Raw genomic sequence first — 72,089 nt, 5'->3', positions numbered from 1 at the left:
TTAGCAGCTGTGGGGCAGTAGGCACTAAGCAACGTGGTAGGAGGAAGACAAGTGTAAGAAGGGTCCCTTCTATTGAGGACCTCACAGTCTCAACAGGACAAGAAACATAAAAATAAATGCAAATTTGCCATTTGCAGTGACGTGGATGGAGGTAGAATGCATTATGTGAACAGAGATAAGAATCCGAGAAAGACAACTACCACATGATTTCGCTCATATTGGAATTGAATTAACAAAACAAATGAACGTGTGTGAAGGGGGAAAGAGGAGAAAGGGAAAGAGACCACAAGAGACAATAGTCAGATGGAGGGAGGTGGGAGGGAGATGGGCTAGATGAGTGTTGGGTTAAGGAGAGCACTTTTGATGAGCACCTGGTGCTGTATGGAAGTGATGAATTACTGAATGCTCCTCCTGAAACCAGTATTGCACTCTATGTTAACCACCTAAAATATAAATTTGAAAATAAAATAAAACATACATGAATGAACTACCCTGAAGGGGCACTGACACATCAGAAAAAGAATACAACCTTAGTCAACTTTTCCAAAAGAGTTGAGTGAAGGCCACACAAACAAGCTTCTCTTTGTCCCAACTCTTGATGAGGGAGAAAGGGATAAGGCACTCCAAGAGGAAGTATCTGGGCAGCCAATGTGGGAAATACTTCATACTTGCTGGCCAATAATCAGGGGGCAAGTAGGACAATTCAAACATGACCCTGAGCAGTTAGCCTGCAGAGAGCAGAGATGCTTGTATTTTTGCTACAGGTTTGACACATACTTATGAAAATAGTGGAGTTTCAGTGCAGATTTCATGATGAGATGTCGAGGATCAAGTTCTCCCTGTGGAAAACTCACCATGCAATCATGTTAGACACAGACTCTTGATATGACAATAGTCAAAGAAAACTGTAGATGGAAAAATAGGGAAGGAATGGACACTTTTAAAAGGTGAAAAGACATAATAAAATATTATGTAAGAATGCAATTGGATGGACCTAGAAGGCAGAGTGCCGAGTGAAATGAGCCAGCCAGAGAAAGACAAATACCATTTGATGTCACTCATATGTGGAATATAAGAACTAAAAGAAAGGACCAAACAAGAAAAGACAGACATAAACACAGACTCTTTAACACAGAAAACAAATAGGTGGTTGCAAGAGGGAATGTGGGTGGGGATGGGTGAGATAGATAAAGGGTATTAAGAATACACTGATGTCCTTGAGCACTGAACAGTGTATAGAATTGTTAAGCATTACATTGTACACGTCAAATTAATACAACACTTGTAAATTATACCTCAATATAAATAATGCCCAGGGAAGGGAGAAAATATGATTTTCAGATTTACCACATTATAATTTCAAACTGATCTGTTTCCAACAACAGCGACAAAAACAGAAATATAACTCAATGGAAAACGAGGGGCCCCTGAAATAAACTCAAATATGATGATTGAATGATTTTTGCCAAGAGTGCCAGGACAGTTCAGTAGTAAATAGACAGCCTTTTCAAGTCATGGTGATGGAAAACCTGGATATCCCCATGCAAAAATATGAAGCTAACTGTTCTGTCCACCATCTACCAACATGACTCGAAATGGATCACAGGCTGAAGCATAAGAAATATACCTATAGGCACTAAAAAGAAAAATACAGAGGTACATCTTTATGACACTAGATTGGACAAAGATTTCCTGTTTAGAACACCAAAGACACAGGCAATTAGAGAAGCAATTATTTTGGCAGAATTAAAATTTTTGTGCATGAAAGGGCACAAAGTAAAAAGGCAACCAACAAAATGGAAAAAAGATTGACAAAGCACACACCTGGTAACAGATTAATATCCAAAATATGTAAAAATTTTCAAAAATTCCACAGCTAAAACCCCCAAACAATTCAATTTTAAAAAGCCAATCCTTTTGGGGTGCCTGAGTGGCTCAGTCAGTTAAGTGTCCAACTTCGGCTCAGGTCATGATCTCATGGTTTGTGAGTTCGAGCCCCACGTCAGGCTCTGTGCTGTCATCTTGGAGCCTGGAGCCCACTTCAGATTCTGGGTCTTCCTCTCTGTCCCTTCCCTGCTCATTATATGTCTCTCTCTCTCTCTCCCTCTCAAAAAGAAATAAACATTAAAAAAATTTTTAACGAAATCCTTTTATTTAAATCCCAGTTACTTAACATACACTGTAATATTAGTTTCTGGTGTACTATACAGGGATTCAATGCTTCCATAATAAAAAAACGTTAAAAATTTTTTAAAAATAGAAACAACCAGTGTGAGTAATGGTTTAGGGAAAAAAGGGAACCCTCTGGTATTGTTGGTGGGAATCAAAACTGGAGCCACCACTGTGGAAAAGAGTATAGAGGTTCCTTCAAGGCATCAATAAAGCTTCCCCACAATCCAGTAACTGCACTACTGGGTCATTACCCAAAACATACCAAAAAAAAAAATTCAAAGGGACACTTGCACCTCTATATTTATAGTAGTATCATTTGCGATAACCAAAGGGTGGCAGCAGCCCAAGTGTCAACCGATATGTGAATGAATAAAGAAGATATGGTACATGTAGACACAGGATGGAATATTTTTCAGCCGGTGAAAACAAAAATGACATCTTGCGTTTGGCATCAGGTCCACGGAGCTAGAGAGTATTACTAAACGAAATCAGCAATTCAGAGAAAGGCAAATACCATAGGAGTTCACGCACATGTGGAATTCAAGAAACAATACAAATGAGCAAAGGGAAAAAAGGCAAACCAAGAAACAGACTCTTAACTATATAGAGAACCAACTGATAGTTACGAGAGGGTGACGCATGGGGGATGGGTGAAATAGGTGATGGGGATTAAGGAGTGTCCTTTTCATGATGAGCACCGGGTGTTGTACAGAAGTGCCGAATCACTATATTGTACACCTGAAACTAATATTACACTGTATGTTAACTGTACTGGAATTAAAATTTTTAAATAAATTTAAAAACAAAAGTAATGGTGAAAGAAAAAGAACATGGACTATGGACTCAAATAGACACTTCTCCAAAGAAGATCGAGGCATGGCTACTTAGACGCACAACATGACTAATCATTAGGGAATGCAAATCAAACCTACAATGTGATTATAGTATAGTATAATGGGTACTAGAATGCCTACTAGAATGCATACTAGAATGTATAGTACGGTATAATGCGTACTAGAATGTCTATTGTTAAACCCCAAAACAAAAAATAACTGTTGGTGAGGATAAGGAGAAATTGCAACCTGGTGGCACTTGCTGATGCCAATGAAACGTGGCACAGCTACCGTAGAAAAGATTGTGCCGGTTCCTCAAAGTGTAAACATAGAATGATCACCTTTGTTCACAGTCACCAAAATGTGGAGACAGCCTGGATGTCCATCAACAAACTCACGGATGAACAAAGTGTGGTGAACACATAGAGTGGAACATCATTCAGACTTTACAATGGGTGGAATTCTGGCACGGGCTACAACTTGGGTGAACCCCACAAACATTAGGCTAACTGAAAGAAAGCCGGCACAAAAGGACCAATATTATACAATTACACATATATGAGATACCTAGAGTGAACAGTTTTAGAGACAGAGGGTAGGGTGGTGGGAGACAGCGGCTGGGCAGAGGGGCAACACAAACTTAGTATTTCAAGTAGACAGAGGTTCATTTTGAGAATATGAGAGAGTTCTGGAGGTGGATAGAGGTTGCTCAACTGTGGGAAAGTACTTAAGGCCCCATAAGTATATTTCAAAATGTTTAAAATAAAAATTTTATGTATATTTCACCCTGACCAAAAAAACAAAGATGAAAAAAAGAGAGACATACTTTAAAAGAATTTCAGGGGTGCCTGGATGGCTCAGTCTGTTAGGCATTCAACTCTTGATTTTGGCTCAGGTCATGATCTAACAATTTGTGAGTTTGAACCCCCTATCAGGCTCTGCACTAGCAGAGTTCAGCATTTCCACGCAAAAATATAATGGGCAGCTTACTAAGGGCACACCCGATTTATGTAACTAAAAATATAAGCTAACCAAAACCAAGAAATAAAAATAAAAAACACCATCTCCAATGATCATGAAGAAAAGATTGACCTGAGTCACCACAATGAAGGGTCATAATCTCTACCGGACTATCAGTCCTGAGTATGTTCACTGCCCAGATCTTCGATTGATGGAACCATTTACACCTGATGGAAGGCTGTAAAACGGCAACAAATGCTTTACATTTCCTCCAAACCCAACCCAAAGGCTCTGAGATGATGGCACTGGCTAGCTTATAATGGTTCATGAGGACTGTGGTCTGAACTAAAATTGACACCTTGATACTGGGCAAGATGAGAGCAATTATCCCATAGAAACTGGCAAATGTTAAGAAGAGTAAGCTCTCTTCTTAATCCTTTCTTCTCATTTTCTTCCTTTCTTCCTGCTTTCCCTGTTTCTTTTCGTCTTTGCTTCTGAGAGGTCCATGAACATTTATCTGCATACTAGTGTTTGAAGGGACCTGTGGACATTTAGCTGGAACACTGTGAATCAGGTAATAGGAGATTACCATTATGGCTGACAATCCCAGTGGGGGCTTCCGGGGTCAGGTGATAAGGAGACATTCGTCTTAGTCTGTCTCACACAACACAGGTTAGGTCCTCGAGTGTCTCCTGCTCACACTGCCTAATTTCTGGGATGCAGCATTAGAAAAGATGGCGGTGGCAATAGGCAGAGTAGCCATATTGTGCGTGAGATCTGTGAAGAGCCTGTTACGGTAGGAGGTGCTGAGGGAAATCACAGGACAGCGTTGCTGCCTACCAAAACATTAAAGGAAAAATGATAATGCATCCCTAGGAAAATCACCAAGAATGACACCATCAAGGCCGGAAACATCAGGAGTTGCAATTCTATTACCTTCACACTTCATTTATGTTTAGGACTGTGTGAGGGAAAACTAACGATTGCGTCCTGAAGGTGGATTATTGTAAACTAATCACACAGGGTTCCAGGTGCCTCTGCTCCTGTAGATGTGATTGTCTTCCAAGGTAGATTGACATAAAACCCTGGAAACTTGTATACAACTTCTGATATGTTCAAAGATTTTCTTCCAAAAGCAGAGACGCTAACAAATACGTGCTTTCAACCCAAAGAAGAAGCATTTCACATTTGCTCCACTGCTTTTCCTATCACATTACAAGTATTTAATTTGCTGTATTATGTCTATGTTCTTAAAAATCCATGCAATGGGGGCACGTGGTAGCACAGTTGGTTGAGCGTCTGACTTTGGCTCAGCTCATGATCTCACAATTCATGGTTTAAAATCCTGCGTCTTGCTCTGTGCTGATAGCTCAGAGCCTGGAGCCTGCTTCTGACTCTGTGTCTCCCTCTCTCTCTGCCCCTCCCCCACTACGCTGTCTCTCTCTGTCTCTCTCTCTCTTTCTCTCACTCTCACACAAACACACACACACACACACACACACACACACACACACACATCCACACAGAGAATATGAATAAACAATAAAAAATATTTTTAAACCCATGCAATGGAATTTAATGAGAGGCGTAAAAACTTTTTAAAATGCAGAAGACAGGTGCCTGGGTGGCTCAGTCAGTTGAGCGTCCAACACTTGATTTCGCTTTACCTCAAGATCTCATGCTTTCTGAGATTGAGCCCCACTTCAGGTTCTGCGCTGACAATACGGACACAGTATAGGATATATCTTCAATCTGTATCTGCTCCTCCCACACGCTCTTGCTCCCTCTCTCTCAAAATAAATAAATAAACTTTAAAAAATTTCAGAAGAAATGTTGCTTATAGTGTATGAAAAACTTTTAGCAACTGAATACTGTAGAAAGATAAACTGCAGATTGTCAGTCTCTGAATTGAGTTAAATAACATGATCTAGGTCTTCTAGGGTTTTAAGCCCTGTTATTCATAACTTTACCTTAAAACAAAGAATCCTATATGCAGAGAACATCCCTCTGCTAAAGAGTTTTCCCAGGGCTTGCTTGATGTCTCTGTTCCTCAGGCCATAGATGAAGGGGTTCAGCATGGGTGTCACCACCGTGTACATGACTGAGGCTATGGCACTTGCCCTGGAGTTTTGTGCAGCAGCAGAACTCAGATACACCCCAAGGCCTGTAGCATAGAACAAAGAGACCACTGAGAGATGAGACCCACACGTGGAAAATGCTTTATACTTGCCCCTCACTGATGAAATTCTCAATATGGAAGTGACAATTCTAGAGTAAGAGAACAGGATACCAGTGAGTGGAACAACACCCAGAAGTCCACTTACCAAATACACTGCCAGGTCATTGAGGAACCTATCAGAGCAAGCAAGTTGGATCACCTGCTTAAGTTCACAGAAAAAGTGAAGGATTTCCAGCTCTGTGCAAAAAGAGAGTCGCAAAATCAGTAAGTCATGTAATAGAGAGACAAGAACACTCAGTATCCAGGATCCCAGGAGAAGGATGCCACAGAACTTGGGGTTTATGATGACCATGTAGTGCAATGGGTGACAGATGGCCACAAACCGATCATAGGCCATCACTGTCAAGAGGAAGTGGTCTAATCCTCCAAAAAGCATGAAAAAGTACATCTGACTGAGACAGCCTTCGTAGGAGATCGCTCTGCTCTGCGTCTGGATGTTCAGCAGCATCTTTGGGACGGTGGTGGAGGTGAAACAGATGTCTGAAAAGGACAGGTTGGAGAGGAAGAAGTACATGGGCGTGTGGAGGCGGGAGTCCATGATAATGGCCAGGATCATGAGTAGGTTCCCAGTGAAGGTGACCAGGTACATGGACAGGAACAGCCAAAAAAGCAGAGACTGCTGTTCCCCCTGGTCTGAGAGTCCCAGGAGGATAAATTCTGTAACATGAGTTTGATTTCTTCCTTCCATGTAACTGATGAAAACAGCTGGAACAGAGATAAGAGCATTGATAAGGCACCAGCTGTGATCATAGAATTAAGAGCAATGTTGTGTTTTCAACATGATGCACTCATTAATTCTTACACATTCTCTACCAATCTCGAATATGTACCAGAAAATTTCAGGGACTCTCAAATGCTCCATGTTTTCTGTGAGGCTGAAACTGTTAACAGTTCTTGATCCAAATAAAAAAACATAATTCAAAACAATGTTCTCCTCCATAAATTTCCTGAGATCTTTTTATTCACCCAACAAAATTTAACAAAATATCTTGTGACAAGTTTTGTTGAAAGCATTGCAAAAAGTAATGATGTGTGTTTGAACTTAACAATACTTAGTATTAGGTGTGTGTGTGTGTGTGTGTGTGTGTGTGTGCGCGCGCGCGTGTGCATGTCAGAGGGAGGAATATAATATAAATAAATGAATCAATGATGTTTCAAATGGTGGTTACAACTAATAAGGAAAATAATTCAGGACAAAGGAGTTCTAAGTAGAAGGGAAACCTGTCATTGTATCATGTCTAATCAGGGGCTTCTGAGCTGGAAAACTAAGGGATATGTGACCCATGTGTATAACTTTGAGAAAACCAGTTAAGGCAGAGAAATTGCATATGCAAAGATCTTGAGTCAAGAGCTCACCCCAAATCATCAGGCAACATCAAAGAAAATGTGAGCAGAGCAGGTAACACAACAGGAGTAGGAGTTGTATGTAAATAAGAGAGAAGAACTCAAAAACTCCTGTATCTGTGGAAACATTCTAAGGCACTGGACACTACAGTTATATATGTTATATATGATGTCTGTCTACAACAGGATACATTTTATGTAATGTAAGCAAATGGAACATAATTCATTTCTCCGTAATTCTCTGTCTTTCTCTCTTCCCTTACTCTAGGTCTCCAGTTGGTCTAAATTCTGCATTTTCTATTGCATAAGACAGTTTCAGGTTGCTGTAAATACTTAATGGGTGTGTACTTCATTGATAAGTTCTCTTTGATCTATACACACACATACACACACACATGTGGGTAGGGAAAGAGACAGAGAGAGTTCTCCATTATTGTGGTACTACTGTATATTCTTGTAGCTGAAGCACACTTTTTAGACAGCAGAGGACAGGCTACACCATAAGTCAAAGAGACTCTTTCTCACAGCAGAACTGCAGTTTGTGATGTAGGCTTTCCAGTGGAGTAGTCATGCTTAAGGTACACAAGAACCACACAGAATTAGAAGAATTAACATCAATCATTGTCAGCGTCTTCCAAAAAAAAATCAAATGGGAAACACTTCTTACTTTATTCCATCAGTCCAGCATTACACTGATACCAAAGCCATGAAAAGACATTGCAAGAAAAGAAAAGTACAGAACAATATTCCCAAGGAATATACATGTGAACATATTCCAGCAATGCAGACTTTTGATCATGGTGTAGAAAAGGATTATGCATCATGACCAAATGACATTTATTCCAGGAAGGCAATAAAACTCCCTCAGTGTAATACACCACATTAACAGAATAAAGGGTAACATAAGTATGTCCACAGATGGTAAATAAAATGTGACAAAATGGAGCATTCCTTAGACTGACAGCATTCAAGTAACTAAGAATAGAAGGAAACTTCCACAACACGAAATAGGTCATGTATGTAAACCCACCTCTAAAATAATTCTGAAAAGTGAAACACTGAGAGTGACCCCCTGAGATAAGGCAGGATAAGCATGTTTGTTTTTCATACCCTTATATACAACGTGGTATAATGCAGGTTCCAGACAGAGCAACTCGCCAAAAAAAGGAAAGAAAAAGAAGGAAATAAAAGGAATCAAAATTAGAATGGAAGGAGTAATATGATTTCTCTTTAAAAGAAATTGATCTTACTTAAAAAAAAAATTGGGGGACTCAGAGGGGAAGATGGCAGCATAGGAGGACGCTGGGCTCACCTCGTCCTGCTGATCGCTTAGATTCCACCCACACCCGCCTAAATAACCCAGAAAACTGCCAGAAGACTAGCAGAACAGACTCTCCAGAGCCAAGTGTAGACAAGAGGGTAGGAAGGGCAGAGAGGCGGTGCATGCTACATGGACTGGCAGGAGGGAGCCGGGGTGGTGGAGGGACAGCCCGCCGGGCAAGGCAGAGCCCCTGAGTCTGACTTGCAGAGGCAGAGGGGCCAGACTCCATGAGTTCTGGCAGCCAGCGGGACTTAACATCTGGAATGTTAAAAGTCAACAGCTCTGCACTCTGAGAGCAGGGAGGGCGAGAGGACACTGGGAGGGAGAGTTGTTGAGCCCCAGAAGACAGAGCTCAGCTCAGCAGGGAACAAAGGCGCTGGCCAGTGCCATCTCCCTCTCCCATTCCCCAGCCGAAATTCCAAAGGAAACCAGTTCCCATCACCGAACTGGCTTCCCCAACAAATGCCCAACACTGTGCTTCTGTGGATCCATCCCTCCAATGGGTCGGCCTCCCTCCCGGTGCTGCGGGACACCTCCCACAGTGGACTACTGACAGCAAAGCGAGCTAAGCCTGCCCCTCCCATCTCTGTTCACCTTGCGGATCCACCCCGGCTAATACACCAGATCCCATCGAAGCAGCACCACAAGCCTGGCAGTGTGCAAGTAGCCCAGACAGGGGCCACACCACTCCACAGTGAGTCTTGCCCCTGGGAGGGGGGAAGATAAGGTACACACCAGTCTGACCGTGACCCCAGTGGTGGGCTGGGGGCAGACATCGGGTCTGACTGTGGCCCCGCCCACCAACACAAGTTACTCCGGACAGCACAGAGGAAGAGCCCTGCAGTTCCCCGCCACCCCAGAGACTACCCAAAATGACGAAATGGAAAAATTCTCCTCAAAAGAAACTCCAGGAAGTAGTGACAGCTAACAAATTGATCAAAAACAATTAACCGATATAACGGAACAAGAATTTAGAATAATAGTCATAAAATCAATCGTTGGGCTTGAAAAAAAAGTACAGAGGACAGAAGAGAATCTATTGCTACAGAGATCAAGGGACTAAGAAATAGTCACGAGGAGCTAAAAAATGCTATAAATGAGGTGCAAAATAACATGGAGGTGGCCATAGCACGGATTGAAGAGGCAAAGGAAAGAACAGGTGAATTAGAAGATAAGATTATGGGGGCGCCTGGGTGGCGCAGTCGGTTAAGCGTCCGACTTCAGCCAGGTCACGATCTCACGGTCCATGAGTTCGAGCCCCGCGTCAGGCTCTGGGCTGATGGCTCGGAGCCTGGAGCCTGTTTCCGATTCTGTGTCTCCCTCTCTCTCTGCCCCTCCCCCGTTCATGCTATGTCTCTCTCTGTCCCAAAAATAAATAAAAAACGTTGAAAAAAAAAATTTAAAAAAAAAAAAAAAAAGATAAGATTATGGAAAAAGAGGAAGCTGAGAAAAAGAGAGAAAAAAAATCCAGGAATATGAGGGGAGAATTAGAGAACTAAGTGATGTAATCAAACCAACAATATCTGTATCATAGGAATTCCAGAAGAGGAAGAGAGAGAGAGAAACGGGCTGAAGGTGTACTTGAACAAATCCTAGCTGAGAACTTCCCTGATCTGGGGAAGGAAAAAGGCATTGAAATCCAAGAGGCACAGAGAACTCCCTTCAGACGTAACTTGAATTGATCTTCCACAAGACATATCATAGTGAAACTGGCAAAATACAAGGATAAAGAGAAAATTCTGAAAGCAGCTAGGGATAAACAGGCTCTAACTTACAAAGGCATAAGAGTAGTGGCAGACCTATCTACTAAAACTTGGCAGGCCAGAAAGGAATGGCAGGAAATCTTCAATGTGATGAACAGAAAAAATATGCAGCCAAGAATCCTTTATCCAGCAAGTCTGTCATTCAGAATAGAAGGAGAGATAAAGGTCTTCCCAAACAAACAAAAACTGAAGGAATTTGTCACCACGAAACCAGCCCTACAAGAGATCCTAAGGGGGATTCTGTGAGTGAAATGTTGCAAGGACAACAAAGTACCAGAGACATCACTGCAAGCATGAAACCTACAGACATCACAAGGACTCTAAACCCATATCTTTCAATAATAACACTAAATTTAAATGGGCTCAATGCTCCAACCAAAAGACATAAGGTATCAGAATGGATAAAAAACAAGACCCATCTATTGGCTGCTACAAGAGACTTGTTTTAGGCCTGAGGACACCTTCAGATTGAAAGTGACGGGATGGAGAACTATCTATCATGCTACTGGAAGTCAAAAGAAAGCTGGAGTAGCCATACTTATATCAGACAAACTAGACTTTAAATTAAAGGCTGTAACAAGAGATGAAGAAGGGCATTATACAATAATTACAGGGACTATCCATCAGGAAAAGCTAACAATTATAAAGGTCTATGTGCTGAATTCAGGAGCCTCCTAATATATAAAACAATTAATCACAAACATAAGCAACTTTATTGATAAGAATGTGGTGATTGCAAGGGACTTTAATACCCCACTTACAGAAATGGATAGATCATCTAGACACAGGATCAATAAAGAAACAAGGGCCCTGAATGATACATTGGATCAGATGGACTTGACAGATATATTTAGAAGTCTGCATCCCAAAGCAACAGAATATACTTTCTTCTCGAGTGCACATGGAGCATTCTCCAAGATAGATCACATACTGGGTCACAAAACAGCCCTTCATAAGTATACAAGAACTGAGATCATACCATGCACACTTTCAGACCACAATGCTATGAAACTTGAAGGAGGTTAAAGAACACCCTACTAAAGAATGAATGGGTCAACCAGGCAATTAGAGAAGAAATTTAAAAATATATGGAAACAAATGAAAATGAAAATACAATAATCCAGGGGCGCCTGGGTGGCTCAGTCGGTTAAGTGTCCAACTTTGGCTCAGGTCATGATCTCACGGTTCGTGAGTTCAAGCCCCGCATCAGGCTCTGTGCTGATGGCTCAGAGCCTGGAGCCTGTTTCAGATTCTGTGTCTCCCTCTCTCTCTGACCCTCCCCCGTTCATGCTCTGTCCCTCTCTGTCTCAAAAATAAATAAACGTTAAAAAAATTTTTACAATAAAAAAAAAGAAAATACAATAATCCAAATGCTTTGGAATGCAGCGAAGGCAGTCCTGAGAGGAAAATACATTGCAATCCAGGCCTATCTCAAGACACAAGAAAAATCCCAAATACAAAATCTAACAGCACACCTAAAGGAAATAGAGGCAGAACAGCAAAGACACCCCAAACCCAGCAGAAGAAGAGAAATAACAAAGATCAGAGCAGAAATAAACAATATAGAATCAAAAAAAACCATAGAGAAGATCAATGAAACCAAGAGTTGGTTTTTGAAAAAATAAACAAAATTGATAAACCTCTAGCCAGGCTTCTCAAAAACAAAAGGGAGATGACCCAAATAGATAAAATCATGAATGAAAATGGAATTATTACAACCAATCCCTCAGAAATGCAAGCAATTATCAGGGAATACTATGAAAAATTATATGCCAACAAACTGGACAAACTGGAAGAAATGGACAAATTCCTAAACACCCACACTCTTCCAAAACTCAAACAGGAAGAAATAGAAACTTGACCAGACCCATAGCCAGCGAAGAAATTGAATCAGTTATCAAAAATCTCCCAACAAATAAGAGTCCAGGACCAGATGGCTTCCCTGGGGAATTCTACCAGACATTTAAAGCAGAGATAATATCTATCCTTCTCAAGCTGTTCCAAAAAATAGAAAGGAAAGGAAAACTTCCAGACTCATTCTATGAAGTCAGCATTACTTTGATTCCTAAACCAGACAGAGACCCAGCAAAAAAAAGAGAACTACGGGCCAATGTCCCTGATGGATATGAATGCAAAAATTCTTAATAAGATACTAACAAATCAAATTCAACAGCATATAAAAAGAATTATTCACCATGATCAAGTGGGATTCATTCCTTGGATACAGGGCTGGTTCAACATTCGCAAATCAATCAACGTGATACATCACATTAATAAAAGAAAATAAACGAACCGTATGATCCTGTCAATCAATGCAGAAGAAGCATTTGACAAAATTCAGCATCTTTTCTTAATAAAAACCCTTGAGAAAGTCGGGATATGAGGAACATACTTAAACATCATAAAAGCCATTTGTGAAAAATCCACAGCTAATATCATCCTCAATGGGAAAAAGATGAGAGCTTTCCCCCTGAGATCAGGAACACGACAGGGATGTCCAACTCACCGCTGTTATTTAACATAGTGCTGGAAGTGCTAGTATCAGCAATCAGACAACAAAAGGAAATCAAAGGCATCAAAATTGGCAAAGATGAAGTCAAGCTTTCGCTTTTTGCAGATGACATGATATTATACATGGAAAATCCGATAGACTCCACCAAAAGTCTGCTAGAACTGATACATGAATTTGGCAAAGTCACGGGATACAAAATCAATGCACAGAAATCAGTTGCATTCTTATACACTAATAATGAAGCAACAGAAAGACAAATAAAGAAACTGATCCCATTCACAATTGCACCAAGAAGCATAAAATACCTAGGAATAAACCTAACCAAAGATGTGAAAGATCTGTACGCTGAAAACTATAGAAATCTTATGAAGGAAATTGAAGAAGATATACAGAAATGGAAAAACATTCCATGCTCATGGATTGGAAGAATAAATATTGTTAAAATGTCAATACTACCCAAAGCTATCTACACATTCAAAAAAATCCCAATCAAAATTGCACCAACATTCTTCTCGAAGCTAGAACAAGCAATCCTAAAATTTGTATGGAACCACAAAAGACCCCAAATAGCCAAAGTAATATTGAAGAAGAAGACCAAAGTGGGAGGCATCACAATCCCAGACTTTAGCCTCTACTACAAAGCTGTAATCATCAGACAGTATGGTATTGGCACAAAAACAGACACATAGACCAATGGAATAGAATAGAGACTCCAGAATTGGACCCACATAAGTATGGCCAACTAATCTTTGACAACGCAGGAAAGAATATCCAATGGAAAAAAGACAGTCTCTTTAACAAATGGTGCTGGGAGAACTGGACAGCAACATGCAGAAGAAACTAGACCACTTTGTTACACCATTCACAAAAATAAACTCAAAATGGATGAAGGACCTGAATGTGAGACAGGATACCATCAAAACGCTAGAGGATAAAGCAGGAAAACACCTCTCTGACCTCAGCCACAGCAATTTCTTACTTGACACATCTCCAAAGTCAAGGGAATTAAAAGCAAAATTTAACTTTGGAACCTCAAGAAGATAAAAAGCTTCTGCACTGCAAAGGAAACAACCAACAAAACTAAAAGGCAACCAACGGAATGGGAAAAGATATTTGCAAATGACATATCAGACAAAGCGCTAGTATCCAAAATCTATAAAGAACTCACCAAACTCCACACCCAAAAAACAAATAAGCCAGTGAAGAAAGGGGAAGAAAACATTAATAGACACTTCTCTAAAGAAGACATCCAGATGGCCAACAGGCACATGAAAAGATGCTCAATGTCACTCCTCGTCAGGGAAATACAAATCAAAACCACACTCAGATACCACCTCATACCAGTCAGGGTGGCTAAAATGAACAAATCAGGAGACTATAGATGCTGGCGAGGATGTGGAGAAACGGGAACCCTCTTGCACTGTTGGTGGGAATGCAAACTGGTGCAGCCGCTCTGGAAAACAGTGTGGAGGTTCCTCAAAAAATTAAAAATAGATCTACCTTATGACCCAGCAATAGCACTGCTAGGAATTTACCCAAGAGATACAGGAGTACTGATGCATAGGGGCACTTGTACCCCAATGTTTATAGCAGCACTCTCAACAATAGCCAAATTGTGTAAAGAGCCTAAATGTCCATCAACTGATGAATGGATAAAGAAATTGTGGTTTATATACACAACGGAATACTACTTGGCAATGAGAAAGAATGAAATCTGGCCTTTTGTAGCAACGTGGATGGAACTGGAGAGTGTGATGGTAAGTGAAATAAGTCACACAGAGAAAGACAGATACCTTATGCTTTCACTCTTATGTGGATCCTGAGAAAGTTAACAGAAGACCATGGGGGAGGAGAAGAAAAAAGTTAGGGAGGAAGGCAAACCTTAAGAGACTCTTAAAAACTGAGAACAAAGTGAGGGTTGATGGGGGGTTGGAGGGAGGGGAAAGTGGGTGATGGACATTGAGGGGGGCACCTGTTGGGATGAGCCCTGGGTGTTGTATGGAAACCAATTTGACAATAAATTTCATATTAAAAAAAAAAAAAACATTAAGGGGCACCTGAGTGGCTCAGTCAGTTGGGCGTCCAACTTCAGCTCAGGTCATGATCTCATGGTTCATGGGTTCGAGCCTCACATCAGTCTCTGTGCTAAAACTCAGAGCCTAGAGTCTGCTTTGGATTCTGTGTCTCCATCTCTCTCTACCCCTCCCCACTCACGCTCTGTCCCTCTCTCTCAAACATAAATAAATATTTTCAAATTTTTTCAATAAATAAAAATGAAAGTAAGAAAGCATCAAAAACAGGAAAAACTCTTAGAGTAATAAATTCAGAATATAAATTAATGCAAACATGTGAATATAATGCAGAATATAAATCAATATAATATTATATTATAAATATAATAAATGTATTACAATATTATTATATTATATATTTAAATATAATAAAATATAATAAATCAATATAAATCTGCATAATGCAGAATAGAAATCAATGCAAACATCAAACCCAAGTGACAGATGGAATCTTACACTGGAATGTACATGTGAAAAAAACAATCTATATTACAACTGTAGGACACAATCTCAGTGACACAGGAGGGCAAAAAAAGTGCAGAAAAACAAGACCTGGGAAAGGAGAAGAGTGTGTAAAACTGGGCATGAAAGAAACTGCAGAGAAGCACTGCACCATTCTTGATAAAATGTGTCCCAGAGGATACTGGTAACAATTCTGATACTCCTGCACGTGTGAACTGATTGAACACATAAGGAAATGAATAGTAAATGGTGGGAAAGAGGTGATCACATTTGGCGTGGGACTTCACATGTAAGCAAGGTGGAGTAGCTCTTATGATCCCCTGGTAATAAATTAGTTTTAGAGCCATCAGTATGAACTTGCTTCAGCTTATATAAAAATACGGAGGGTTACATACAGATACATGTATGGATGTCTGCATATACACAGAGTAGTAAATGTGTATGTGTCTTTGCCAGGTCAGTTGATGGGATATAGAGAATCTGGTAGCAAAAAGCACAGCAGGTACCAAGATCTTGAATCTTATCCCATGATCCAATAAAATAAAACAGGGGTCCTTGCAGAAACGACTCATTGTAGAACTCCAGAGGAACATACAATAAGCTGAAGGTGAAGCTGAAGCATCTTCCCCTGTAAGACAGTAATGAAATGATACCTCCAAAGAGCCAAGAATGTTGGGACATGCCAAAGGGACATATCAGTAACTGAAGGAGCTCTCCTTTGACAAAGCTGAAACAATTTGAGCAACAAAATAAAGTAGTATTGGGTTATAACACAGAGTATATAATGTAAATAATTGAAAAAAATAAGGAAGACACAATCTCCAGTGTAGAAGAAAACTAATGATTTACAGAAATATTCTACACTTAAGGAAGTGTGAGATAACTACCACTACTTAAAGATGGGGTTGTGCGTAGAAATTTCCTACAGGAGGACAGGATGGAAAGAAAGGGGAAAGACACATCTGACAAATCCCGTGTCAGCCAGGACATCGATATCAACACCAATGAGAAATAGTCATGCTGATAGTGTGTACCCTTGATGTCAGGAAATGAACATGCCTCTTTCCCTCTCCAGTCTCCTTGTCCAACATCCATGTCCCAGTCTTCTCATTAAGAAGAAGAAGAAGAAGAAGAAGAAGAAGAAGAAGAAGAAGAAGAAGAAGAAGAAGAAGGAGAACAAGAAGAAGAAGAAGAAGGCAAGTCCAAAAGACTTACGGAATGCCTGACCAGTACTCTTAGCACTATCAATTGCTTCAAGAACAAAGGAAGACTGAGGAAAAAGTCACTGCATGTGGAAGGTCAACAGATAGGACGATTAAAAGTAACATGTGTAAGAGAGAGGATGTGTTCATAACAGGAGAAACTGGAAAGGAGCTTATGAGAACCGTCTGAAAAATCACAGCAAGTTTGTTTTGTAAATGTACCACTGTGCAAGTACGAAAGCTGATTAAAGTTAAAATTATTACTGAATTTTAAAAATCTTTGGAAACACCGTGTTCTGAGATTGTCCCAAAGAGTCTCATAGGTGCCCTGTATGACCAGTGTCGCTGCTGTAACTCTTCCCATCAGTAACATTAAATAATCATACCACGTACAGTTTTTGAAATGTTTCAATGAAATGATGATTATACGGTATCTGCATTGTTTCTAGTAAACATTTAAGAATGAATGAAAAAATTCATCTGAATTTCTGGATTCACGATTTCCACCCCTCCGAGACCCGTTCTGTGCCTGGTGCTGTTTCTATCCCTCAATAACACTCTCCCACTCTGAATGCAGCAATAGTTTCTTCCTCACAATAACCTGGGTCGTTTTTCCATAGACAAGACCTTGTCATAGCTGTCCCCTGTCATAAAAACGGCACTGACACTTCACAATTTCAGATTTCAATTTCGACCTTGTAGCCAAAATGTAAGATTGTTTCTTAACCTGACGATTGCCTACCCAGCCAGGTTCATTTGGGTTCATTTTGCAGACCCTGCTCCTGACTCTTGGTCAGACAGTAAAGAGTATTTCTAATTTAAGCAGCACAACTCCCACTCTACTTAATCTCTAAATTTCCCCCTCTGCTGTTTCTGGACTGCTCACACCTTTCGTCTCCATGGAAAGACCCCAACACCCCTCTCAAGGCTCAGCACCTATAGGCTTCTCTGTGAAGTGTCACAGACTCCTGCAAAAGAGTCCTCTTTTTTGAAAACAATTACAAATAAAACAAAGAGACAACGTTAGGGGATCTACTTCCCCAGATTTCAATGCAACCTCTCATTATCACGTTTATTCATTTTTACATCTCTCACTCTGTTTACACAGTGAGGATCTTGACAGAAGAAACACTGTCTTAGTCATTTAGTTATTCACAGAAATAGTAGTGTCTCTCACACATTAATTGCTGGGGGAAAAAATGTTTGTTGAATGACTACAATTAACAAATGGTTCAATAACAGTAAATAGTCATTCCCAACAATGGGAGAAGCAGCAATGAAAACAGGGGAAAGACTGTTGGGAGATGAAGGCCCATTGATGAACTAACTCTGGAGGAGACAGATCAGGGAGAAATGGTTTAGTGTATCCAGAGTTGCCCTCCAGAATCAAAGCCTCATGGGCAGGGCTTGACATTACTAAACTCTCCTTAATTTATTGTCCCTGTTGAGGCCCCAAAATAACTACCAATACAAGGGGACCCTCCCACCATAACTCATTTCCCCAGCACTTCTGAAGAGGCCGTGGCTCACCCAGATATTAGCACAGAACAACGTGAGAGATCAATGACCCAGTCTCTCCCATGGATGAGTGATGTGGTTGGAAGTTATATCCTTAGGAAGGGGAGAGACATGGCCCCACTTGGGAAGTCTCTAGAAAACACAGCTATGTGCTCATATCACCTGAGATTATAGGAGTCGACTTCCTGGGTGCAGCAAAGGTATTTTCAATTTCTGTAATTGTAGGGAATTAATCCCCATGAGTCTCATTAATGAAATATTCTTTTGTCTCTCTTCCATGTAAGAGACTTGGGTCTCTGGAGCTAGGAGACAAAAATAGAATGCAAACTTATCCAAGTGTTGGGACATAACCTTGGCATTCCCTGATTGTCTCTTATCCTATTAAACTCTCTTATCCCAGAAGGAGGCTCCCTGTCATTAGAGCTTCTCACTGATAAGTCAGAGCACCCCATCGTAAATATCGAATTGTGGATTTGCAGGATTCTGTGTCCCCTAACTCTCTTACTGCTCCCATCTGTACTCATCTGTTAGCTCACAATCATGGAACTCCCAGCCTCCACAGTGTTTCTTCTTTTCTCCTGCTTCTCCTTTCTCCTTCAATGTAGGCAATGTCTGTTTGATATCACTCAACCATTTGCTTCTTTAAGCATCTTACTAACAACTTCATTAGTAGTTGTTTAACAGTAGGCACTAAACCACATCACAGGAAGGAAGAAAGGTATAACAAATGGTCCCTTCTCAAAAGAGCAAGAGAAAAAAAATGTAAATGAGTGTGCTAACCTGAAGAGGCAGTGGCACCTGATGAAGAGAATACAAACATAGACAACTTTTCCAAAAGAGATGAGTGAAGTCTACACAAACAAGCGAATACTTGTCCCAAGTCTTGATGTGGGTGAAGGGGTAAGAGCACTCCAACAGGAAGTATCTGGGCAGCCAATGTAGGAAACACTTCATACTTGCTACCAATGATCGGGAGGCAAGTATGACAACTCAAACATGACGCTGAGCAGTTAGACAGCACGCAGAGAGCAGAGATGCTGATATTTTGACTATTGGCTTGACAAGAATTGATGATAATATCTGAATGTCAGTGCAGATCTCATGACAGGATGTCCAGTATCAAGCTCTCCCTGTGGAAAATTCATCCTTGGACAATGTTAGACACAGACTGTTGCTACTACAATAGTCTAAGAAAACTGTAGATGGAAAAATAGGGGATCAATGGACCCCTTTGAAGAGCAAAAAAAAAAAAAAATAAAAATTATGTAAGTTGGCAACTTGGAAGGACCTAGAGGGTACAGTGCTCAGGGAAATGAGTCCATCAGAGAAAGACAAACACTGTTTGATTTCACTCCTATGTGGAATTTAAGAAACAAAACAAATGAACAAACATGGAAAAAAAACAAACAAACAAAACCAGATTTTTAATACAGAGAACAAACTGGTGGTTGCCAGAGACAAAGGTGGCTGTGGCTGGATGAGATAGATGAAGTGAATTAAGAGTACCCTTACCTCCATGAGCACTTAATAGCGCATAGAATTGTTGACGCATTACATTTTACACCTGAAATTAATACAACTTTGTCTGTAAGGTATACTTCAATAAAAATGACTGGAGAAGGAGGAAAATAAAACACTAAGAGTTACCACAATTTAATTTTTAAATGACCAGCTTTCACAACAACAATAAAAACAAATATACAAGTCAATGCAACAGGAGGGAGCTTAGAAATTCATACCTACAAGCGAATGATTTTTGACAAGACTTCCAGGACATTTCAATGGTAAGTAGACAGTCTTTCCAAGAAATGGTGATGGAAACCTGGATATACACATGCACAAACATGAAAATGACCCTTCTGTCCACCATCAACAAACGTGACTCCGAATGTATCACAGATCTAAACGTAGGAAATAGAACCGTAAATAAACACGTGAAGAACACATAAAGGTACATCTTTATGACTCTGAATTTGACAAAGATTCCTTGGATATAACACCAAGGACACAGGCAACTAGAGAAAAAATTACATCACCAAAATCAGAAGTATTTGTGCACTGAAGGGCACTATTTCCAAATGAAAAGGCAACCCACAAAATGGAGAAGCTATTGACGAATCACACACCTGATAATAGATTAATATTCAAACTATGTACAGAATTTCAAGAATTCTTGGAAAACAACAAACAATTCAATTTTAAAAAGATAGTGCTGGGGCAACTTGGTGTCTCAGTCAGTTAAGTGTCTGACACTTGATTTCGGCTTGGGTCATGATCCCAGAGTTTTTGGATCGAGCCCCAAGTTGGGCTCTCTACTGAGCATGGAACCTACTTGATACTCTCTTTCTCTCCCTCACCCCCCTCTCTCACTTGCACGCTCTCTCTCTCTCTCTAATATTAAAGAGAAAAAGGCAAAACTTTTATTTAAATTCCAGCTAGTTAACATATAGTGTCATATCAGTTTCAGGTGTGCCATACAATGAATCCACACTTCCATAATAAAACTTTTTAAAATATATTTTAAAAAATGTTGAGGAGGATGTGGAGAGAGGGGAACCCTCTTTCATTGTTGGAAGGAATAAAAACTGGTATAGCCACTGTAGAAAACAGTATGAAAATTCCTCAAAACATTAAAAATAGAATGACTCTTGTTGCTTTGCCATTTGAAAAGATGTAGATGGAACTGGGGTGTACTATGCTGACCAAATAAAATAAGGCAGTCAGGGAAAGACAAATATCATATGATTTCACTTATATGTGGAATTTAAGAAACAGAACAGACAAACATAGGGGAAGGAAACGAAAAATAACATCAGATAAGAACAGGGACGGAGCCAAACCATAAGAGACTCTTAACCATAGTTAACAAAGTGGGAGTTGCTGGAGGGGAGTTGAATGAGGGATGGACTGGATGGGTGATGGGCATTAAGGGAGGCACTTGGGATGAGCACTGTGTATTCTATGCAGGCAACAAATCACTAAATTCTACTCCTGAAACCAATAGTACATATATGGTAACTAACTTGAACTGAAATAAAATCTTGGAAGAAAGAAAACAGTGTTACAATCCAGTAATCACACTGCTGAGCCATTACCCCCAAAATACAAAAACACTAATTCCAAGGGATAAATGCACCTTTATGTTTTTAGCACTATCACTTACAGTAGCCAAATAATGGAAACAGCCTAAGTGTCCATGGATAGATGAATGGATAAGGATCTGGTATAGACATACAATGGAATATTACTCACCCATAAAAATGAATGAAATCCTCCCATTTGAAAAGACTTGGATGGAGTTAGTGAGCATAAGGTTGAGCAAAATAAGTCAGTTAGAGAAAGACAAATACCACATGATCTCACTCATATGTGGAATTTAAGAAACAAAACAAATGAGCACAAGAAAAAAAAGACAGAGAAAGCTTATGGTTGCCAGAGGGGAAGGAAGAAGATGGGAGAAATGGGTGATGGGGATTAAGGAGGGCCCTTGTTGTGATGAGCACTGGGTGTTTTATGGAGGTGCTGAAGCACCATATTATACACCTGAAACTGATATTACACTGTATGTTAACTATACACGAATTGAAACTTTTAAATAAATTTTAAAAAGTAAAACTAATGGGAGCCTGGTTGCTTCAGTTGGTTAAGTGTCTGGCTCTTGGTTTCAGCTCAGGCTACAATTTCACAGTTTGTGAGTTCGAGCCCCACGTCTGGCTCTGCACTGACTACGTGGAGCCTGCTTGGGATTCTCACTCTCCCTCTCTCTCTGCCGCTCCCCTCCTCATGCTCGTGATCTCTCTCTCTCTCTCTCTCTCTCTCTCTCAATCAATAAATGTAAAACAATAAAAAATAAATTCATGAAAAAATAAAAAATGCATGAAACTGGTTTTGAAAAAAAAAAAGACAATGGACTCAAAAATACAGAGCAATGGGTATTTAGCACATGAAAGATGCACAACATGACTAATCACTACAGAAATGCAAATAAAAACCATAGCGTGATACCACGCCACACACACTAGGACGGCTATTTAAAGACTAAAACAGAAGATGAGTGTTGGCGAGGATGTGGACAAATTGGAACCCTGTGGTGCTTTGCTGATGAGAATAAAAAGGGACACAGCTGCTGAAGCAAACAGTGTGCCAGTGACTCAATAATGTAAACCCAGAATTATCGTTTGATGGAATAGTTTCACGGCTATTTATTTACCCACTTATATGCCCAAAAAGAAATTAAAGCAGTGAGCAAAACACATATTTCTACACCAATTTTCATAGCAGATTTATTCACACTAACGAAAGTGTAGAGACAACGTGAATGTCCGTCAATAATCTGAACAAAGTGTGGTGAACACATACAGTGGAACATCATTCAGCTTTTTCAATGGATGGAATTCTGACACAGGCTACAATTCAGAGGAACCTCACGAACATTACGCTAACTGAAAGAAGCCAGCACTAAAGGACCAATATTATACAATTACACATATATGAGATAACCAGGGTTATCAGTTTGAGAGAGAGAAGGTAGGATGTTGGGAGACAGGGGTGGGGCAGAGGGATTCTGCCATATGAATTTACTATTACAAGGAAACGGAAGTTAAATTTGAGATGATGAGAAAGTTCTGGGGACAGATAGAGGTGGTGGTTGCTAAACAGTGAGAAAGTACTTAATGATGCATAAGCATATTTCAAAATGTTTAAAATAATAAATTACATATATTTTTTACCCTGAAAAATGATGAAAAAAGAGTGACATTCTCCACAAGAATTTCATCTGTCCTGGGTGGCTCAGTCAGTTAGGCGTCCTACTCTAGATTTTGGCTCAGGTCATGAACTAAAAACATGTGAGTTCAAGACCCATATTGAGCTCTGGGCTGGCAGTGTGGAGCCTGCTTGGGATTTTCTCTTTATCCCTCTCATTGCTCCTCCCCAGCTTGTTCTCTTCTCTCAAAGGAAATAAATGAACTTTAAGGAAAAAAAGAATTTCAGTGCCATAAATAGCTTAATATGATGTAGAGGAAGGAATTCAAAGTACAAGGAGACTAGGGCATTGTGATGGGTTTATCTTGTGTGATTCAATACATCAACCCCAAATATACCCAAACTAAAGTTTCAGACGACATAAAATTCATAAGATCATTGAGAAATATCTTGGGGAGGGCTATAATGTTTTCCTTGACAGACTCTACAGAGATTCTCCCCCATAGGACAGACTTACCATGGACCTGCTAAAATTGAAATGCCTTTGTCAAAAGTTCAGCCCCTCCTGAACTGCCAGAGGCCATGACAGCAGTCCCAAACCATTTGAGGCATCTTATTCATAGTGCATAAGAATTAATCATTCTCATCAACACTGGTTGATCCACATGGATTTTTGAAAATGACAAATTCATCCTGGTGTCTCCAAGAAACAAAAATAGATGGGCAGCTTAGTAATAGCCTATCTAATTTGTGTAAATTAAAAAAAATAAGCAAAACAAAAACAAAAACAAAAACAAAAACAAAAACATAACCAACTCTAATAATCATGAAGAAAAGATAGACCTGAGTCACTACAATGAAGGGTCATAATCTCTACCTATCAGTCCTGAGACTTTTCACTGCCCCAAATCCTCAACTGATGTGACCATTTACACCTGACAGAAGGCCGTAAAATGGCAACAATTACTTTACATTTTCCTCCAAACCCAACCCAAAGGCTCTGAGGTGATGGCGCTGGCTAGCTTATAATGGTTCATGAGGACTGTGGTCTGAACTAAAATTGGTACCTTGATATTGGAGAGGATGAGAGTAATTATACCATGGAAATTGGCAAATGTTAATAAGCTCTCTTCTTTATTCTTTTGTTCTTAATTACTTCCTTTCTTCTTGCTTTCCCTGTTTCTTTTTGATAGATAGTTCCATGAACATTTATCTGCATACTAGTGTTTGAAAGGACCTGTGGAAATTTACCTGGAAAACTGTGAATAAGGGAATAGAAAATTACTATTATGGCTTACAATCCAGATGAGGGCCTCTGGGGTAGGTGAGAAAGAGACATTCATCTTATTCTGTCTCACAAGCCACAGGTCAAGTCCATAATTGCATCCTGTTCTCACTGCCTAATTTCTGAGATGCAGCATTAGAAAAGATGGAGGTGGCAATAGGCAGAGTAGCCATATTGTGTGTGAGATCTGTGAAGAGTCTATTATGGTAGGAGGTGCTGAGGGAAATCACAAGACAGTGCTGCTGCCTAAAAATATTAAAAGAAAAGTAATAATGCATCCCTGGGAAAATCACCAAGAATGCCACCATCAAGGCCTGAAAAATCAGGAGTTGCAATTTCTATTACCTTCACACTTCATTTATGTTTTGGACTGTGTGAGGGGAAACTGGAGACTGCATAGTGAAGGTGGATTATTGTAAACTAATCACAGAAGGTTCCAGGTGCCTCGGCTCTTGCAGATGTGATCTCCTTCCAAGGTGGATTGACATAAAACCTTCGAAACTTGTATATAACCTGTGATAGGTTCAATTATTTTCCTCAAAAAGCAGATACTCTGACACCTGCTTTCAACCCAGAGAAAAAGCATTTCACATTTACTCCATTGACTCCTCCTATCACATTATAAGTACTCAATTTGCTATATTATGTATATGTTCTTAAATATCCATGCAATGGGGACACCTGGGTAGCTGAATTTTTTGAGCGTCTGACTTTGGTTCATGTCATGACCTCACAATTCATGGTTTCAAGCCCTACATCACCCTCTGTGCTGATAGCTCATAGCCTGGAGCCTACTTCTGATTTATTCTCTCTCTCTCTCTATCTCTTTCTCAAAAAAAAAAAATGAATACACATTAAAATTTTCTCCTAAAAATCCATGTAATGGAATTTAATACGAAGACTAAACAGTTTTAAAGAAATTCAGTAAAGGGGTTCCTGGGTAGCTCAGCCAGATAAGAGTCCAACTCTTGATTATGGATCAGATCAAAACCTCACAGTTTGTGATATTGAGTCCCACTTCATGCTCTGCGCTGACAGCATGGACATATCTTGGGATATTCCATCAATCTCCCTCTGGCTACCCCTACTCATTCTTGCTATCATGCTCAAAATAAATAAATGAACTTTAAAAAGCTACAGACAAAATAGTTGCTTGTGATGTATGAAAACTTACAGCTAATTAATAAGTTAAGAAGAAAAAATGCACATTGCCAGCCTATGAACTGATACAAATATCATGATCTAGGTCTTCTAGGGTTTTAAGCCCTGTTACTCAAGTCTTTATCCCAAAACAAAGAAACCTACATACAGACAATGTCTCTCGAGTAAAGAGCTTTCTCAGGGCTTGCTTGATGTCTCTGTTCCTGAGACCATAGATGAAGGGGTTCAGCATGGGCATCACCACCGTGATGGCTCATGACTGAGGCTATGGCACCTGTGCTGGAGTTTTGTGAAGCAGCAGAATTAAAATACACACCAAGGCTTGTACCATAGAACAAGGACACAACTGAGAGATGAGACCCACACGTGGAAAATGCTTTATACTTGCCCTTCACTGATGAAATTCTCAAAATGGAGGCTACAATTCTAGAGTAAGAGGAGAGGATGCCAGTGAGTGGAACAACACCCAGAAGTCCACTTGACAAATACATCGCCAGGTCATTGAGGAAGGTATCAGAGCAAGCAAGTTGGATCACCTGCTTAAGTTCACAGAAAAAGTGAAGGATTTCCAACTCTGTGCAAAAAGAGAGTCGCAAAATCAGTAAGTCATGTAATAGAGAGACAAGAACACTCAATAACCAGGATCCCAGAAGCAGAATGCCACAGAACTTGGGGTTCATGATGACCATGTAGTGCAGTGGCTGACAGATGGCCACGAACCGGTCATAGGCCATAACTGTCAAGAGGAGGTTGTCTATTCCTGCAAAAAGCATGAAAAAGTACATCTGGCTGAGGCAGCCTTCGTAGGAGATCGCTCTGCTCTGCGTCTGGATGTTCAGCAGCATCTTTGGGATGGTGGTGGAGGTGAAACAGATGTCTGAAAAGGACAGGTTGGAGAGGAAGAAGTACATGGGCGTGTGGAGGCGGGAGTCTGTGATAATGGCCAGGATCATGAGCAGGTTCCCAGTGAAGGTGACCAGGTACATGGACAGAAACAGCCAAAAGAGCAGTGACTGCAGCTCCCCCTGGTCTGAGAGTCCCAAGAGGATAAACTCTGTAACACTGGTTTGATTTCTTCCTTCCATGTAACTGATGAAAACAGCTGGAACAGAGACAAGAGCATTGTAAAGGTAGCAGCAGGATCACAGAAGTATAAGAAATGCTATCTTTTCAAAATGCTTCATCCATTAATTCTTACACACTCCCTACCAATCTAGAATATACACCAGAAAATTTCAGGGACTCTCAAATGTCCATGTTTTCCATGAGTCTTAAATTGTTCACAATTCTTGTTCTGAATCGAAACAATTATCCAAAGCAATGTTCTCCTCCATAAATTTCCTGGGACCTTTTTTTTTTCCACCCGAGAAAATTTAACACATTATCTTGTGACAAGTATTTTTAACAGCATTGCACAAATGCAGTAGGAATGTGTGTTTCACCTTAACAAGACAGTCTAAGATGTGTGTGTGTCAGAGGGAGGAACAGAATATTAATAAAGGCATAAATGGTGTTTCAGGTGGTGGTTACAACTAATAAGGAAAAAAGTTCGGGACACAGTAGTCCTAAGTGGAAGGAAAACCTGCCTTTGTGTCATGACTGATCAGGGGCTTCTGAGCTGGAAAACTCACGGATGCATGAACCATGTGGATAACTTTGAGAAAACCAGTTAAGGCAGAGAAATCGCATGTGCAAAGACCTTGAGTCAAGAGCTCACCCAAAGCCATCAGGCAATATAAAAGACAAAGTTGTGAGCAGAGCAGGTAACACAACGGGTGTAGGAGTGGGATGTAAATAAGAGAGAGAGGAGCTCAAAGCCTCCTGTATCAGTCGAAACATTCTAAGGCAATGTTGGGGAGAGGCCAAGATGGCGGAGGAACATGGAAGGTTTTTTGTCTCTCTCCTCACTGAAATGCAACTTAATCAACACCAAACCATCTTGCATATCTAGAAACCTGATCTGAGGAATAACACAACAATCTGCACAACTTGAACCACAGAATTTGGCAGGTACACAGCGTGGAGAGGTGAACTGGGGAAGAGAGAAGCTATGGAGGGCAGGGAGCTGTTTTTGCTGGTGGAGAGAGGATGGAGGTGGGGGAGAGTATAGGAGAAGCACTGCCCAACAAAAAAAGCAGCTGGAGAGAAAGAGAAAGAGTGGACTGAACAAAAACAGGGAGAAGAGAGAAAGGAGAGGGTTTCAATTTCATGAAGAGGCTATAAACAGGGGAGCATAGAGTCTGAAACTCCACAGCTCGATACCTGGGAGAGCTCTGGTGGGGAGGGTGTGTCCCCAGAAACAGACAACAAGGCTCGAGGGGTCCTCAGGCCACACGGGGAGAGGCAATTTCTCTGCTGGGAGGATATTTGGTAGAGGCCGTGCAGCCTCGCCACAGGCAAAGGTCCCAGCAGACCCTGGAGAACAGCCACATTGCTGCTGTTGGAACAACGATGGTAAGGGTGAAGCCTGGTGCCAGATAGGTGCTGTGATTTACCATAATCTCTGAAATGCTGCTACTACACAATCACACCAACATTTTCTGGGGCACCTGGCCACAATCTCTGGGCATCTGCAGCAGCACGGTCACACAAACGTAGCAGGGGTGGGCAGGCACCAAGACATTGCTTGGTGGACCCTCCCCCAGAGGGTCTGAGAGGGTCAAAGCTGCTTGGCCCTCAGAAATGAGGAGTTTGTAAACATTGCCCTATCTGAGATAAAATTTGGGAGGGAGGTGTCCTCTGGCAAGCTGACAGCTTGGTCACAGACAGTGGAGAAATGGGGAGTGGACAGAAGCCAGAGACAAAGGAAGGGTGCTTGATTGCCAATCAATGAGAAGATAGACTTCTGATACTAGAGACTGGGGGACTGGGTGACGTCATTTTCACCCCTCCCGCATATGTACATAAGCACTTTCATGCACCACAGCGATCAACCGCATTAAACTAAGCAGCGTCATCTAGTGCAGAACAAAGTCACTACCAAGCACCGCCCAACCAGGCCAACCACAATCTAGAGGAACATCACCAGTCTCTCTGCCTATGTAGTTTACAGACTATAAAGTGCTTCATAGTTTGACTTTAGTGGAAACTGGATGCATTTTCAATCATATTTCATTCTGTGTGCTGGTCCATCTGTTCAGTATTTTTCTTTTCCTTTTCTTTTATTACTCCTGAATACAGAAAAGGAAAATAATTGATTTTTTTCCGTTTTTATAAAAAATATTTTCTTTAAATTTTCCTTACTTTTTTACATTTTTGTAATTTTTTAAAATTCTATTTGACTTTCGTCATTTCATTTTATTCTTTTATTGTATTCATATTTTTAATTCCAAACGTTTTTCTTTTTTTTCCATTTTTTTTATTTTCTTTTCTTCCCCTTCTATCTCTATTCTATCATGCTTCTTACAACAACCTGACCAAAACAAACCTAGGAGTTAGCATCCTTTATTTTATTTTTTATGTTGTTTTAATTTTTTTAATTTTTACTTTTATTTACTTTATTAATCCCTTTTCTTACTCCACAATGATGAAACGAAGGAATTCACCACAAAATAAACAGGAAAAAAATGACAGCGAGGGGCGTAATCAGCACAGATACAACAGGAAGTCTGAACAGAATTTAGAATCATGATAATAAGAGCACTAGCTGAGGTTGAAAAAGCATAGAATCTCTTTCTGTGAAGACAAAAGAAGTACAAGCTATCCAGGATGAAATAAAAAATGCTAAACCAGAGATGGAATCTCGAATGGAAGCCATGGTGGTGAGGTTGGATGAAGCAGAGCAGCGAATCAGTTACAGAGAAGACAAATTTATGGAGAATAAGGAAGCAGAAAAAAAGAAGGAAACTGAGGCAAAAGAGTAGGATATAATATTAGATAACTCAATGACTCATTAAAAAGGAATAACATCCAAATCATAGGGGTCTCAGAAGATGAAGAGAGAGGAAAAGGGGTAGAAGGCTGATGTGAGCAAATCATAGTGGAAAATTTTCCTAATCTTGGAAAAGACACAGACATCAAAATCCAGGAATCACAGAGAACTCCCATTAGATTCAACAAAAACTGGCCATCAAGATTATCATAGTCAAGTTCACAAAATTCTCAGACAAGGAAAGAATCATGAAAGCACCAAGGGGGAAGAAAGGCCTTAACCTACAAGGGAAGACAGTTCAGGTTAAAGCAGACCTATCCACAGAAACTTGGCAGCCAAGAAAAGAGCAGAAGGGTATATTCAATGTGCTGAATCCAAAAATATGCAACCAAGAACTCTTTATCCAGCAAGGCTGTCATTCAAAATAAGAGGTGAGATTAAAAAAAAATGTTCCCCAGAGAAACAAAAGCTGAAGGAGTTAATGACCACTAAACCAGCTCAGCAAGAAATGTTTGGGAGATTCTCTGAGGAGAGAAAAGCAAAAAAAAGGAAAAAAAAAAAGCAACAAAGACTAGAAAGGACCAGACAACACCACCAGAAACTCCAACTCTGCAGACAACATGTTGAAACAAATGCATGCCTTTCAGTACTCACTCTAAATGTCAATGGACTAAACACTCCAATCAAAGGACACAGGATAACAGAATGGATAAGAAAATAAGATCCATCTATACGCTGTTTACAAGGGACCCATTGTAGACCTAAAGAAACCTTCAGATTGAAAGTAAGTGGATGAAGAACCATCTATCATGCTAATGATCTTCAAACGAACGCTAGAGTAGCCATACTTATATCAGACAACGTAGATTTTAAAAGAAAGACTGTAGCAAGAGATGAAGAAGGGCATTATATCATAATTAAGGGGTTATCCATGAAGCAGATCTAACAACTATAAACATGTATGCCTCAACCATGGAAACACCCAAATATATAAATCAATTAATCACAAATATAAAGAAACTCGTTGATAATAATACCATAATAGTAGAGGACTTCAACCCCCCACTTACAACAGTGGACAGATCATCTAAACACAAAATCAGCAAGGAAATAGTGGCTTTGATTGACACACTGGACTGCATGGACTGAACAGATATATGCAGAACATTTCATCCTAAAGCACCAGAATACACATTCTTCTCAAGCGAACATTCTCCAGAATAGATCGTATACTGGGACACAAATCAGCTCTCAACAATTACAAGATCGAGATCATAACATGCATATTTTCACATCACAACGCTATGAAACTCGAAATCAACCACAAGAAAAAATTTGGAAAGGCAACAAATACTTGGAGACTAAAGAGTAACCTACTAAAGAATGAATGGGCTAACAAAGAGGTGAAAGAGGAAATTAAAAAGGACATGGAAGCCAATGAAAATGATAACATCACAGCCCAAAACTTCTGGGACACAGGAAAGACAGTCATAAAAGGGAAGTATATAGCAATCCAGGCCATCTATAGAAGGAAGAAAGGTCTCAGATACACAACCTAACCTTACACCATAAAGGGATGGAAAAAAACAGCAAATGAGAGATGGGTAGTTAATAAGATTAAAGGAGAAATCAATGCTACTGAAACAAAAACAAACAAACGAAAATAGTAGAACAGATCAAAGGAACCAGGAACTGGTTCTTTGAAAGATTAACAACATTGATAAGCCCCTAGCCAATTTGATCAAAAACAAAAAGGAAAGGACCCAAATAAATAAAATCAAGAATGAAAGAGCAGAGATTAAAACCAGCACTGAAGAAATACAAACAAAAATAAGAGAATATTATGAGCAAGTATAGGTCCACATATTGGGCAATGTGGAAGAAATGGACAAATTCCTAGAAACGTATAAGCTACCAAAACTGAAACCAGAAGAAATGGAAAATTTAAACAGACCCATAACCATTGAAGAAATTGAATTAGTAATCAAAATTCTCCCAAACAACAAGAGCCAGGGCCAGATGGCTTTCCAGGGGAATTCTAAAAAACATTTAAAGAAGAAGTAAGAGCTATTCTTTCAAAGCTGTTCCAAAAAACAGAAATGGAAGGAAAACTTCCAAACTCATTCTATGAAGCTAGCATTACTTTGATTCCAACACCAGACAAAAACCCCACTAAACAGAACTATAGACCAATTTCCCTGATGAACAGGGACACAAAAATCCTCAACAAGCATTTGACAAAATACAGCATCCTTTCTCGATAAAAACCCTCAAGAAAGTAGGGATAGAAGGATTATACCTCAAGATCAAAAGCCATATGAAAGACCCATCGCTAATATGATCAATGGGTAAAAGCTGAGAGATTTCCCCCTAATGTCAGGAATGTAACAGGGAAGTCCATGCTCGCCACTGCTATTTAACGTAGTGTTGGAAGTCCTAGCCCCAGTAATCAGACAACATAAAGGAATAAAAGCATCCAAATTGGCAAGGTGGAGTTCAAAGTTTTACTCTTCACAGATGACATGATAGTCTATATGGAAAACCCAAAAGATTCCACCAAAATGCCACTAGAACTGATCCGTGAATTCAGCAAAGTCGCAGGATATAAAATCAATGCACAGAAATCGGTTATACACCAATAATGAAGCAACAAGACAGAGAAAACAATGAATCGATCCCATTTACAGTTGCACCAAAAAACATGAAATACCTAGGAATAAGCCTAACCAAAGAGGTGAAAAATCTATACACTGAAACCTACAGAAAGCTTATGAATGAAATTGAAGAAGACACAAAGAAATGGAAAAATATTCCATGCTCCTGCACAGGAAGAACAAATATTGTTAAAATGTCAATACTACCCAAGGCAATCTCCATATTCACTGCAGTCCCTATAAAAATAACACCAGCATTCTTCAGACCTAGAAACAACAATCCTAAAATTTGTATGGACCCAAAAAAGACTCTGAATAGCCAAAGAAATCCTGAAAAAGAAAACCAAAGCTGTAGGCATCATAATCCCGGGCTTCAAGATGTATTACAAAGCTGTAATCATCAAGACAGGATGGTACTGGCACAAAAACTGACACTCAGAAAAAGGAACAGAATAGAGAACCTACAAATGGACCCACAAATGTATGGTCAACTAATCTTTGACAAAACAGGAAAGAATATCCAAAGGAATAAACACAGTCTCTTCAGCAAATGATGCTAGGAAAACTGGACAGCCACAGGCAGAAAAAATGAACCTCGACCACTTTCTTACACCAGACACAACAAAAACTCAAAATTGATGAAAGACCTAAATGTAAAACAGGAAGCCATCAAAATCCTCGAGGAGAAAGCAGGCAAAAACCTCTTTGACCTCAGCCGCAGCAACTTCTTATTCAACACGTCTCCGGAGGCAGAGCAAACAAAAGCAAACATGAACTATTGGGACCTCATCAAAATCAAAAGCTTCTGCACAGCAAAGGAAACAATAAGCAAAACTAAAAGTCAAACAATGGAATGGGAGAAAATATTTGCAAAGGACATATCAGATAAAGGTTAGTATCCAAAATCTATAAAGAACTTATCAAACTCAACACCTGAAAAACAAATAATCCAGTGAAGAAATGGGCAAAAGACACAAATAGACACTTCTCCAAAGAAGACGTCCAGATGGCTAACAGACACATAAAAAATGCTCCACATCACTCATCATCAGAGAAATACACATCAAAACCGCAGTGAGATACCACCTCACACCAGGCAGAATGGCTACATTTACAACTCAGGCAACAACACATGTTGGTGAGAATGCAATGAAAGAAAGTTTCTTTTGCATTGCTGGTGGGAATGTGAATTGGTGCAGCCACTCTGGAAAACAATATGGGAATCCCTCAAAAAATTAAAAATAGAACTACCCTATAAGCCAGCAATTGCACTACTAGGTATTGATCCAAGGGATACAGCTGAGCTGTTTCAAAGGGGCACATGCACCCCAATTTTTATAGCAGCACTATCGACAATAACCAAAGTATGGAAAGAGACCAAATGTCCGTCAATGGATGAATGGATAAAGAAGGTGTGGTATATATACACAAAGGAGTACTACGTGACAACAGAAAAACTGAAATCTTGCCATTTGCAACTACGTGGATGGAACGAGAGGGTATTATGCTAAGTGAAATTAGCCAGTCAGAGAAAGACAAATATCATACAACTACACTCATATGAGGAATTTAAGATACAAACAAGATTAACATAAGGGAAGGGAAGCAAAAATAATATAAAAGCATGGAGGGGACAAAACATAAGAGACTCTTTTTAAAATTTTTTTTAATGTTTTTACTTATTTTGAAGGAGAGAGAGACAGAGCATGAGGAGGGGATGGGCAAAGAGAGAGGGAGACACAGAATCTGAAGCAGGCTCCAGGCTCTGAGCTGTCAGCACAGAGCCCGATGTGGGGCTTGAACTCACAAACTGTGAGATCATGGCCTGAGCCGAAGTGGGCGCTTAACTGACTGAGCCACCCAGGTGCCCCATAAGAGACTGTTAAATACAAAGAATAAACTGAGGGTGGCTGGAGGGGTTGTGGTGGGGGGATAGGCTAATTGGGTAGGAGGCATTAGGGAAGACACTTGTTGGGATGAGCACTGGGTGTTATACATAGGGGATGAATCACTAGAATCTACTAAAACCATTATAGCATTATATGCTAACTAACTTGCATGTAAATTAAAAAATAAAATAAAATAAAATTCAGCCAAAGGACACTACAGTTCAGCGTCTTTTTTACATGTATATGTTATATATGGTGTCTGTCCACAACAGGATACATCTTATGTAATATATAAAAATGGAACGTAAATCATTCGCACATAATTCTCTGTCTTTCTCTCTATCTTTATGTCTACAGTTGGTCTAAATGCTGCATTTTCTATTGCATAAGACAGGTTCAGCTTGCTATTTAAGGTTTATGGGTGTGTACTTCACTGATAAATTCTCTCTGTCCTTTACACACGCGCACACACACACACACACACACACACACACACACACGGAGACAGAGAGAGAGTTCTCCATTACTGTGGTACCGTGTACTCTTGTAGCTGAAGAAACATCTTTTAGAAAGCAGGGGACAGGCTACACCATAAGTCAAACAGAGTCTTTCTCCTAGCAGAATTGCAGTCTCTGATATTAGGCTTTCCAGCGGAGTAGTCATGGCTAAGGATCACAAGAACCACACAGAGTTAGAAGAACTAACATCAGTCTTTCTCAGTCTCTTCCCAAAAATTTCAAAGGGGAAACAGTTCTTACTTTATTCCATCAGGCCAGCATTGCACTGATTCCAAAACCACGAAAAGGCATTGCAAGAAAAGAAAAGTACAGAACAGTATTCCCAAGGAATGTTGACGTGAAAATTTTTGACTAAGTGTTACCAATGCCAGCATTGCAGCCTTTTGATCATGGTGTAGAAAAGGGTTGTGCATCATGATCAAATGGCATTTATTCCAGGAAGGCAAGAATGGTTTAACTAATAAAACCCCCTCAGTATAATACACCACATTAACAGAATGAAGGATAAAAGCACACGAGTATCTCAACAGATGGCACATAAAACATGACAAAATGGAGCGTTCCCTGATAGTAACAACACTCAAAAAACTAAGAACAGAAGGAAACTTCCACAACACGAAAGAGGTCATATATGAAAACCCATCTTCTAAAATCATTCCCCAGAGAGAAACACTGAGAACACCCCCTAAGATGATGCAAGACAAGCATGTCTGCTTTCATACCTCTCATGCAACATAGCTTTGCAACTTCCAGACAGAGCAACTAGCCAAAAAAATAAAAAAGAAAAGAAAAAAAGAAGAAGGAAATAAAAGGCATTAAAATTAGAATGGAAGAGGTAATATGAGTCCTCCAGACCAGAGACCTGGCCCCTCTCACTCCCACGGTACTAGTTCTATCCCTTACTTCACTCACATTCTGAACTCAGCAATCGTTTTTTCCTCACAATAACCTGGGTCACTTTTCCATGGGCCGGTCCTGTTCCTACCGCCCCTGACATAGAACCTGAACTTACTCTTCACTAACTACAGAAGGAAACTTCAACCCTCAGGTCAAAGTGTCACTTTCTTTAGTAATCTGACTGCTGCCTACCCAGCCAGGCCACTGTGGCTTCGTTTTGCAGAACCCGCGGCCCCTGCTTCTGATGCCTGGTGAGACAGTAAGAAGTATTTCCAATCCCAGCAGCACAACTTCTGCTCCACTGAATCTCTAAATTTTCCTCCTCTGCTGGCTCTTCCTGGACTGCACACCCCTTGTCCTCATGGGAAGACCCCTACACCGCCTCCACGTCTCAGCACCGAGAAGCTGCTCTGGGAAGCCTTCACTAACTCCCACCAAAGAGTCCTCTTTTCAAGAACAAATAAAATAAAGGGCCAATTTTGGAGGATCTACTTCACCAGATTTCAGTGCCACCTCACATTAATATGTTTATTTATGTATTTTTACCTCTTTCATTCTCTTGATACAGTGAGTACCTTGACAGAACAAACACTGTCTTGGTCATTTATGTATTCATAAAATGCTGAAAACAATGTTTGTTGAATGACTGCAATTAACAAATGGTTCAAAAATGATAGATAGTCATTCTCAACAATGGAAGGACTGGCAAAGAAAATGGAGGAAAGGCTGTTGAGAAATGAAGGCCCATTGATGAAGCACTCACCTTGGAGGAGACAGATCAGGGAGAAAAGGTTTAGTGTATCCAGAGTTTCCCTCCACAATCAAAGCCTTAAGGGCTTGACATCACTAAACTCTCATTAACTTATTATCCCTGTTGGTGCCCCCAAAATAACTACCGACACAAGGGTTCCTTCCTACCATAATATATTTCCCCAGCACTTCTGAAGATGCCACGGCTCACCCAGATGTTAGCACAGAACAGCGTGAAATCAATAACCCAGTCTCTCCCATGGTTGACTGATGCAGCTGGAAGTTATGTCGCCAGGAAGGGAAGAGACATGACCCCACTAGGGAAGGCTCCAGAACACAGCTATGTGCTCATATCACCTGAGGTTTCAAGAGTCGACTTCATTGGTGCAGAAAGGCATTTTAATTTCTGCAGCCGTAGGGAATGAATTCCCATGAGTCTCATTAATGAAATATTCTGTTGTCTCTCTTCCCTTTAGGAGACTTGGGTCTCTAGAGCTAGGAGAGAAAAATAGAAAGCAAACTTGTCCCGCTGTTGGTATTGGGACACAGACTTGGCATTCCCAGATTGTCTCTTATCACATTTAACTCTCTTATACCAGAAGAAGTTGCCCTGTCTTTACAGGTTCTCCCTAGTAAGTCAGAGTCTCCCATAGTAACTATTCAATTCTGGTTTTGGAGAATTCTCTGTCCCCTTAATCTCTTCTTTCTTCCATCCATACCTGTTCTTTTGGCTCACCATCCTGCAGCCCCCAGCCCCCACAGTGATTCTCCTCTTTTCCTGCTTCTCATTCTCCTTCAACATGGGCAATATCTATTTAACATCACTCAACCATTTGCTTCTTTGGGCATCCTCTAACCCCTCATTAGCATTTGTGATATAATAGGCACTAAGCAATGTGGTGGGAAGGAAGAAAGGTGTAAGAAATGGTACCTTTTCTCACAGTCTCAACAGGGCAAGAGATATAAAATAAATGCAATCGTGCCATTTGCAGTGACATGGATGGTGCTAGAATGTATCATGCTAACAGATTAAGTCAATCAGAGAAGGACAAATACCATATGATTTCACTCATATTGGAAGTGAATTAACAAAACAAATGAACATATATGAAGGGTGAAAGAGGAGAGAGGGAAAGAAACCACAAGAGACTCTTAACGATAGACAGATGGAGAAAGGTGGGAGTGAGATGGGCTGGATGAGTGTTGGGTGTTAAGGAGGACACTTGTGATGAGCACTGGGTGTTGTATGTAAGAGATGAATTACTGAATTCTCCTCCCAAAATCAATATTTGGCTGTATGCTAACTACCTCAAATACAAATTTAAATATAAAATGATGTTGATACTACCCAAAGCAATCTACATATTCAATGCAATCCCTATCAAAGTAACACCAGCATTCTTCACAGAGCTAGAACAAACAATCCTAAAGTTTGTATGAAACCAGAAAAGACCCTGAATAGCCAAAGCAATCTTGAAAAGGAAACCAAAGCAGGAGGCATCACAATCCCATGTATGGGATTGGCATATGGTACTGGCATAAGAACAGACATTCAAATCAATGAAACAGAATAGAGAACCCAGAAATGGACCCACAAACGTATGGCCAACTAATCTTTGACAAAGCAGGAAAGAATATCCAATGGAAAAAAGACAGTCTCTTCAGCAAGTGGTGCTGGGAAAACTGGACAGCCACAGGCAGAAAAATGAACCTGGATCACTTTCTTACACGATACACAAAAATAAACTCACAATGGATGAAAGACCTAAATGGAAGACAGGAAGCCATCAAATCCTCAAGGAGAAAGCAGGCAAAAACCTCTTTGATCTTGGCCGCAGCAAGTTCTTACTGAACACGTCTCTGGAGGCAAGGGAAACAAAAGCAAAAATGAACTCCTGGGACCTCATCAAAATAAAAAACTTCTGCACAGCAAAGGAAACAATCAGCAAAACTAAAAAGCAACCGACAGAATGGGAGAAGATATTTGCAAACGACATATCAGATAAAAGGTTAGTATCCAAAGTATATAAAGAACTTATCAAATTCAACACAAACAAAAAACAAAAAATCCAGTGAAGAAATGGGCAAATTACATGTATAGACACTTCTCCAATGATGACGTCCAGATGGCTAACAGACACATGAAAAAATGCTCCACGTCACTCATCATCAGGGAAATACAAATCAAAACCACAATGAGATACCACCTCTCACCTGTCAGAATGGCTAACATTAACAACTCAGGCAACAACAGACGTTGGTGAGGATGAGGAGAAAGAGGATATCTTTTGCATTGTTGGTGGGAATGCAAACTGGTGCAGCCACTCTGGAAAACTGTATGGAGGTTCCTCAAAAAAAATAAAAATAGAACTACCCTACGACCCAGCAATTGCACTACTAGGTATTGATCCAAGGGATACATGTGTGCTATTTCATAGTGGCACATGCACCCCAATGTGTATAGCAACATTATCGACGATAGCTAAAGTATGGAAAGAGCCCACGTGTATGGTGGAGTATTACTCAGAAATCAAAAAGAATGAAATCCTGTCATTTGCAACTAAGTGGATGGAACTAGATGGTATTACGCCAAGTGAAATTAGTCAGTCAGAGAAACACAAATATCATATAATTTCACCACTATGAGAAATTTAAGATACAAAACAGACGGAAATAATGAGAGAGAAGCAAAAATAATATAAAAACAAGGGTAGGGGGATGAGCTAAATGGGTAAGGGGCATTACAAAAGAAACATGTCGGGATGAGAACATATGTTACACTATATGCTAACTAACTTCAGTGTAGATAGATAGACAAATGAATGAATGAATGAGTGAGTGAGTGAGTGAATTAATGAATGAATGAATAAAATAGTGTATTCACCCCTGGAGAAAAAAAGAATTGCAAAACATTACATTGTACACCTGAAATAACACTGTATGTAAATGACACTTCAATAAAAATAATGCCTACGGAAAGGGGAAAATATGATTTTCAGAGTTACTGCCTTATAATTTCAAAGTGATCTGTTTTCAACAACAACAAATATAGAAATATAACTCAATGGAATAGGGGGGGACCCAGAAATAAACTCATATGTTATGATTGAGTGATTTTTGACGAAAGTGCCGGAATGGACAGCCTTTGCAAGACACGGTGATGGAAAACCTGGATATCCACATGCTTCATGATGAAGCCGACCCTCCGTCCACCATCTACACGCATGACTCCAAATGGATCACAGACTAAAGCTAAAAAACAAAACTTAAGCACTTAGGAGAATAGAGAGGTACATCATCTTTATGCCACTGGATTTGACAAAGATTTCCTGGAGAGAACACCAAAAACACAGGCAACTGGGGAAAAAATTACTTCAGCAAAATGGACAAGATTTGAGCATCAAAGGGCACTGTTTCCCATGTCAAAAAAGAAAGCTCACAAAATAGAGAATAGATTGGCAAATCAGATACCTGGGAATAGATTAATAATCACAATATAAAAAGATTTTCAAAAATTCCACAGCAAAACCCCAAACATCTCAATTTTTAAAAGGCTGTGCTTTTATTTAAATTCCATTTACTTATCAGCAGTGTAATATTAGATTCAGGTATACAATAGACTGATTCAATGCTTCCATAATTAAAGCTTAAAACAAACAATATTTTTAAAATGAAAGAAACAATAACTGTTGGTAATGATCTGGAAAAAACAGGAACCCTCAGGCATTAATGGGAATTGAAACTGCAGTCACCACTGCGGAAAGAGTATCGTATCCCCTCAAAAGTATAAATGGAGCTTCCCTACAATCCAGTAATTGCACTACTGGGTCATTATCCCCAAAACACAAAAACACTAATTCAAAGGGATACACGCACCCCTATGTATTAGCAGCATCATTTAGAATACCCAAATTATGGAGGCAGCCCACGTGTCTACCAGTAGATAACTGATTAAAGAAGACGCTGTGCACATACACAAACAATGGAATATTATTTAACCAATAAAAAAGAATGAAATGTTCCCATTTGCAATGACATGCATGGAGCTAGAGAGTTTTATTCTAAGCAAAATAAGTCAATCAGACAAAGACAAATACAACATGGTTTCACTCATGGGGGGAATTTAAGAAACAACACAAATGAGCAAAGGGAAAAAATGAGAGGCAAACCAAAATACAGACTCTAAATGATAGAGAACAAACTGATGGTTACAATGGGCAGATGGGTGGGGGGTGGGTGAAATAGGTGATGGGGATTAAGGAGTGTCTTTGTCGTGATGAGCACGAGGTGTTGTGTGCCAGTGTTGAATCACTACATTGTATAACTGAGACCAATATTACACGTATGTTAACCATACTGGAATTAGATTTTTTTCTAATTATAAAACAAATTAATGGTGGGGGGAATAAGGAACAGACAGTAGGCTCAAATAGACATTTCTCCAATACCAGTTCCTCAAAAACGTAAACATAGAATTATCACTTCATCCAGTAGTTTCACTTCTGCTTGAATACCCACTTGTATGCCCCAAAAGAATCGAAAGCAATGACCAAAATAGATATTTGTACACCAATTCATAACAGCTTTATTTACAGTAGCCAAAATGTGGAGACACCAGAATGTCCATCAACAAACTCACAGATGAACAAAATGTGGTGACCACATACACTGGGACATCATTCAGCTTTTAAAACGAATGGAATTCTGAAACAGGCTACAACTTGGGTGAACCTTACAAAGATTATGCTCAGTGTAAGAAGCCAGAAACACACACACACACACACACACACACACACACACACACACACACAGTATTATACAATGCCGTCTATATGAAATACCTAGAGTACTCAGATTTAGTGAGAGAAGGTAGGATGATGGGAGACAGGGGCTGGGCTAAGGGACAATGGAGAGATAGTATTTCAAGGCGGCAAAGGTTCAGTTTGAGACCATAAGAAATGCTGGAGATGGACGGAGGGGGTGGTTGTACAACAGTGAGAAAGTACTTAGTGCCACATAAGTATATTTAAAATGTTTAAAATAATAAATTTTATATATATTTGACCATGACACAAAGAATCTAAAACAGTGACATATTCTGAAAGAATTTCAGTGCCATAAATAGGTTAAAAAGATGTAGAGGAAAGAATCCAAAGTACAAGGAGACAAGGGTGTTGTGATGGTTTTATCTTCTGTGATTCAATACCTCAACCAGTAAATGTACTCAATATAAGGATTCAGAGAACATAAAATTCATAAGGATATCGAAACTACCTTGGGGAACGTGACAATGTCGTCCTTCACAAGTTCTACAGAGTTCTCCCCCATATGACACACTTACCATGGACATGCTGAAATTGAAATGCCTTGTCCTGACTCCAGCCCATCTTGAACTGCCAGAGGCCTCAGCAGTCAAAACCATCCAAGGTCTGGTACTCATAGTGCATGTAAAAGTTAATCATTCTCATCCAAATTGGTTGAGCTACAGAGATTTCTCGAAAGGGAAAATCATCACGGTGTCTCCATGAAAAAAAATGATGAGAATCTTACAAAGGGTTCATCCAATTTGAGTAACCAAAAGAAACTTAAACAATTAAAACCCTCTCATTCTTCTGGGAAAAAAAGCCTGACCTGAATCACTACAATGTAAGGTCATAATCTCTTCTTGACTTTCAGACCTAAGACACTTCACTGTCTCAGATCCTCAATGGATGGAACCAGTTACCACTGAGAGGAATGAAAATGACAACAAATATTTACTTTTCCTCCAAACCCAACCCAAAGGCTCTGAGATGATGGCGCTGGGTAGCTTATAATGGTTCCTGAGGACTGTGGTCTGAACTAAAATTGGTAGCTTGAAACTGGGCAAGATGAGAGTAATTACACAGCGGAACTTGCTAAAGCTGCAATGAAGATCTCTTTTTTATTTGATTTTATTTTCTTCTCTCTGCTTTACCTCTTTCTTTTAGTCTTTACTTTTGAGTGAGAGCTCCTTAAACATTTATCTGAATACTAGTGTGCAGAGAGAGCTGTGGACTTTGACAAACCAGAGTGGTGGCTTCTAGGGTCAGGTGATGATGAGACATTTGCTTTACTCTGTCTCATAAAGCACAGGTTAGGTCCATAATTATATCCTGCTATTACTGCCTGATTTCTGAGATGCTACATACAAAAATTTGACTGACAATACGTAAAATATCCATATTGCTTCTATCATCTGTGAAAGGCAGTGTTCCTGCCTACCAAAATATTAAAAGAAAACTCATAATGCATCCCTGGGATAATCACCAAGAATGACACCATCAATGTCTGAAAATCAGGAGTCATCATTTCTATTACCTACACACTTAATTGATGTTTTGGATGGTGCAAGGTAAAATTAGATATTGCATAGTGAATGTGGAGTATTGTAAACGTCATCACAGGGTTTCCTGTGCCTCTACTGTTGCAGATGTGATCTCTTGCCAAGATGAAATGACAGAAACCGTGGAAACTCTTATGTACACTCTGATATGTTCGATGCTTTTCTCCCAAAGTAGAATACTCTAATGAAGCTGCTTTCATCTCACAGAAGAAAGATTCTACATTTATTCTTTTGTCTCTTCTTATCACATTTTAAGTACTCAATTTCATAAATTATTGATTTATCACTGAAAATCCATGCAATGGAATTTAATGAGAGGTCTACAATTTTATAAAGAAATGCAGAAGAAATAGTTGCTGATTACGAATGAAAAATTAAACAGCCTGAACACCGTAGAATATTAGACTGCAGATTGTCAGTCTATGAACTAATACAAATATCATGATCTAAGTCTTCTAAGGTTTTGAGCCTTCTTACTCAAGTCTTTATCTTGAAACAAAGAATTCTGTAGGCACAGAATGTCTCTCGGCTAAAGAGTTTTCTCAGGCCTTGCTTGATGTCTCTGCTCCTCAGACCACAGATGAAGGGGTTAGGCATGGGTGTCATGATCGTGTACATGCCTGAGGCTATGGCAGTTGCGCTGGAGTTTTGTGAAGCATCAATACCAAGATACCCCAAGTCCTATATTACAGAACAAGGAGACCACTGACAGATGAGACCCACACATGGAAAAATGCTGCATATTGCCCCTGGCTGATGAAATTGTCAAAATGGAGGTTACAATCTTGGAGAAAGAGAACAGGATACCAGTGAGTGGAACAACACACAAAGGTCCATCTGCGAGATAGATCATCGGGTCACTGAGGAACGTATCAGAGCAAGCAAGTTGGATCACCTGATTAAATTCACAGAAAAAGTGAAGGATTTCCAGCTCTGTGCAAAAGGAGAGTTGCAAAATCAGTAAGTCATGTAATAGAGAGTCAAGAACACTCAGTATCCAGGATCCCAGGAGCAGGATGTCACAGAACTCGGGGTTCATGATGACCAAGTGGTGCAGTGGCTGACAGATGGCCACAAACCGGTCATAGGCCATCACTATCAAGATGAAGTGGTCTAATCCTCCAATAAGCATGAAAAAGTACATCTGACTGAGGCAGCCTTCGTAGGTGATCACTCTGCTTTGCGTCTGGATGTTCAGCAGCATCTTTGGGACGGTGGTGGAGGTGAAACAGATGTCTGAAAAGGACAGGTTGGAGAGGAAGAAGTACATGGGCGTGTGGAGGCGGGAGTCTGTGATAATGGCCAGGATCATGAGCAGGTTCCCAGTGAAGGTGACCAGGTACATGGACAGGAACAACCAAAAGAGCAGAGACTGCTGTTCCCCCTGGTCTGAGAGTCCCAGGAGGATAAATTATGTAACATGCATTTCATCTCTACCTTCCATGTAACTGATGAAAATGACTGTAACAGAGACAAGAACGTCGTAAAGGCAGTGATCACAGAATTGAAAGAAAATCTTTGAGATGCACCTGGGTGGCTCAGTTGGTTAAGCATCTGACTTCAGCCCAGGTAATGATCTTGTTGTTCATGGTGGTGAACCCCACGTTGGGCGCTGTGCCGACAGCTCAGAGCTTGGAGCCCGCTTCCAATTCTGTGTCTCCTTCTCTCTCTGCCCCTGCTTTAACACTTGTCTCTGTCTCTCCCAAAAATGAATAAACATTTAAATTTTTTTTAAAAAGACAGAAAGAAGTGATGTGATCTGTTTTCAACGTGTTTTGTTCATCATACTTACGCATTACCTACCAATCTAGAATATTTAGTAGAGAATTACAGGGAATCTATCTCAAACACTCCATGTTCTCCATGATGCTGAAACTGATTTGCATTCCTTGTCCTGATCAAAACATTTATCCAAAGCAATGCTCTCCTCCATGAATTTACTGAGACATTTTTTGCTCACTCAGCAAATATTTTAACAATTATCTTGTGACACATACGGTTGAAACATTGCAAGACATAGTGATGTTTGTTTGCCCTAAATAAGATCGAGTCTATGTGAGTGTATCATAGAGAGCAATAGAATATTAATAAACAAATGAATGATGTTTAAAGTGGTGGTTATAACTAATAAGTAAAATAGTTCAGGACAAGCTAGTTAAGTGAAGGAACAACTTGCCGCTGTATCATCTCTGATAGGGGCTTCTCAGCTGGAAAACTGAGGGCAGTGGATGTATGAACCATGCAGCTGACTTTGAGAAAACCTGCTAAGGTGGAGAAATAGCATGAGCAAAGACCTTGAGAGAAGAGCTCACCGGATACCATCAGGCAACATCACAGAGAAAGCTGAGCAGGGAACACAACAGGAGTAGATATTGGATGTCAGATGAGAGACAGAGGAGGTTTAAGACTCCTGCTTCTGTGGAAACATTCTAAGACAATGGACACCTCAGTTCATTGTCGTTTTTATACATATGTGTTATATATGATGTCTGTCTACAACTGGAGAAATTTTATGTAATGTATACAAATGGAACATAATACATTCCTCTATAATTCTCTCTCTTTCTCTCTCTTTATTCTCAGTCTCCAGTTGGTCTCCATTCTCAATTTTTTATTGCAAAAGATACCTTCAGCTTCCTATAAATGCTTTGCATGTGGGTACTTTACTGATAGCTTCTCTATTCCCTACACACACACACACACACACACACACACACAACACACACACAGAGGGCAGGTAAAGAGAGAGAGACATAGACCATTATTTTGGTGTTGTGTGCCCTTGTAACTGAAGCATAACCCTTTAGAAAACAGGCGACAGACTACACCATGAGTCAAAGCTTCTTTCTCCTAGCAGAACTGCATTTTGTTACGTAGGCATCCAATGGAACACTCCTGGATTAGAATCTTCAAAACCACACTGGATTAGAATTAACACCAATCTTTCTCAATATCTTCCAAAAAAATGAAGGAAAACACTTCCTACTTCATTCCATGAGGCCAGCATTGCACAGATACTGAAGTCAAATAAAGACATTGCAAGAAAAGTATAGAACAATATTGTTAAGGAATATTGATGTGGAAATATTTGACTAAACACTACCAAACCAGACATAGCAGAATTTTGTTCATGATGTAGAAAAGGACTATGCATCATGACCAAGTGGGATTTATTCCTGGAAAGCAAGGATTGTTTAATTTATGAAAATCCCTCAGATAATACACCACAAACAGAATAAAGGATCAAAGCACATGATTATCTCCACTGCAGAAAAACGTTGACAAAATTGAGCATTCTTTCATGATAACAACATTCAATAAACTGAGATAGAAGGAAACTTTTTCAACTTGATATAGTCGTATCCACCCCCTCAGAGACCTGTCTTGCCTCCCATCTCATGCTCATAGTGTTGTTTCTATCCATCAATATCCCTCTCACACTCTGAATGCAGCAATAGTTTCTTCCTCCCAATCACTTGGGTCACTTTTCCAGAAAGCAGACCTGTTCATAGCTGTCCTTAATATAAAACCTGCACTTACTCATCAGTAATTTCAGAATTAAATTTCAACCTTCTAGCCAAAACGTAAATTTCTTTGGTCTCACTGTTGCCTACCCAGCCAGGCTACTGTGGGTTATTTTGCATACCAGTTCCTGGCTGACAGTGAAACAGTAAGAAGTATTTCTAAATCAAGCAACACAACTTCTGCTTTACTTAATCTCTAAATTTCCTCTTCTGCTGTTTCTCCCTGGACTGCTCACTCTCCTCGTCCCCCTGAAAGGACACCAACGCCACTGGCAAGCCTCAGTACTTATAGGCTTATCTGCGAACACTTCACTAACACCCATGAAAAAGTATTCCTTTCAAAAAACAATTAAAAATAAAATAAAGAGTTAACACTTGGGGATCTACTTCCCCGGATTTCAGTGCAACCTCACATTATCACATTTATTTATTTTTACATCTCTCACTCTGTTTCCAAAGTTTGTACTTTGACAGAAGAAACACTGCCTGAGTCATGTATTTGTTCACAGAATAAATGCTACTGTCTACCATACATTAATTACAGAAAAAGATGTTTGTTGAATGACTGCAATGAACAAACGGTTCAATAACGATAAACAGTCACTCCCAACAATGCAAGAATCAGAAAGGAAAACAGAGGAAGGACTGTTGAGAGATGAAGGCCCAATGATGAAGCACTAACTCTGGAGGAGACAGATGAGGGAGAGATGGTTTAATGTATCCAGAGTTGCCCTCCAGAATCAAAGCCTAATGGGCGAAGCTGGCATCACTAAACTCTCCTTCACTAACTGTCCCTTTGATTCCCCCAAAATAATCACCAGTAACGGGGTTCCTCCCACCATAACATATTTTCCCAGCACTTCTGGAGATGCCATGGCTCACCTAGATGTTAGGTGACTGACCCACTTTCTCCCGTGGATGACTGGTGTGTTTGGTAGTTATATCCCCAGGAAGAGAAGAGACATGGCCCCACTTGTGAAGGTTCTGGAAGATACAGAATCACCAGAGATTACAAGAGTCCACTTCAGTAGGTGCAGCAGAGACATTTTCATTTCCTGTAGCTGAAGGCATTGAAGTCCCATGAGTCTCATTAATGAAATAGTCTCTTTTCTCTCTTCTCTACAGAGACGTGGTGTTTTAATATGATTCTCTCATATGTGGAATTTAGAAACAAAACAGATAAATACGTCAGAAGGGGGGTGGGGAAAGGGAAACAAATCATAAGAAACTCTTAGAGATAGAGAACAAACTGAGGGTTGATTGAGGGAGGTGACTGGGAGACGGGTTAGATGAGGGTTCGGTACTAAGGAGGGCATGTGTGATGAGCACTGGCTGTTGCATGTAAGTGATGAATTACTGAATTCTACTCCTGAAACCAGTATTGCATTGTATGTTAACTATCTAAAATCTAAATTAAAATAAAAAATAAATGAATTTTCTGATGAAGAGAATACAACCCTAGTTAACTTTTCCAGAAGAGATGAATGAAGGCTGCACAAACAAGCTTCTGCCTGTCCTGACTCTTGATGTGGGAGAAGGGGGTAAGAGCACTCTAAGAGGAAGTATCAGGCAGCCATCGTGGGAAATACTTCATACTTGCTGATCAATAATCAGGGGGCAAGTATGACAATTGAAACATGACACTGAGCAGTTAGCCTCCAGGGAGCAGAGGCTTATATTTGGCTACAGCTTTCACACATACTTATAAAAATAGTGGAGCATCAAGGCAGATTTTTGATGGGATGTCCAGGATCAAGCTCTCCTCAAGGAAAATTCATCCTGGGACAATGTTAGACACAGACTCTTGTTACAACAATAGTCAAAGAAAACTGTGGTGTTTGTCAACAGTGCAGTTGGCCCAGTTGGGCCAGGTTTAGTGTAAAGTCTCCATTCTCCACTAGATGGCACAGCTTAGCTTAGTGGGGTGGATTGCTTTGACCTGCGTAGGCATGTATGCACATGCACAGGAGTGGTAAAAACGGCGTCACCCAGCTACCCAGCCTCTACTATCGGAACTCTGTGCTCTTCCTGACAGGCAATCACACACCCCTCCTTTGTCTCTGGCTCCCGTCTGCTCCTGGCTTCTACACTGTCTGTGACCAAGCTGTCAGGTGGCCAGGTGGCACCTCTCTCCTGAGTTTTATCTCACTTGGGGCTGTGTTTCCCAACCCCTCACTTCTGAGGGACTGCGGCTTTGACCCATTCTGCCCCTCCAGAAGAGGGTTTCGCTGAACAATGGCTGGGTGCCAGCCCACCCCCAGAGAATGTTCGCACGGTCATGTAGCAGCAGCGTTTCGGGGATTATGGTAAATCACAACACACATCTGGCGCCAGTCTTCACTCTTTACCTCCTTGTTCTAACACCAATGAAAGAGGTTGTTCTCCAGGGTCCGCTGGGACCTTTCCGTTGGGGAGGCCACACAGCCTCTACCAAATGTCCTCCCAGCAGGGGAACCACCACTCCCTGTGTGGCCCGAGGACCTCTTGGACCTTGCTCTCTTCTCCTGGGGATCCAACCTTCCTACCAGAGCACCACCAGGTATCAAGCTATGGAGTTTCAGACTCTGTGCTCCCCCTGTTTATAGAGTCTTAATGGAATTGAAGCCCTCTCCTTTCTCCATTCTCCCTTTCTTGTTCAGTACTTTGTGGCTATTTCCACTCTTCCATTTTCTCTACAGCTGCTTCTGGGGTGGGGGGGGTGCTTTTCCCATACTCTACCCCTGTGTCTGTCCCGTCTCCACATGCAAAGACAGCTCCCTACACTCCGCGCTTCTCTCTCCCCCGGTTCACCTCTCTGTGCCACATACCTGCCCAGTCCTGTGGTTCAGGTTGTTCAGATTGTTGTGTTAACCCTCAAATCAGTGCTCTAGGTGTGCAGGATGGTTTAGTGTTGAGCTGGCTGCATTTCAGGGACGAGAGATAAAAAAAAAAAAACTACCATGCTGTTCCACCATCCTGGTCCCTCCCCCAAACTGATCTGCTTCCAACAACAAAAACAAAAACAGAAATATAACTCAATGGAATACGAGCGACCCCTGCAATAAGTCACATATATACAATTGAATGATTTTTACAAGTGTGCCAGGACAGTTCAATGGCAAATGCACAGCCTGTCCAAGAAATGGTGGTGGAAAACATGAATATCCACGTGGAAAAAGGTGAAGCTGGCCCTTCCAGCCACCATCTACCAGCATGTCTCCAAGTGGGTCACAGACTGAAGCATAAGAAATATTAATGTAAGTGTAGAAGAAAATACAGAGGTACATCTACATGACCCTGGATTTGACTATGATTTCCTGTATATAACACCAAAGACACAGGCAACGAGCGAAAAAAGTGTTTGGGCACAAATAAAAATATTTGTGCATCAAAGGGCACTCTTTCCCAAGTGAAAAACAACCAACAAAATGCAGAAAAGATTGGCAAATCACACATCTGGTAATAGATTAATATACAAAATAAATAAGGAATGTCAAAAATTCCACAGCAAAACCCCAAACAACTCAATTTAACAAGGCAACCCTTTTATTTACATTCCAGTTACCTGACATACAGTGTAATATTCCTTGCAGGTGTCCAATAGAGTTACTCAATGCTGCCATAATAAAAACTTTAAAAAAAAAAAAGATTAAAAAAAAGAAACAAGTGTGGGCAATGATTTGGGAAAAAATGAAACGCTCTGGTATCGTTGGTGGAAATAGAAACTGGAGCCACCACCGTGGAAAAGAGTATAGAGGTTCCTTCAAGGCATAAATAAAGCCTCCCTACAATCCAGTAATTGCACTACTGGGTCATTACCAAAAAATATACAAAAAAAAAAATCAAAGGAATACATGCACCCCTATGTTTATAGTAGCATCATTTACAATAACCAAAATATGAAAGCAGCCTAAGTGTCCGCCAATAGATGAATGAATAAAGAAGATGTGGGACATGTAGACACACAATGGAATATTGTTCAGCCAATAAAAAATGAAATCTTGTTTTTGGCATGATGTGCATAGAGCTAGAGGGTCTTATGCTAAACGAAATTAGTCGTTCAGAGAGAGACAAATACCGTATGATTTCATCCCTGGTGGAATTTAAGAAACAGTCCAAATGAGCAAAGGGGGAAAAAGAGAGGCAAACCAAGAAACAGACTCTTAACTACAGAGAACAAACTGATGGTTCCTGGAGCGGACGTGGGGGGTGGGGGGTGAAATACATGTTGGGGACTAGGGAGCAAACTTGTCCTGAGGAGCCCCGGGTGATGGAAGGAAGTGCTGAATCACCATACTGTGCACCTGAAACTAGTATTACACTGTATGTTCACCATACTGCTATTGACATTTTAAAATAAATCAGAAAACAAAATTAATGGTGAAAAGAAAAAGAAGGCAATAGACTCAAGTAGACACTTCTCCAAAGAAGGTCTAGGTATGGATACTTAGAGGCAAACTTGACTAATCATTAGGGAAATGCAAATCAAACCCATGATGTGATACCACAACACACATACTACAATGGCTCTTTTTTAAAACTAAACAGAAAATAATTGTTGGTGAGGATAAGGGGAAAGTGCAGCCCTGTGGTGCTTGCCGATGAGAATGAAAAGTGGCACAGCTAGTGTCGAAAAGATTGTGCTGGCTCCTCAAAACGTGAACACAGAATGATCATTTGATCCAGTAGTTTCACTCCTGCTTATGTACCTACTTATATGTCACAAAAGAATTTATTTTTATTTATTTTTAATTTTCAGGGTTTATTATTTTTTTATAGAGAGACAGAGAAACAGATGTGAGCGGGGGAGAGAGAGCAAGACCCAGGATCTGAAGCAAGCTCCAGGCTCTGAGCTGTCAGCACAGAACCCAACCCGGGGCTCAAACCCACAAACCGTGAGATCATGACCTGAGCTGAAGTTGGACGCTCAGCTGACTGAGACACCCAGGCACCCCTGTCCAAGTAGAATTTAAAGCAGTGACCAGAACAGATTTTGTACACCAATTTTCAAAACACCTTTATTCACAGTAACCAAAATATGGAGACAGCCCAAATGTCCATCAACAAACTCACGGATGAACAAAGTGTGGTGAACTCATAAAGTAGAACATCATTCAGCCTTTTACATAAATGGAATTCTGACACAGGCTATAACTCAGATGAACCTCACAAACATTATGCTAACTGAAAAATGCCAGCACAAAAGGATCAATAATATACAATTCCACATATATGAGATCCCTAGGGTAATCAGTTTTAGGAAGAGAAGGTAGGATGGTGGGCGACAGGGTTGAGCAGGGGGGCAATTCAAATTTAGTATTTCAAGGAGACGGAAGTCCAGTTTGAGACGATGAGGACGTTCTGGAGACGAACAGAGGTGGTGGTTGCTAAATAGTGAGAAAGTACTTAATGACACATAAGTATATTTCAAAGTGTTTAAATAATAAATTTCATATATATTTTCCCCTGAAAAACAAGGATGAAAAAAGAGTGACGTATTTTCTAAGAACTTCATGCGTGCCTGGGTGGCTCAGTCAATTAGGCATCTGACTCTAGATTTTGGCTCAGGTCATGATCTGACAATTTGTGACTTCAACACCCACATTGGGCTCTGCACTGGTAGAGTGGAGCCTGCTTGGGATTCTCTCTCTATCCCTCTCTCGGCTCCTCCCCAGCTTGCTCTCTCTTGCTCTCTCAAAGTAAATAAATGAACTTTTAAAAAAAAGAATTTCAATGCCATAATAGCCTAATAAAATGTAGAGGAAGAAATCCAAAGAACAAGGAGACAAGGGCATGGTGATAGGTTTATCTTGTGTGATTCAATACCTCGACTACTAAGTATACCCAAACTAAAGGTTCAGGCGACATAAAATTCATAAGGGCATTGAGAAATAGCTTGGGCAGAGCTCTAATGTCTTCCTTGACAAACTCTAAAGAGCTTCTGCCCCATATGATACACTTACCATGGACATGCTGAAATTGAAATGCCTTTGTTCTGCGTTCAGCCCCTGCTGAACTGCCCGAGGCCATGTCCGCAGTCCGAACCCCTTCAAGGTTTGATATGCATTGTGTGTAAGAATTAACCATTCTCATCAACGTAGGTTGAGCCACAGGGATTTTTGGAAACGACAAATTAATCATGATGTCTCCAAGAAACAAAAATGATGGGCAGCTTACTAAGGAGCCATCTACTTCGTGTAACTAAAACAAATAAGCAAAAGCAAAAAACAAAACAAAACAAAACAAAAAAACCCACCTACAATGATCATGAAGAAAAGATTGACCTGAGTCACCACAATGAAGCGTCATAATCTTTACCTTACTATCAGTCCTGAGTGTGTTCACTAACCCAGATCCTCGATTGATGGAACCATTTACACCTGATGGAAAGCTGTAAAATGGAAACGAATGCTTTACATTTTCCTCCAAACACAACCCAAAGGCTCTGAGGTGATAGCACTGGCTAGCTTATAATGGTTCATGGGGACCGTGGTCTGAACCAAAATTGGTAGCTTGATATTGGGCAAGATGAGAGTAATTATACCATGGAAATTGGCAAATGCTACAAGTAAGCTCTCTTCTTTATTCCTTTGTTTTTATTTTCTTACTTTTTTCTTGCTTTCCCTGTTTCTTTTTGTCTGTGCATTTGAGATATCATTCCATGAATGTTTATCTGCCTACTAGTGTTCGAAAAGACCCATGAACTTTTAGCTGGAAAACTGTGAATCGGGTAATAGGGAATTACCATTATCGCCTACAATCCAAGTGGGGGACTCTGGCATCAGGTGATAAGGAGACATTCGTCTCACTCTGTCTCACACAGCACAGGTTACGCCCATAACTGTATCCTGCTCTCACTGCTAATTTCTGGGGTGCAACATTAGAAAAGATGGAGGTGGCAATAGGCAGAGTAGCCTTATTGTGCGTGAGATCTGTGAAGAGCCTATTACGGTAGGAGGTGCTGAGGGAAATCACGAGACAGTGCTGCCGCCTACCAAATATTAAAAGAAAAGTAATAATGCATCCCTGGGAAAAATCACCAAGGTTGACACCATCAAGGCCTGAAACAGCAGGAGCTGCAATTTCTGTTACCTTCACACTTAATTTATGGTTAGGACTGTGTGAGGGGAAACTACAGATTGCATACTGAATGTGGATTATTGTAAGCTAATCACACAGGGTTCCCGGTGGCTCTGCTCTTATAGATATGATCACCTGCCAAGGTGAATTGGCATAAAACCCTGGAAACTCATCTATAAATTCTGGTATGTTCAATGATTTTCCTCCAAAAGCAGATACTCCAATATATCTGTATATATATAAGTATATAGTATAAAGATACTGCTTTCAAACCAGAGAAAAAAGCATTTCACATTTACTCCACTATATCCTCCTATCACATGATATAACATGCTATGTTATATATATGTTCTTAAAAATCCATACGATGGGGGCACTGGGATGGCTCAGTTGGTTGAACATCCGACTTTGGCTCAGGTCATAGTCTTGCAATTCATGGGTTCAAGCCCTGCATTGTGTTCTGGACTGACAGCTCAGAGCCTGGAGCCTGCTTCGGATTCTGTGTCTTCTTCTCTCTCTCTGCCGCTATTCTCCCCACCCCCCACTCTCTCTCTCTCTCTCAAAGAATAACTAATCATTAAAAAATGTAAAATCCATGTGATGAAATTTAATGAGAGGCCTAAACAGTTTTTTTGTTTTTGTTTTTGTTTTTGTTTTTTTAAATTTTTTCCCAACGTTTTTTATTTATTTTGGGGACAGAGAGAGACAGAGCATGAACGGGGGAGGGGCAGAGAGAGAGGGAGACACAGAATCGGAAACAGGCTCCAGGCTCCGAGCCATCGGCCCAGAGCCCGACGCGGGGCTCGAACTCACGGACCACGAGATCGTGACCTGGCTGAAGTCGGACGCTTAACCGACTGCGCCACCCAGGCGCCCCGAGAGGCCTAAACAGTTTTAAAGATTTCTGGAGGAGGGGTGCCTGGGTGGCTCAGTCAGCTAAGCATCCAACTCTTCGTTTGGGTTCAGGTCATGAACCCAATCTCTGACATTGAGCCCCATTTCAGGCTCTGTGTTGAAAGCCTGTACACAGCTTGGGATATTCTCTCCATCTCTCTCTCTCCCTCCCCACTCACTTTTGCTCTCTCTCTCAAAATCAATAAATAAACTTAAAAAATCTACAGAATAGTTGCTCATAATGTATGAAAAACTTCTAGCAACCGAATACTGTGGAAAGATAAACTGCAGGTTGTCAGCCTATGAACTGAAACGAATATCATCATCAAGCTCTTCTAGAGTTCTAAGCCCTGTTATTCAAGTCTTCATCCTGAAACAAAGAATCCTATATGCAGAGAATGTCTCTCAGCTAAAGAGCTTTCTCAGACCTTGCTTGATGTCTCTGTTCCTCAGACCATAGATGAAGGGGTTCAACATGGGCGTCACCACTGTGTACATGACTGAGGCTATGGTACTTTCCCTGGAGTTTTGTGCAGCAGCAGAACTCAGATACACCCCAAGGCTTGTACCATAGAACAAAGAGACCATTGAGAGATGAGACCCACATGTGGAAAATGCCTTATACTTGCCCCTCACTGATGAAATTCTCAAAATGGAAGTGACAATTCTAGAGTAGGAGGAGAGGATGACAGTGAGTGGAAAACCACCCAGAAATCCACCTGCCAGATATGTTCCTAGGTCATTGAGGAAGGTATCAGAGCAAGCAAGTTGGATCACCTGCTTAACTTCACAGAAAAAGTGATAGATTTCCAGATCTGTGCAAAAAGAGAGTCGCAAAATCAGTAAGTCATGTAATAGAGAGTTAAAAATACTCAATAACCAGCATACCAGGAGCAGGATGCCACAGAACTTGGGGTTCATGATGACCATGTAGTGCAGTGGCTGACAGATGGCCACAAACCGGTCATAGGCCATTACTGTCAAGAGTATGTTATCTAATACTCCAAAAAGCACGAAAAAGTACATCTGGCTGAGACAGCCTTCATAGGTGATCACTTTGCTCTGTGTCTGGATGTTCAGCAGCATCTTTGGGACAGTGGTGGAGGTGAAACAGATGTCTGAAAAGGACAGGTTGGAGAGGAAGAAGTACATGGGCGTGTGGAGGCGGGGGTCCGTGATAATGGCCAGGATCATGAGCAGGTTCCCAGTGAGGGTGACCAGGTACATGGACAGGAACAGCCAAAAGAGCAGAGACTGCTGTTCCCCCTGGTCTGAGAGTCCCAGGAGGATAAATTCTGTAATGTGAGTTTGATTTCTTCCTTCCATGTAACTGATGAAAACAGCTGGAACAGACAAGATCCTTGTAAAGACATCAGCAGTGATCAAAGAATGAAAAGAAATGCTGTCTTTTCAACATGATGCACTCACTAATTCTTACACATTCCCTACCAATCTCGAATATGTACCAGAAAATTTCAGGGACTCTCAAATGCTCCCTGTTTTCTGTGAGGCTGAAACTGTTCACAATTCTTGTTCTGAATCAAAACAATTATTCAAAACAACGTTCTCCTCCATAAACTTCCCGAGACCTTTTTTTCACCAACAAAATAGCAAATTATCTTGTGACAAGTATTATCAAAAGCATTGCAGAAAGTAGTGATGTGTGTTTGACCTGAACAAAACCAAGTCTTGTGTGTGTGTGTGTGTGTGTGTGTGTGTGTGTGTGTGTCAGTCAGAGGGAGGAAAATAGATTATTTAAAAATGAATAAATGATATTTCAAGTGGTGGTTACAACTAATAAGTCAAATAATTCAGGACAAAGGAGTCCTAAGTTGAAGGGAAACCTGCCATTGTATCAAGTCTGATTAGGGGCTTCTGACCTGGAAAGTTAAGGGATATATGAACCTTGCAGATAACTTTGAGAAAACCAGTTAAGACAGATACATCATATGCACAAAGGCCTTCAGTCAAGAGCTCACCCGAAACCATCAGGCAACATCAAAGAAAAAGTTGTGAGCAGAACAGGTAACACAATGGGAGTACGTGTTGGATGCAAACAAGAGAGAAGAGCTCAAAGCCTCCTGCATCTTTAGAAACGTTCTAAGGCAGTGGACACTACCGTTCAGTGTCATGTTTATATTTATATGTTATATATGATGTCTGTCTAAAACAGGATACATTTTATGTAATGTATACTACTGGAACATAATTCATTCCTCCGTAATTCTCGGTCTTTCTCTCTACCTTTACTCTACGTCTCTAGCTGCTCTAATTTCTGCATTTTCTATTGCATAAGACAGCTTCGGGTTGCTGTAAATGCTTTATGGATGTGTACTTCACTGAGCTATACACACATACACATACAAACAAACACACACACACAAAAGTAAGGGTAGGGAGAGAGAGAGTTCTCCATTATTGTGGTACTGTATACTCTTGTAGCTGAAACACCACTTTTTAGAAAGCAGGGGACAGGCTACACCATAAGCCAAAGAGCATCTTTCTTCTAGGAAAATTGCATTTTGTGTAGGCTTTCCAATGGAGCAGTCATGGCTAAGCACCACAAGAACCACACAGAATTAGAAGAATTAACATCAATCTTTCTCAACGTCTTCCAAATAAATTCAAAAGGGAAACACTTCTTGCTTTATTCCATTGGGCCAGGATTGCACTGATACCAAAGCCATGAAAAGACATTGCAAGAAAACAAAAGTAGAGAGCAATAATCCCAAGGTATATTCATGTGAACCGGTTCAAGCATAGCAGCCTTTTGATCATGGTGTAGAAAAGGATTATGCATCATGACCAAATGGCATTTATTCCAGGAAGGCGATAAAACTCCCTCAGTGTAATACACCACATTAACAGAATAAAGGGTAACATAAGTATGTCCACAGATGGTAAATAAAATGTGACAAAATGGAGCATTCCTTACTGACAGCATTCAAGTAACTAAGAAGAGAAGGAAACTTCCATAACACAAAATAGGTCATATATGTAAACCCACCTCTAAAACCATTCTGAAAAGTGAAACATTGAGAGTGACCTCTAAGATAAGGCAAGACAAGCATGTTTTTTTTTCATACCTTTTATGCAACGTGGTATATTGCAAGTTGCAGACAGAGCAACTAGCCAAAAAAAGGAAAGAAAAATAAGGAAACAAAAAGCATCAAAATCAGAATGGAAGAAGTAATATTGTTTCTCTTCACAAAAAGGTGATCTTATTTTTTGTTTAAAAAGATAGCATTGGGGCTCCTGGGTGGCTCAGTTGGTTGAGTGTCCGACTTCAGCTCAGGTCATGAACTCAAGGTTCATGGATTTGAGCCATGTGTCGGGCTCTGTGCTGACAGCTCAGAGGCTGGAGCCTGCTCCTGATTCTGTGTCTCCCTCTCTCACTGCCCCTCCCCCACTCACACTCTGTCTTTCTCTCTCTCTCAAAAATAATTAAGCATTAAATAAATTTTTAAAAATAATAATAAAATAAAGAAGCATTAAAAAAGCAAGAAAAACTTTTAGAGTAATAAACAAATTCAGTAAAGTTGCAGAATATAAATCAATGCAAACATAAAACTTAGGTGACAGATGGAATCCTACAATGGAATGTACATGTGACAAAACAATCTATATTATAATTGTATGACACACTCTCAGTGAAGCAGGTGGGCAAAAAAAGTGTAGAAAAACAAGATCTGGGAAAAGAGAAGAGTCTGTAAAACTGGACATGAAAGAAACTGCACAGAAACACTGCACCATTCTTGATAAAATGTGTCCCAGAGGATACTGTTAACAATGCTGATACTCCTGCACTGAAATTGAACATATAAGGAAATGGATAGTAAATGGTGGGAACGAGGTGATCACATTTGGTTTGGGACTTGACATGGAAGCAAGGTGGAGTAGCTCTTATGGTCCTTTGGTAATAAATTAGTTTGGAGCCATCAATATGAACTTACCTTAGCTTTTGTATTTTTATATAAAAATACAGAGGGTTACATATGGACACATGTATGGATGTCTGCATATACACTGAGTAGTAAACACTCATATGTTTCCTTGCCAGGTCAGTTGAGGGAATATGGAGACCCTGGTAGCAACAAGTAAGTACAGCAGGTACCAAGATCTTGAATCTAATCCCATATTCCAATAAAATAAAACAGGGCTCCTTGCAGAAATGACTGACTGTAGAACTCCAGAGGAACATACAATAAGCTGAATCTGAAGCATCTTTTCCTGTAAGACGGTAATGAAATGCCACCCAAAAAAAGCCAAGAATGATGAAGACATGCCAAAGGGACATATCAGTAACTGAAGGAGCTCTCCATTGCCACAGCTGCGACAATCTGAGCAACAAAATAAAGTAGTATTGGGGTATAACACAGTCTATATAATGTAAAAAACTGAAGACACAATCTCGAGGGCAGTAGAGAACCAATGGTTTACAGAAATATTCTACTCTTAAGGAGGTGGAAGATAACCACTGCTACTTAGAGATGGGGTTGCCCATAGAAAGTCCCTACAGGAGGACAGGATGGAAAGAAAAGGGAAAGAGAAATCTGACAAACACCGTGTCTGCCAGGATATCAATGTCAACACCAATGAGAGTTAGTCATGTTGATAGTCTGAACCCTTGCTGTCAGGGAATGAACATGCCTCTTTCCCTCTCTAGTCTTCTTGTCCAACATCCATGTCCCATTCTACTCATGAAAAGAAAGAACAATAAGGCCAGTCCAAAAGAAGATTTTCTTTACGCAGTGCCTGACCACTACTCCTAAAGCTATCGATTGCTTCAAGAACAAAGGAAGCCTGAGGAAAAAGTCACTGCGTGTGGAAGCTCAGCAGATATGAGAATTAAAAGTAACAGGTGTAAGAGAGAGGATGTGTTCATAAGTGCAGAAACTGGGAAGGGAGCTTGGGAGAACCCTCTAAAGATCATAGCAGGTTTGTTCTGTAAATATAAAACTACTCAAATACTAAATTTGATTAAAAACTAAGATTATTAACGAAATGCAAAATCTTTGGAAACACCGTGTTCTGAGATTGTCCCAAAGAGTCTGGTATGTGCCCTGTATGACCAGTGTCGCTGCTGTCAGTAACACTTCCCATCAGTAACATTAAATAATCATACCACGTACAGTTTTTGAAATGTTTCAATGAAATGATGACTATACGGTATCTGCATTGTTTCTAGTAAACATTTAAGAATGAATGAAAAAGTTCATCTGAATTTCTGGATTCACGATTTCCACCCCTCCGAGACCCGTTCTGTGCCTGGTGCTGTTTCTATCCCTCAATAACACTCTCCCACTCTGAATGCAGCAATAGTTTCTTCCTCACAATAACCTGGGTCGTTTTTCCATAGAGAAGACCTGTCATAGCTGTCCACTGACATAAAACCTGCACTTACACTTCACAATTTCAGATTTCAATTTCAACCTTCTAGCCAAAACATAGCGTTGTTTGTTAATCTGACTACTGCCTACCCAGCCAGGTCCATTTGGATTCATTTTATAGACTATGCTTATGATTGCTGATCAGACGGTAAGAAGTGTTTCTAATTCCCATCAGCACAACTCCCACTCTACTGTAATCTCTAAAATTCTTCCCCTGCTGTTTCTGGACTGCTCACACCCCTCCTCCCCGCGGAAAGACTCCAACACCCCCTTCAAGGCTCAGCACCTATAGGCTTCTCTGCAAAGCCTTCACTGACTCCTATGAAAGATTCTTCTTTTTTGAAAACAATTACAAATAAAATAAAGAGGGAACTTTAGGGGATCTACTTCCCCAGATTTCAATGCAACCTCTCATTATCACATTTATTCATTTTTACATCTCTCACTCTGTTTACACAATGAGGACCCTGACAGAAGAAACACTGTCTTAGTCATTTAGCTATTCATAGAATAAAGAGTAGTGTCTACCACAAATTAATTGCTGGGAAAAAAAATGCTTGTTGAATGACAATTAATAAATGGTTCAATAACAGTAAACGGTCACTCCCAACAATGGAAGGACCAGCAATGAAAACAGAGGAGAGACTGTTGAAACATGAAGGCCCACTGATGAAGCACTAACTCTGGAGGACAGATGGTTTAGTATATCTGGAGTTTCCCTCCAGAATCAAAGCCTTATGGGCAGGGCTTGACATCACTAAACTCTCCTTAACTTATTGTCCCTGTCGATGCCCCCAAAATAACATCAGCTACAAGAGGTCCCTCCATTCATAACACATTTCTCCAGCACTTCTGAAGATTCTGTGGCTCACCCAGATGTTAGCACTGAGCAGTGTGAAATCAATGACCGAGTCTCTCCCATGGATGATTGCTGTGGTTGGAGTTATGTCCCCAGGAAGGGAAGAGACATGGCCCCACTCAGGAAGTCTCGAGAAAACACAGCTCTATCCTCATATCACCTGAGATTACAGGAGTTACCTTCATGGGCGCAGCAAAGGCATTTTCAATTTTTGTAATTGTAGGGAATAAACTCCCATGAGTCTCATTAGTGAAATAATATTGTGTCTATTGTCCCTGTAAGAGGCTTGGGTCTTTGGAGCTAGGAGAGAAAGATAGAATGCAAACTTGTCCCAGTGTTGGGACACAGCCTTGGCATTCTCTGATTGTCTCTTATCCCATTAAACTCTCTTATCCCAGAAGGAGGTCCCCTGTCTTTGGAGCTTCTCACTAATAAGTCAGAGCACCCCATCATAAGTATACAATTCTTGTTTTGGAAAATTGTGTCCCCTAAATCTTTTCTTTCTCCCATCTGTACTCATTCTGTTGGCTCACAATCATGGAACTCCCAGCCTCCACAGCTTTTCTTCTTTTCCCCTGCTTCTCCTTTCTCCTTCAACGTAGGCAATGTCTGTTTAACATCACTCAACCATTTGCTTCTTCAAGCATCTTACTAACACTTCATTAGCAGTTGTTTTACAGTAGGCACTAAACTACATCCCAGGAAGGAAGAAAGGTGTAAGAAATGGTCCCTTCTCTTGAGGAGCTCACAGTCTCCACACAGCAAGGACATAAAAATAAATGAATGTGCTAACCTGAAGAGACACTGACACCTGATGAAGAGAATACAAACACAGGTCACCTCTTCCAGGGGAGATGAGTGAAGACTGCACAAACAACCTACTAATTGTTCCGAGTCTTGGTGTGGGTGAAGGGGTAAGAGCACTCCAACAGGAAGTATCTGGGCAGCCAGTGCGGGAAATACTTCATACTTGATGACCAGTCATCAGGGGGCAAGTATGACATTTCAAACATGACCCTGAGCAGTTAGCATTCAGAGAGCAGAGACGCAGATATCTTGGCTGTCAGCTTGACACGAATTTAGGAAAATATCTGAATGTCAGTGCAGATCTCACGACGGGATGTCCAGGATCAAGTTCTCCCTGTGGAAAACTCATCCTGAGACAATGGTAGACACGGACTGTTGCTACTACAATAGTCTAACAAAACTGTAGATGGAAAAAATAGGGAATCAATGGACCCCTTTAAAGAGCAAAAAATAATAATAATAAAAATTATGTAAGTTTGCAACTTGGAGGGACCTAGAGGGTATAGTGCTCAGGGAAATGAGTCCGTTAGAGAAAGACAAACACCGTTTGATTGCACTCCTATGTGGAATTTAAGAAACAAAACAAATGAACAAACATGGAAAAAAGAAGAAACAAAAAACCAGACTTTAAACACGGAGAAAAAACTGGTGGTTGCCAGAGAAAAGGTGGCTATGGTTGAGTGAGATAGATAAAGGGAATTAAGGGTACACTTATCCCCATGAGCACTTAACAGTGCATAGAATTGTTGATGCATTACATTTTACACTGAAACACAACTGTACTGAAATACAACTCTGTAAAGTATACTCCAATAAAAATCACAGTTGGGAGGAGAGAATAAAATATTCAGAGTTACCACAATTTAATGTTTAAATGACCAGCTTTCACAACAACAATAAAAACAAAGATATAACTCAATGGAATAGGAGAAAGTCCAGAAATAAATCTTCGTAGCTATAAGTGAATGATTTTTGACAAGACTGCCAGGACACTTCAATGGTAAATAGACACTCTTTCCAAGAAATTGTGATGTAAACCTGGACATACACATTCAAAAAGATGGAAATGACCCTTCGGTCTACCATCTACAAACATGACTCCAAATGGATCACAGATCTAAACGTAAGAAATAAAGCTGTAAATAAACACGTAGAAGAAAACATAAAGGTACCTCGTTATGACTCTGGATTTGACAAAGATTCCTTGGATATAACACCAAAGACACAGGCAACTAGAGAAAAAATTATGTCACCAAAATCAAAAGTATTTGTGCACTGAAGGGCACTATTTCCAAATGAAAAGATAACCCACAAAATGGAGAAACTACTGGTGAATCACACACCTGATAATAGATTAATATCAAAGTATGTACAGAATTTCAAGAATTCTTTTTAAAAAAACAACTGAATTTTAGAAAGGAAGTACTGACGCATCTGTGTGTCTCAATTGATTGAGCATCTGACTCTTGACATCAGTTTGGTTCATGATCCCAGAGTTGCTGCACTGAGCCCCAAGTCAGGCTCTGCACCTACCGTGGAAGCTTCTTGGGATTCTCTCTCTCCCTCACCCCTCACTCCCACTTGCTCATACTCTCTCTAAAGTTAAGGGAAAAAAGGCAAAACTTTTTTTAAATTCCAGTTAGTTAACACACAGTGTCCTATTAGTTTCAGGTGTACAATACAATGAATCCACACTTCCATAATAAAACTTTGGAAAATATGTATTAAATAAAAACTGTTGGTGAGGATGTGGAGAAAGGGGAACCCTCTTGCACTGCTGGGGGGAATACAAACTGGCAGAGCCACTGTAGGAAACAGTATGAAACTTCCTCCAAAAGATAAAAATAGAATGACCCTTGTTGCTTTAGCATCAAAAAGAATAAAATCTTGCCATTTGAAATGACGTGGATGGAACTAGAGTATTATGGTAACTGAGTCAGCAGAGAAAGACAAGTGTCATATGATTACACTCATATGTGGAATTTAAGAAACAGAACAGACAAGTTTAGAGTAAGGGAAAATGATACCCTAAGATAAAAACAGGGAGGAGGCAAACCATAAGAGACTGGTAACCACAGAGAACAAAGTGAGAGTTGCTGGAAAAGAGGTGGATGGGGGAGGGACTAGATGGGTGATGGGCATTAAGGGAGGCACTTGTTGTGATGAGCACCGTGTATTCTATGCAGGCAACGAATCCCTGAATTCGACTCCTGAAACCAATTGTACACTCTATGGTAGCTATCTTGAATTTAAATAAAATCATGGAAGGAAAAAAAACAGAGGTACCTTACAATCCAGTAATAGCACTGCTGGGTCATTACCCCCAAAATACAAAAACACTCATTCAAAGGGATAAATGCACCTTTATGTTTTTAGCACTATCACTTACAGTAGCCAAATAATGGAAACAGCCTAAGTGTCCATGGATAGATGAATGGATAAGGATCTGGTATAGACATACAATGGAATATTACTCACCCATAAAAATGAATGAAATCCTCCCATTTGAAAAGACTTGGATGGAGCTAGTGAGCATAAGGTTGAGCAAAATAAGTCAGTTAGAGAAAGACAAATACCACATGATCTCACTCATATGTGGAATTTAAGAAACAAAACAAATGAGCACAAGAAAAAAAAGACAGAGAAAGCTTATGGTTGCCAGAGGGGAAGGAAGAAGATGGGAGAAATGGGTGATGGGGATTAAGGAGGGCCCTTGTTGTGATGAGCACTGGGTGTTTTATGGAGGTGCTGAAGCACCATATTATACACCTGAAACTGATATTACACTGTATGTTAACTATACACGAATTGAAACTTTTAAATAAATTTTAAAAAGTAAAACTAATGGGAGCCTGGTTGCTTCAGTTGGTTAAGTGTCTGGCTCTTGGTTTCAGCTCAGGCTACGATTTCACAGTTTGTGAGTTCGAGCCCCACGTCTGGCTCTGCACTGACAGCATGGAGCCTGCTTGGGATTCTCTCTCTCCCTCTCTCTCTGCCGCTCTCCTCCTCATGCTCGTGCGATTTCTCTCTCTCTCTCTCTCTCTCTCTCTCTCTCTCTCTCTCTCCCTCTCTCTCTCTCTCAATAAACAAATAAACTTAAAAAATAAAAAATACATTATAAAAAATGAAAACATAAATATAAATAATTTTGAAAACCACAAAAGGAAAAGACAATGGACTCAAGAATATAGAGCAATGGGTATTTAGCACATGAAAGATGCACAACATGACTAATCGCTACAGAAATGCAAATAAAAACCATAGCGTGATACCACGCCACACACACTAGGACGGCTATGTGAAGACTAAAACAGAAGATGAGTGTTGGCGAGGATGTGGACAAACTGGAACCCTGTGGTGCTTTGCTGATGAGAGTAAAAAGGGACACAGCTGCTGAAGCAAACAGTGTGCCAGTGACTCAAAAATGTAAACCCAGAATTATCGTTTGATGTTGCAGTTTCACGTCTGGTTGTATACCTACTTACATGCCCCAAGAGAATGTAAAGCATTGATATTTCTACACCAGAACAGATATTTCTACACCAATTTTGATAACAGATTTATTCACAGGAATAAAAGTGTGGAGACAACCTGAATGTCCATCAACAATCTCACAGATGAACAAAGTGTGGTGAACACAGACATGGAACGGCATTCAGCCTTTACAGTGAAGGGAATTCTGGCACAGTCTACAACATGGGTGAGACTCTCAAACACAAGGCTAAGTGTCAGAAGCCAGACACAAAAGGACCCGTATCATACCATAACATCTACCTGAGGTACCTAGAGTAAACAGTTTGAGACGGAGAAGGTAGGCTGGTGGGAGACAGGGGCTATACAGAGGGGCAATACACACTTAGGATTTCAAGGAGAAAAACGTTCAGGTTGAGAGATGAGAAAGTTCTGGAGATGGGTAGAGGTGGTGGCGGCTCAACATTGAGAAAGTACTTAATGGCACTTAAGTGTATTTCAAGATGTTGAAAATGATAAATTTTATATATTTTTTACTCTGACCAAAAAGTATGACAGAAGAGTCACATACTCTAAAAGAACTTCGGTGGTGCCCAGGTGGCTCCGTCAGTTAGGCGTTAGGCTCTAGATTTTTGGCTGAGGTAATGATGTAATGGTTTGTGAGTTTGAGCCTCACATGGGGCTCTGCCCTGGCAGTGTGGAGCCTGCTTGGGATTTTCTCTCTCTCCCTCTTTCTGTCCCCTGTCAGCATGCTCACTCTCTCTCAGAGCAAATAAATGAACTTAAAACTTTTTTTCAGTGCCATAAATAGCTTAATATGATGTAGAAGAAGTAATCCAAAGTACAAGGAGACAAGGGCATTGTGATGGGTTTATCATGTGTGATTCAATACCTCAACCCTAAAGTATTCCCCAACTAAAACTTCAGACAACATAAAATTCATAAGATCATTGAGAAATAGCTTGGGTAGGGAAATAATATCTTCTTTGACAGGTTCTACAGAGCTTCTCTCCCATATGACAAACTTACAATGGACATTCTGAAACTGAAATGCCTTTGTCCTGAGTTCAGGCCCTCCTGAACTGCCAGAGGCTGTGACAGCAGTCCAAACCCATTCAAGGGATGCTATTCATAGTGCATAAGATTAATCATTCTCATCAACATTGGTTGAGCCACATGGATGTTTGCAAATGGCAAATTCATCATGCTGTCTCCAAGAAACAAAACTGATGGGAAGCTTACTAATGGCAGAACTGATTTGTGTAACTAACAAAATAAGCAAAACAAAAACAAAAACAAGAAAACAACCAACTCTAATAATCATGAAGAAAAGATTGACCTGAGTCACCACAGTGAAGGGTCATAAACCTGACTATCGGTCCTGAGACTGTTCACTGACCCAGATCTTCAACTGATGGAACCATTTACACCGGACAGAAATCTGTAAAATGACAATGACATTACATTTTCCTCCAACACAACCCAAAGGCTCTGAGGTGATGGCACTGGTTAGCCTATAATGGTTCATGAGGACTGTGGTCTGAACTAAAATTGATAACTTGATACTGGACAAGATGAGAGGAATTATACCAGGGAAAGTGGCAAATATTCTTTATCCCTTTGTTTTTAGTTTCTTCCTTTGTTCTTGCTTTCCCTGTTTCTTTTTGTCTTTGCTTTTGAGAGATAGTTCCATGAACATTTATCTGCATACTAGTGTTTGAAAGGACCTGTGGACCTTTAACTAGAAAACTGTGAATCAGGTAATAGAAAATTACAATTATGCCTTACGATCCAAGTAGGGAACTCTGGGGAAGGTGAACAAGAGACATTCATCTTACTCAGTCTCACAAAGTACAGGTTAGGTCATAATTGTATCCTGCTCTCACTGCTAATTTCTGGGATGCAGCATTAGAAAAGATGGAGGTGGCAATAGGCAGAGAAGCCATATTGTGTTTGACCTTTGTGAAGAGCCTATATGGTAGGAGGTGTTGAGGGATATCACAAGATAGTGTTGCTGCCTACCAAAACATTAAAAGAAAAGTAATAACGCATCTCTGGGAAAATCACCAAGAATGACATCATCAAGGCCTGACAAATCAGAGGTTGCAATTTCTATTACCTTCCTACTTAATTTACGTTTAGGAATGTGTGAGGGAAAATTAGAGACTGCCTAATGAAGGTGGATTATTGTAAACTAATCACACAAGGTTCCAGGTCTTTGGCTCTTCAGGATGTGATCTCCTTCCAAGGAGAATTGACATAAAACCCTTGAAACTTGAATATAATCTGTGATAGGTTCAATGATTTTCCTCCAGAAGTAGATATGTTAAAAGATACCTGTCTTCAACTCAGAGAAAACCCATTTCACATTTACTCCACCGTCTCCTCCTATCACATTATAAGTACTCAATTTGCTATATTATGTATATGTTCTTAAATACCCATGCAATGGAGGCATCTGGGTAGCTCAATTGGCTGAGCATCTGACTTTGGCTCAGGTCATGACCTCACAATTCATGGTTTCAAGGCCTGCATCATGGTCTGTGCTGAAAGCTCAGAGCCCGGAGCCTACTTCTGATTCATTCTCTCTCTCTCTCTCTCTCTCTCTCTCTCTCTTTCTCTCTCTCTTTTGCTCTTGCACTAGCCCTCTCCCTCCCTCCTTCCCTCCCTCCCTCCCTCCCTCCTTCCCTCTCTCCGTCTCTCTCTCTCTCTCCGTCTCTCTCTCTCCGTCTCTCTCTCTCTCTCAAAAAATGAATACATGAGCATTTTTTTCCTAAAACTCCATGCAATGGAATTTAGTGAGAGTCCTAAACAATTTTAAAGAAATGCAGAAGTGGGGTTCCTGGGTGGCTCAGTCAGATAAGAGTCCAACTCTCGGTGATGGTTCAGGTCAAGATCGTACAATTTGTGACATTGAGTCCCATTTCAGGCTCTGCGCTGACAGCATGGACATGTCTTGGGATATTCCATCAATCTCCCTCTGCCTCTCCCTACTCATGCTCTCCCTTTCAAAATAAATAAGCTTTAAAGAGCTACAAAAAAATAGTTGCTTGTGATGTATGAAAAACTTCAGCTAACTAATGACGTAAGAATATAAACTGCACATTTCCAGCCTATGAACTGATACAAATATCATGATCAAGCTCTTTTAGGGTTTTAAGCCCTGTTACTCAAGTCTTTATCCTGAAACAAAGAATCCTACATGCAGACAATGTTTCTCGGCTAAACAGCTTTCTCAGGGCTTGCTTGATGTCTCTGTTTCTGAGACCATAGATGAAGGGGTTCAGCATGGGCATCACCACCGTGTACATGACTGAGGCTATGGCACCTGTGCTGGAGTTTTGTGAGGCAGCAGAATTAAAATACACACCAAGACTTGTACCATAGAACAAGGACACAACTGAGAGATGAGACCCACACGTGGAAAATGCTTTATACTTGCCCCTCACTGATGAAATTCTCAAAATGGAGGCTACAATTCTAGAGTAAGAGGAGAGGATGCCAGTGAGTGGAACAACACCCAGAAGTCCACTTGACAAATACATTACCAGGTCATTGAGGAAGGTATCAGAGCAAGCAAGTTGGATCACCTGCTTAAGTTCACAAAAAAAGTGAAAGATTTCCAGATCTGTGCAAAAAGAGAGTCGCAAAATCAATAAGTCATGTAACAGAGAGACAAGAACACTCAATAACAGGGATCCCAGAAGCAGGATGCCACAGAACTTGGGGTTCATGATGACCATGTAGTGCAGTGGGTGACAGATGGCCACGAACCGGTCATAGGCCATCACTGTCAAGAGGAGGTTGTCGATTCCTGCAAAAAGCATGAAAAAGTACATCTGGCTGAGGCAACCTTTGTAGGAGATCGCTCTGCTCTGCGTCTGGATGTTCAGCAGCATCTTTGGGACGGTGGTGGAGGTGAAACAGATGTCTGAAAAGGACAGGTTGGAGAGGAAGAAGTACATGGGCGTGTGGAGGCGGGGGTCTGTGATAATGGCCAGGATCATGAGCAGGTTCCCAGTGAAGGTGACCAAGTACAAGGACAGGAACAGCCAAAAGAGCAGTGACTGCAGCTCCCCCTGGTCTGAGAGTCCCAAGAGGATAAATTCCGTAACATGAGTTTGATTTCTTCCTTCCATGTAATTGATGAAAATGGCTGGAACAGAGACAAGAACATTGGAAAGGCAGCAGCATGATCACAGAATTACAAGAAATGCTGTCTTTTCAAAATGCTTCATTCATTAATTCTTACACTCTCCCTACCAATCTAGAATACACACCAGAAAATTTCAGGGACTCTCAAATGTCCATGTTTTCCATGAGTCTTAAATTGTTCACAATTCTTGTTCTGAATCAAAACACTTATCCAAAGCAATGTTCTCCTCCATAAATTTCCTGGGACCTTTTTTTTTTCCACCCGAGAAAATTTAACACATTATCTTGTGACAAGTATTTTTAACAGCATTGCACAAATGCAGTAGGAATGTGTGTTTCACCTTAACAAGACAGTCTAAGATGTGTGTGTGTCAGAGGGAGGAACAGAATATTAATAAAGGAATAAATGGTGTTTCAGGTGGTGGTTACAACTAATAAGGAAAAAAGTTTAGGACACAGTAGTCCTAAGTGGAAGGAAAACCTGCCTTTGTGTCATGACTGATCAGGGGCTTCTGAGCTGGAAAACTCAGGGGTGCATGAACCATGTGGATAACTTTAAGAAAACCAGTTAAGGCAGAGAAATCGCATGTGCAAAGACCTTGAGTCAAGAGCTCACCCAAAGCCATCAGGCAATATAAAAGACAAAGTTGTGAGCAGAGCAGGTAACACAACGGGTGTAGGAGTGGGATGTAAATAAGAGAGAGAGGAGCTCAAAGCCTCCTGTATCAGTCGAAACATTCTAAGGCAATGTTGGGGAGAGGCCAAGATGGCGGAGGAACATGGAAGGTTTTTTGTCTCTCTCCTCACTGAAATGCAACTAAATCAACACCAAACCATCTTGCATATCTAGAAACCTGGTCTGAGGAATAACACAACAATCTGCACAACTTGAACCACAGAATTTGGCAGGTACACAGCGTGGAGAGGTGAACTGGGGAAGAGAGAAGCTATGGATGGCAGGGAGCTGTTTTTGCTGGTGGAGAGAGGATGGAGATGGGGGAGAGTATAGGAGAAGCACTGCCCAACACAAAAGCAGCTGGAGAAAAAGAGAAGGAGGGGACTGAACAAAAGGAGAAGAGAGAAAGGAGAGGGTTTCAATTTCATGAAGAGGCTATAAACAGGGGAGCATAGAGTCTGAAACTCCACAGCTCGATACCTGGGAGAGCTCTGGTGGGGAGGGCATATCCCCAGAAACAAACAGCAAGGTCTGAGGGGTCCTCAGGCCACACGGGGAGAGGCAATTTCTCTGCTGGGAGGATATTTGGTAGAGGCCGTGCAGCCTCGCCACAGGCAAAGGTCCCAGCAGACCCTGGAGAACAGCCACATTGCTGCTGTTGGAACTAGGATGGTAAGGGTGAAGCCTGGTGCCAGATGGGTGCTGTGATTTACCATAATCCCTGAAATGCTGCTACTACACAATCACACCAACATTTTCTGGGGCACCTGGCCACAATCTCTGGGCATCTGCAGCAGCATGGTCACACAAACGGACCAGGGGTGGGTGGGCACCATGACATTGCTTGGTGGACCCTCCCCCAGAGGGTCTGAGAGGGTCAAAACTGCTTGGCCCTCAGAAATAGGGAGTTTGTAAACATTGCCCTATCTGAGATAAAATTTGGGAGGGAGGTGTCCTCTGGCAAGCTGACAGCTTGGTCACAGACAGTGGAGAAATGGGGAGTGGACGGAAGCCAGAAACAAAGGAAGGGTGCTTGATTGCCAGTCAGGGAGAGCACAGAGTTCTGATACTAGAGACTGGGTAGTTGGCTGACACCATTTTCCCCTCCCACATATGCGCATAAGCACTTACATGCACCACAGTGATCAACCCCATTAAACTAAGCAGAGTCATCTAGTGCAGAACGGAGTTGCTACACCAAGCAGTGCCCAACTGGGCCAACCACAATCTAGAGGAACATGACCAATCTCTCTGCTGCTTAGTTTACAGACTATAAAGTGCCTCATAGTTTGACTTCTAGGGGAAACTGTATGTAATTTCGATCATATTTCATTCTGTTTCCTGGTCCATCTATTTAATATTTTTATTTTTCTGTTCTTTTCTTACTGTTGAAACAAAGGGAAAATTTTTTTATTTTATTTTCTGTCTTTATAAAAAAGATCTTTCTTTAAATTTTTTCTATTATATTTTTTACTTTTTTGTAATTTTTTAAAATTCTATTTGATTTTCATCATTTCATTTTATTCTACTTTGTTGTATTCATGTTTTTAAATTTCAAATGTTTTCGGTTTTTTCCTTTTTTTTTCTTTTCTTTATCTTCATTCTCTATTCTATCAAGCTTCTTATAACAACCAGACCAAAACAAACCTAGGAGCTAGAATCCTTTATTTTATTTTTTGTGTGTTATTTTTAATTTTTTAATTTTAATTTTTATTTACTTTATTAATCCCTTTTCTTACTCCAAAATAATAAAATGAAGGAATTCACCACAAAGGATCAACAGGAAAATATGACAGTGAGGGACTTAATCAACAGATACAAGCAGGAAGTCTGAACAGAATTTAGAATCACAATAATAAGAACACTAGCTGGGGTTGAAAAAAGCATAGAATCCCTTTCTGCGGACACAAAAGAAGTAAAAGATAGTCAGGATGAAATAAAAAATGCTATACCTGAGATGGAATCTCAAATGCTTGCCATGGTGGTGAGGTTGGATGAAGCAGAGCAGCGAATCAGTGATATACAGGACAAATTTATGGAGAATAATGAAGCAGAAAAAAAGAAGGAAACTAAGGCAAAAGAGTATGATATAATATTAGAGAACTCAATGACTCATTAAAAAGTAATAACATAAAAATCATATGGGTCTCAGGAGATGAAAACAGAGGAAAAGGGGTAGAAGGCTGATGTGAGCAAATCATAGTGGAAAACTTTCCTAATCTGGGGAAAGACACAGCCATTAAAATCCAGGAAGCACAGAGAACTCTCATTAGATTCAACAAAAACCAACCATCAGCAAAGCATATCATCATCAAATTCACAAAACACTCAGGCAAGGAAAGAATCATGGAAGCAGCAAGGAAAATAAAGTACTTAACCTATAAGGGAAGACAGTTCAGGTTAACAGGAGCCCTTTCCACAGAAACGTGGCAGGCCAGAAAGGAGAAGAAGGATATATTCAATGTGCTGAATCAAAAAAAAATTGCAGCCAAGAATCCTTTATCCAGCAAGGCTGTCATTCAAAATAAGAGGAGAGATCAAAAGTTTCCCAACAAACAAAAACTAAAGGAGTTTGTGGACACTAAACCAGCCCGGCAAGAAATGTCTGGTAGGATCTCTGAGGAGAGAAAAGAGAAAAAAAAATCGACAAACACTAGAAAGGACCAGGCAACACCACCAGAAACTCCAACTCTACAGGCAACAATATGAATCAAATTCATACCTTTCAGTAATCACCGATTAACCAAGATTAACAACACTGAT

The 72,089-nt window shown here is 40.4% G+C and overlaps 3 protein-coding genes and 2 pseudogenes across 3 annotated transcripts; all 5 read right to left on the bottom strand.

The window, feature by feature from the left end:
* Window positions 1–5,931: 5,931 nt before the first annotated feature.
* Window positions 5,932–6,904, bottom strand: LOC132679765 (olfactory receptor 7C1-like). The gene is given in 2 exon segments (XM_060633593.2): window positions 5,932–5,971; window positions 5,973–6,904. Coding segments are annotated over 2 exon segments (960 nt in total). The 5' UTR covers window positions 6,893–6,904.
* An 18,756-nt stretch (window positions 6,905–25,660) lies between these two features.
* On the bottom strand, window positions 25,661–26,642 carry LOC132679764 (olfactory receptor 7A10-like; annotated as a pseudogene).
* A 16,326-nt stretch (window positions 26,643–42,968) lies between these two features.
* Window positions 42,969–43,935, bottom strand: LOC144614171 (olfactory receptor 7A17-like; annotated as a pseudogene).
* Window positions 43,936–54,373: 10,438 nt separating this feature from the next.
* LOC144614172 (olfactory receptor 7A17-like) lies at window positions 54,374–55,294 on the bottom strand. Its single transcript, XM_078436745.2, has one exon. The coding sequence runs from the start codon at window positions 55,292–55,294 to the stop codon at window positions 54,374–54,376; it is 921 nt and encodes a 306-aa protein (XP_078292871.2).
* Window positions 55,295–67,665: 12,371 nt separating this feature from the next.
* On the bottom strand, window positions 67,666–68,649 carry LOC144614173 (olfactory receptor 7A10-like). The gene has a single exon (XM_078436750.2). The coding sequence runs from the start codon at window positions 68,632–68,634 to the stop codon at window positions 67,666–67,668; it is 969 nt and encodes a 322-aa protein (XP_078292876.2). The 5' UTR covers window positions 68,635–68,649.
* Between the last annotated feature and the right edge of the window lie 3,440 nt (window positions 68,650–72,089).

The sequence above is a fragment of the Panthera onca genome, chromosome A2 (assembly GCF_046562875.1).
Source record: "Panthera onca isolate mPanOnc1 chromosome A2, mPanOnc1 haplotype 2, whole genome shotgun sequence".
NCBI lineage: Eukaryota > Metazoa > Chordata > Mammalia > Carnivora > Felidae > Panthera > Panthera onca.
Note: the sequence above shows the minus strand (reverse complement) of the source record. Positions and strands in the feature narration are given on the sequence as shown.

Bases quoted from the DNA above. Each gene is read 5' to 3' on its own strand.
- LOC144614172 (XM_078436745.2), bottom strand. From the start codon at position 55,294: ATGGAAGGAAGAAATCAAACTCACATTACAGAATTTATCCTCCTGGGA.
- LOC144614173 (XM_078436750.2), bottom strand. From the start codon at position 68,634: ATGGAAGGAAGAAATCAAACTCATGTTACGGAATTTATCCTCTTGGGA.